The 71882-nt window shown below is 43.6% G+C and overlaps 3 protein-coding genes and 1 long non-coding RNA gene across 6 annotated transcripts in view; 2 read left to right on the forward strand and 2 right to left on the reverse strand.

Annotated features, from left to right (window-relative positions):
- LOC100191769 (uncharacterized) overlaps positions 1-947 on the forward strand; it is a 1376-nt gene extending 429 nt beyond the window's left edge. Inside the window, exons 2-3 of the mRNA NM_001137194.1 lie at positions 1-142; positions 229-947. The exon at positions 1-142 is cut by the window's left edge and continues 50 nt beyond it. Coding sequence (NP_001130666.1) covers positions 1-142; positions 229-792 — 706 coding nt within the window. The 3' untranslated portion in view covers positions 793-947. The remainder of the gene's footprint in view (positions 143-228) is intronic.
- An 11102-nt stretch (positions 948-12049) lies between these two features.
- LOC103654783 (uncharacterized) lies at positions 12050-47222 on the reverse strand. The gene is made up of 4 exons (XR_566327.1): positions 47088-47222; positions 12810-12873; positions 12308-12390; positions 12050-12224 (listed from the first exon to the last, which is right to left on the reverse strand). It is a non-coding gene; the product is annotated as an uncharacterized lncRNA (long non-coding RNA).
- A 2918-nt stretch (positions 47223-50140) lies between these two features.
- On the reverse strand, positions 50141-57910 carry LOC100216558 (uncharacterized). Its single transcript, NM_001142978.1, has 6 exons — positions 57508-57910; positions 53051-53281; positions 52738-52884; positions 52523-52665; positions 52277-52391; positions 50141-50679 (listed from the first exon to the last, which is right to left on the reverse strand). The coding sequence occupies exons 1-6, from the start codon at positions 57847-57849 to the stop codon at positions 50599-50601; spliced, it is 1059 nt and encodes a 352-aa protein (NP_001136450.1). The 5' UTR covers positions 57850-57910; the 3' UTR covers positions 50141-50598.
- LOC100275107 (uncharacterized) lies at positions 57457-61237 on the forward strand. Of its 3 annotated transcripts, none has more exons than XM_008681597.4 (3): positions 57457-58267; positions 58351-58539; positions 60842-61237. In XM_008681597.4, exons 1-2 carry the CDS (start codon positions 58047-58049, stop codon positions 58502-58504), a joined length of 375 nt encoding a protein of 124 aa, XP_008679819.3. In that variant the 5' UTR covers positions 57457-58046; the 3' UTR covers positions 58505-58539; positions 60842-61237. The 3 variants fall into 3 exon arrangements, with proteins under 3 accessions (XP_008679819.3, XP_008679820.3, NP_001381678.1); XM_008681598.4 differs by having other exon boundaries at positions 58351-58516; NM_001394749.1 differs by having other exon boundaries at positions 58074-58267; positions 58351-58472; positions 60842-61172.
- The last annotated feature ends 10645 nt before the right edge of the window (positions 61238-71882 follow it).

Raw genomic sequence — 71882 nt, forward strand, 5'->3', positions numbered from 1 at the left:
GAAGGGCGCCGGCCCCAACGTCAACTCTCTCCGCGGCTTCGACGTGATCGACCAGATCAAGGCCAACGTCGAGCTCATCTGCCCCGGCGTTGTCTCCTGCGCCGACATTGTCGCCCTCGCCGCGCGAGACGGCACCTTCTTGGTAAGTACATACGTTACGTACGTACGTAGATAGATGAACCGACTCCATCACTACTTACTGCTGCTCCGATCCGCATCATCGGTCAGCTCGGAGGACCAAGCTGGGCGGTGCCGCTGGGCCGGCGCGACTCGACCACGGCGAGCCTGGCCCTGGCCAACAGCGACCTGCCGTCGCCGGTCTCCGGCCTCGCCGCTCTCCTCGCAGCGTTCGGCAACAAGGGCCTGGGGCCCGGGGACCTGACGGCGCTCTCGGGCGCGCACACCATCGGCTTCTCGCAGTGCCAGAACTTCCGCGCCCACATCTACAACGACACCGACATCGACCCGGCGTTCGCCAGCCTGCGCCAGCGCACCTGCCCCGCCGCGCCGGGCACCGGGGACAGCAGCCTGGCGCCGCTCGACGTGCAGACGCAGCTCGTCTTCGACAACGCCTACTACCGCAACCTGCTGGCCAAGCGCGGCCTGCTGCGCTCCGACCAGGCGCTCTTCAACGGCGGCTCCCAGGACGCGCTGGTGCGCCAGTACAGTGCCAACCCGGCCCTCTTCGCCTCAGACTTCGCCAACGCCATGATAAAGATGGGCAACATCAGCCCGCTCACCGGAACCGCGGGCCAGATCAGGGCAAACTGTAGGGTGGTCAACAGCAGCTGAAACGTGACATATAGCACCATCAGTATTGAGTGCGAACGTACTACTGGGGGGTGTATAAATATGTAACAAGCACATCCAAAGATACTGTTTGCTACTTCGGTTGTTCCAGGGATTACATTTTCGTTTTGCAATTTTGGGAAACCGTTTTGTTGACCAAATTTTGATTTTTATACTTGTTTGGGAGCAAGTTTGAGAGCAAGTGTAATGGAGGAAATTGAGGAGGTCAAAATCATTTACTATTCAATTTTAAATAGTAAGAGATTTTGGTCCCCACAATTCACTCTATTACCCTTAGTCCCAAATGAGCTTTTAGGTTTCAAACCGAAATATCTTCGAAACCGGAGTGGTTTTCGTTTCTCGTCTACTAACTAGAACGAGAAATTCACAAGAAACCGTTGTTCTTGAGCGAGATATCCAACCCTGGTTGTTCCTCGCACGAGCCATCCTACTTTTATATTAGTTGGTAAAACTGTTAGTCCACAGATAAAACCATTAATCACTAAAACATCAAATAAAGGCCTAGACGTTTATAGTCTCTCCATGATGACAACCATCATAAGGAGTTGAAATAGAGTATCAAATATTTCTTATATCATGGGTTTAAAAGGCCTTGACGATGAGGTTTTGAGTCATCACTTGTCCCTTAGAGTGAAAACCAATCATAGAGAAAAATAAATGACACCCAAAACTCCAATAAATAGACATAATTTTGCCTAGACGAGTGCATGAATATATCATATTAAAGGTATGTTTGGTTCACTGCCTCTGTTGCCACATTTTGCCTAACTTTTCTGCCTAAGGTTAGTTATTCAATTCGAACGACTAACCTTAGGCAAAGTGGGGCACATTTAGCCACAAACCAAACAGGCCCTAAACTTATGCACACGTAGCTTTAGACATTTTAGCAGCAGAGCCTCCCTCACGTTATGATCAATACAAAATAAACAATCTCAAAGCACCAATCATTAGATATTGGTATTTAGAATATGCCTTAATCATAATAGGTAGAGCATATGATAGTGTCAATAATAATATAATTTAAATAGTCCATGCCATGCAGTCCATGCATACAATACCACAAATTCATGCACCCCCCAATCAAGAGGACAATGAAATCGAGATCAACCTTCAACTTATTTATCACTCCCTCATTTTCATTAACTTGCAAAAATGAATAATGAGGGATCAATCATCCCGAGGTGGCGGCTCAGGAGGATAATATAACACATATGGAAAGAACACTAGAGGCACTAGAGTAGGATAATATGTATGTAAATGATAAGTAAAGCTTGAGAAAGCATTATTGAAGGAGGCAAAACTGTTCTCAAGAACTATTGAATGTAGGAAACCTGCTTAAATTGGTCATGTGTGGAGAGATTTTCAAACTAGTAATTAGAGCACTCATGTTATTCTGAAACCCCGCTACATGGTGTTTAAACATGTCATAATGGGTTGATAGACTTGAGTTTGCATGTGATCTGCCACCTCTTGAATTTGTCCTTGTACATCATCTATTCTTTCATTTAACGCATCGAAACAATTACGCACATCACTTAACACAACATTCAGGTTTTTGAGTAAATGTGTTCTATATGGATGCAAAGTATGGATCAAAATAACCTTGGGGCGGTTGCCAATACTGTTGTGGTGGTGGAGGTGGCATGGGTTGTCCCTCTAGAGCATTTTTAGCGGGAGCCTCTTCTTCTTCTTCTTCCTCATCCTCATTTTCTTCCTCTTCATCAAGAAAAGGAGTCAAGTTCCTTTCAAGGAAAGCTCTATCATTTTTTAATGGACTAAAATAAGAATGAACTACATCCGAAGACCCACTAAACCTTGCCTTCTCAAGAATGAGTGTCATAACATAGGGAACATATGCAAGGTTCATTGTCATATCCACCTTAAGGCGACTAATATGATCTATCATGAAAGTGATAACACCAATCATATTACCATCCACACATGGTAAATTTGTTCTTGATCATGCTTGTATCACCTCCCTTAGGCAAGATTATAACTTGAGCAAGCTTGTCAATCACAAAGGATGGTGACGAAGATCTATGGTTTGCCCAATCACCTCCCTAATATTGAATCTGTCTGGTTCATAGTATCGGGAAATCTCAATGAATAAAGGTTCCTTAACAAAATTTATACCTCATGAGATGAGGTTGTAGTTGAGCTTTTACTGCAACAAATTCTTGAAAAGTGGCCTCATATTTGTGCTTTCTAGTTATCCACTCGATGGTTCTAGCTAGAAAGCTCACTTATACAATAGCATAGAATTGTCTTATGACCATCTCATTATAATTCACTTTATTTTGCAAGAACTCGTATAAGCCCATCTAGTTGACCTTTGCAACCAAATCACTCACTACATGAACTTCAAGCATGTATCCCCATTCAATGGTTTGATGCTTGTGAAGGCTCTCTTTCTTAGATAACTCTAAAAAGCATCAAATTGCACTTGAGTGTGGAAGTGAAGAATATTTGTGTCATATTCCAAATCATATTGATAATGATTTCTTGCCCTAGCATATTCTTCAACATTCCATTGTACCTTCTCATATCTCCAACCACTGACGTCAATAGCTTCATCAACTCCCCCTTAATCTTTAAGTTATATAGACACATTCACACATCCAACAGATGACTAAGCCTCTGAGTTCTAAACGAGATCATATTCGTCATTCCCATCATCTCTACATTGTCTCTTGCTCTTCCCAATATTCCTCACTTTACTTGCAATGCTTTTGAAAGACTTGCCTAAGCCTTTGTCCATTCACACATTATGCATGAGAAGCACTATCCAAAGGCAATTGTACCATAGCCGAATTTATTTTACTATCATTTACCGAAATGATGATATACATATGTGTTAAATATATATACTAGGGGTATCCAAGAGCAACTCAATAAACAAGACTCTAATAGGTGGGCTTGAGGACTCGACCACGGCACCAAGGTATTCGATCCACATGTCAGCAGGTAACTTGACCTGCCAGAAGAAGAGAGGGATGCCATGATACTACCAGATTAGAAGATAAGATAGATATCCATGTAAATACGACATAACTCACACGATAAGAATAATATGTATGAAAAGATAGGGATAAGTATCCTAAAATTCAGGGATAGACTCGGTTAGCTCGGTGTATATCGTTATCTACTGACCGACTAGATAACCTTCACACAACCATTGGTCTATTTCGGCGGTATTTTTCGCGTTGACTTTTCGCGCTTCGCCTTTATATTTCGACGGTATTTGGCTCTGCATTCCCTTGGGAACGACTTTTGAGCAGAAAACTTACACTGCGCTCCCTTGGGAACGACTTTTTGTAGCCTCGACAAAACTTATGCTGTGCTCCCTTAGGAACAAATTTTTGAGCTTCGGCAATTTTCGAGCTTCGTAAATCTGTGAAGAAGATATACTTCATTTTGATAGAAGCGAAACTATTACAAGGAATTAAAACTAAATTTGCATTACTTGTCCCTTATTAAAAAACAAACTGGCATAAAATGAAAAAGTGTTTCAGAAGGTAGGATATCTCTCAATAGATGTGTTTTGACTCCGGCACAATACTGTTGACTGTGCGAGCTTCGGATTCCTCCCTGAAATCCCGCTGCTGATGGGTGTGTTGGCTCCCTTCTGGCTGCTGACCTCGTGAATAAGTAGGTTGTAGTGGTGGCGGAGGTGGAAGCTGTGGCCAAGAAGCCTGTGGCTGGCTAGCCGAAGCAACAGAAGCTGCAGGATGATTACACACATATTCTGGTATGTAGGGTGAGTGACACGAAGTAGTGTGCAGGACCTGCTTTGGTTGACTTTGTCGGGCTTCGGCTTCTGCGATCTCCTTCTGCTTTTGGATGGTGATTTGGCACATTCTTGTAGTATGGCCCTTGTCTTCCCCAAAAAATAAGTAGCAGATCTTCCTGGGCTGATCCCCATATCTTCCTCCAAAGCCCCTAGCGCCTCTGCCTCTTGGAGCTGGCGGCCGTAAAGAGCTTTGTTGCTGCCTCGAAGATTGTGAAGTATACTGTGGCCTCTGCAGCTGACTTCCTCTGTCATCACTCTGAGTGGAGTTATGAATTGACCTGACATGCCTCGGGTGGATTCTTCCTCCGAAGCCCCTGGTCATCTCAGAGAATCTGTAAGCTTCCTCCCTTCTTTGGCGGAAGTCATTGTCAGCCTGGATGTACTCATCCATCTTTTGAGCACTGTAGGCGCTTGTGCCCTCAGTCGCAAGAACCTTCGGACATACGCCTGGAGGTATTCCTCATGGTCTTGCGTGCATTGGAACAGGGCCTGAGCTGTGACTGGCTTCGTCTGAAAGCCTTGGAAACTTGTCACCAGCATATCCTTGAGCTTCTGCCACGAAGTAATAGTCCCTGGACGAAGAGAAGAATACCATGTTTGGGCCACATTCCGAACTGCCATGACGAAGGACTTGGCCATGACAGCTACATTGCCTCCATACGAAGATATAGTTGCTTAATAGCTCATCAAAAACTGCTTCGGATCTGAGTGCCCATCATACATGGCGAGCTGAGGTGGCTTGTATGATGGAGGCCATGGGATAGCCTACAGTTCTGCTGCCAAGGGAGAAGCATCATCAAAGGTAAAGGTATCATGATTAAAATCATCATACCATCCATCCTCGTTGAATAAGCTTTCTTGACGAAGCTCCCTGTGTTGGGGCCTTCGATCTTGTTCGTCTTGAGCAAGATGACGTACTTCTTCAGTGGCTTCGTCGATCTGCCTTTGAAGATCAGCCAGTCGCGCCATCTTCTCCTTCTTCTTTTGTACTTGCTGATGGATTATTTCCATATCCCTGATCTCTTGGTCCAACTCCTCCTCCTGGAGTGTTGGACTGGTGGCCTTCCTTTTCTGGCTTCGAGCCTCTTGGAGAGAGAGGGTCTCCTGGTTTGGGTCCAGTGGCTGCAGTGTAGTAGCCCCTGGCGCTGAAGCTTTCTTCGGCGGCATGACGAAGGTTAGTGCTTGTCGATGGTGGTCGAAAAAAGGGTTCACCGGAGGTGGGCGCCAATGTTGGTGACTTGTTCTCAAATGCCATTAATTAAGAACAAGGCAACACAAAATGTTAAATGTTAATGTCCTTTGTCCTTCGAAGCATTATTTCCCTTAGGATATAACGATCTTTGGACGAAGGTTATGAAGGACATACCTTCATAAATACGACATGTATAAACAGAGGATAAAGCTTATAAAACACAGGAAAACAACATAAATAATGATATGACAACATAAACATTTATTATTGAATAATACATGAAAACAATATCAAATTACATTTGTACCTTGAGCTTGATAGAGGGCAAGGGTAAAAGTAAGATGCGAAAGCGTGAACAGTACGGGGGCACTGTTCACCTATTTATAGGCACAAGGCGCAACCAGTGTGAATTTACATTCATGCCCTTTACATTTATTATTAACTTATAGACAATTCTATGAGGACTAGATAGCCTTTTCTCCTTTAAGTCGGTTCCTTTTTCCGCCATTTAGCCGAAGCTTCCCTGCACGTAGCTTCGGAGCAACTCCACCTTCGTCACGATCATGCTTTTTACATCGTAGATGATTTTAGCTCGAGTCCGAAGATACCTGTTTGCATGTCACACTTGGAAGATATTGTTAAATCACGTTTTTGAGGACCTTTGGAGGACGAAGGCCCCCAACGGGACCCCTTGTTGGTGAGTGCACCGCCATCGAGCGGCCTACTGGTGGTACCCTAGGCCCACACACGCTATTGCGCACAAGGACGGTGGTCGAGCCGCTATCTTTCTTGGCTGCCTAGGGTCACCGACGGCCACGTAAGTCTTACATCCCTCCTTTTCCTTATCTATGTGCTTGGTATTCAGAATTAGGCTAGGGCTAGAATTTTAGGGATTTAGAGGAAACCAAGTAAGAATTTGAATTTTCCCTTATTTTTTCCTTCTCTTGTAATAAATAAGAACACAAATCCAAGTTTTTGTAAAGGGGTTTTGTTAGTGTTTATGACCCAAATGCGCACCATGGGGTTCCCCACGTGATGATTTTGAGCAGGACAGTGTTGTCGATTGTGACTCGATGGTACGTGAGGATGCACGCCAGATCACACCAGGGTTTATACAGGTTCGGTCCGCTAGAATTTATAACACCCTACTTCCTATCGAGCCTGAGTATTTGAGTATCATTGGTGTTCACGGGTTATAGATGAGCTGTGGACAATGGAGAGTGAGTTCTTGTCACATCCGATTTTAGAAGGTAAACCGAATGCGAACCATGTATGTGCCAGGATCAGAAACTCACGTACACAACGATTACATAATTGGACATCATCATACAATGCTCGAAATAAATAGCGGAAATGTACTTAATTACATCAAGATGTCCAAGACATCCATAGAGTCTATTACATAACCATTATTCAACATAACTATCAAAGTGCGGAGAAACGAAACGTAGATAATAAGCCTACACAGGCAGCTGACTGGGGGTTTGCCACTAAGTAAACTAGAACTCGTCGTAATCCTAGAACTCCTCGAAGTCCTCCATGTTGCCAGCATCACCTCCTGAGCACTGAGTACAATGGGGACAACCTGGGGTGGGGTGGTTTGTAAAGCAAGGGTGAGTACACATCAACGTACTCAGCAAATGTCTCGTTTGGCTAAAGTGGACTAGCTGTATGTGGGGTTGAATTTAAGCAGTTGCTTTTAGTTGGTCAAGTATTTATCATTAGTAGTAGAGCCAAGTTTTAGTAATAAACCCAGTTATTACCCAAAAGTACTTCCTCAAAAGAGGAAATACCAGAGATCAGATTTATATCATCATTGTTAACCATCATCATAAAAGTATCCAAAGTTCTTCTAATCAAAGAAGATCCCAAGGCTGCTCTTAACCGTGTGCTCGGCTGATATACCAGTTTCTAACACTCTGCAGAGGTTGCACACTTTACCCACGAGTCGTGATCCCTTTCCAGCCTAGGTTGTACAGACCCGATCTTCACTACTAAGGTGAATGGCCAGGGATACACTATGTAGCCTTTACAAAGACTCCCCTGGTGCATAGTTGCTCGTTAGGTTTCACCAGTCGTACAAATGCAGTACACCTCCCCAAGGTGGGTGACTAACAAAACCAAATCGAATGAACCTCTGCACCCCAACCTTGGTAGAGTGAGCACTACGCCCTGGCCCCCATTGACGGCCCTCCGGCAAAGCCAACTACACCCCAAGGTTCATCTAATTAATCAGCTAAGGGCGTCCCATTCCACCCTCATGGTTGCACTGTTATCCCGGGTGGTCACTCCACGAACAGGTCCTTACGGAGAGGTACTCAGGAAAAAGGCCTGAGCCCCTAGAGAATCACAATATCATCATTGGGATAACAGTATCGTATCATAAATAGCCACATCATGTTCATTGATTAAGTTAAGGCAATAGCAAAATGCTAACCATGATAACCCAAAAGGTAAACAAGGATAAGGTAAATACAGACTAGTCAATCCTTAGGTTTCATAAAGTAATACGGGACAATGAATTATAAAGTAAGTAGGACATAATAGGTCAGAGGACACTTGCCTTCACCAGGTTGTTGCTCAGGGAGGTCTTCAACAACACACTCAGGAATCTCGGACTGCTTGTTGTCTAAATAAAGCGAGCATGCATTCAATTCATTTGGAAAGTACAAATGAACATCACACCAAACATGTACAAACATAGGGATACATCTCAAAGGGCACAATACTAAATAAGGGATAATGAGTTCAAAGTATAACGTAAACTATAACATAAACTAACTTCATTTGGAAAATAGATTATTACTTATCTAAGTGTTACCCACAAATACATAACATAGTTCAATCCATTTTATTATGACCTAAAAATTAGAACAGAGATGAATTCATGTAATACACATTATTAATCTCACAAGCTTAAACATGTTTAAATTTCTAGGGTTCTCCCTTTATTTATTTTATTAAATAAATAAATCTACAACTACCTTAGTTCATACTTAATCATAAAAATTAGAATGTGCAGACAGTAAATGAAACTATTTTATTTAAACAGAGAATAATCCTATGAACATTTTGCAAATTGAATCACTAAATTTGGAGTTCATATGCAAAAGATATGAAATAAACAAGTTTGGGAATTCAAAATATGAAATTAGGTCTAATTCTGTGAATATTTAAAAGTCCGGGGTTCAATCTGCAAGAATACAGGGGCCTGCGCACGAAAATCAGGGACGACGGGTTTATTCTTTACAAACCGAGGGTTTCTTACGCAAAACAACCACACGAAGGGGTATCGGGCTCCCTCAACCGTCAGATCTAAAACCAACGGCTGAGATTAGATCTGCGACCGAGGGGGCGCGCGCGGGCGAGTGCTGACAGGCGGGTCAGGGGCGTCAGCGACAGAGGGGGAGAGCGCACTGACCGAGCGGGCCCAACGCCAGGGGACTTGGGCGCTGACAGGCGGGCCAGGGGCGCAGGGCACGTGTGCGCGAAGCGGTACCCGCGATCTGGGTCATGCGATCAGGATCGGACGGAGGGGATCAGGCTGAGGAGGGGTGAACGGCTGCGGGCGGCGCTGCTCCTCTCCGCGGCGGTGAAGTCGCCGGAGTTGAGGCTGGCGCGAGCTAGGGTGGCTCCAGGGTCACCGAGATTGGACAGAGAGGGAGAGAACGCCACGGCGAACTCAATGGCGGGGAAGAGGCCATGAATCTGTGGGCAGAGAGGGGAGAACGGCGGGGAAAAGGTCTCGGGTGGACCGGAGGAACTTCGGCGAAGCATTTCGGCCACGGGGAGGGGGCTTAAGGCGCGCTAAGGCCTGGGTTAGCTTCAGCAGAGGCAGAGGCACCTTAGGGAATAACGCCGGGGAACTAGACCGGGCTAAATCGACCGGCCACCGCGCGAGCACGTTGGACCGCCGCGACCGAGCACCGGCGATGCCAAAATTGGCCAAGCACAGAGCGAGACTAGGGAAATTGAGCATGGGCAAAGGTGTCTCACCTCGGGGCGGAGCTTGGGGAGGCTTGGTGCGGTCTCTGGCGAGCTAGATGGCCGGGGAAGCGGGCGTGGTCTCCGGCGGCGTCTGGCGGCGAGGTAGAGCGCGAGAGAGGGCAAAGCTATGCGAAATGAGGCGGGGGGCGAGTCGGGGCACTGGCAGGGCTCTAAGAAGGGAGCTGGGCACTTGGGCGAGCGTCGTGGCCGAGAAATCCGGCGACGTGCGCGAGTGCGCACTCGCCGGTCCACGACGGGTGCGGGGAGGACAGATCTGACAGGGAGGGTCCATGGCGCAGAGAGAGAGGAGAGGGGCGCTCGGGGCAACGGCTCATCAACTGGCGAACCGGGCCCGCGAGGCAGAGAGAGGGGAAGCGCGCGGATGAAGAAACCGGCGCCGACAGGTCGGCCCCACTGGGCAGCGAGCGAGAGAGGGAGGGCGCGCGGGAGAAAGAGCTGCCGCTGACAGGCGGGGTCCGCCTGTCAGGCGGCGCGGGTGCGCGGCCTAGCTGGGCTGGTTTGGGCTGCTTTCTCTTTTTCTTTTTCGCTGGATTTTCTAATTCCTTTTCTATTTCTTTTCTATAGGGTTTTCAATTCCAAATTCAAATTAGGTTTCAATTTCAAATAAATTCAAACATGTGCAACACTTCAAAGAATGTTTTAAGCTCAGCATGATGCAACATGTCATGACTCATAATGTTTTGGCAAAAATAAATAATTAAATCCCCCTAACGTTAAGCTAATTCTACTTAAAAGGGAAAAAGGGAGAGAGAATCTAGAGAGAGATAGAACCTAGGGTGAGAGAGAGAAGAGTAACTCATGAATTTGGGTGATAATTAGAAAGAAATTTCATACCCTCAAATTCAGGGTGTTACAGTTCTCTTGTCGATCTAGTGGTGGCGTGGTTGCTGTGTGAGGGCTAATGAGCAATGAGGTAGTGATGGGATGTGACGAGCTAAGATGATATGAGTTGAGATGAGATCATAAGGGCACTCCCTCGGACTTATCTAGACGACCAGAGGGTTATCCCTTTTCAAGTCGTGATGACTATAACTCTACCTTAATCCTCCTTTTAGCACGACATGCATTCCTGCTTATCAGGAGTTCAGTTACCCTTCATTCGAGTTATCTCCAGGTATGATGTGCACCCATTGGGTGAATTTCCGATCTTTTGATGAGAGGGTGTAGAACAACTCGATTGGTGGAGGAGACGACATTCATGGCCCGACTACAGCCTTCTAAAGACGTTGCGCCTTAGCAACCGATACACCACCTCTTATGGCTGTCACGATCTTGTGGAGCACCATGGGCAGAAAAGGCAGGAAATGTCTCAGTAAGGAAACAATGATTGTGGTGGCCTCAGAACAAATATGACTATAATTTCAGATCCATATGAAAGTATACTTAATAAGCTTTCCATGTAGTGCTTGAACATTCCAATCCGAGCCCGCATCTGACCATCACAAGTTGGTGTTCTTCTGCAGTCCGAATCTAGTATGTTCAAATCTTTTCCCTTTCGGTCTTCTCCCTAGTTCCTAAGCAAAACAAGAGTGCACGGGTCTCTATGGTCTAAATATGATGGACATGAACTCAAGAGTGTAATCACCAGATGGTTGAGTTGACGAGCACGAGCGCGAGTAATGGGACCAGAAATTGGTACTTGCATTGGCATAGATGTATCAATAGTGTGGATGTCCTCATCAGGGTATCTAGCACTTCAGGTACGCTCAACCTTCATGCCGCATGACTCGGTCATCCGGTCATCGCCTCCTGATGTCGAGCTCATCCAGCTTGGTAACGGCCGAAGGGCATGCCTTGCTAGGCAAGTCATCAGGAGGACCATCAAGCGACCCATGGAGCGTTTCTGCGCTCCCGCCCGAGGTCAGCCACTAGATACACTAGAACATAGAGCTATACCTTAGGTGTTGATACGAGACACCATCGAGATGGTCATAGTTCAAATTTTGGAGTTAGTGACGGTGAGGATCATGGTGGTAGTCTTCCCTTCACTAACCCTATAGAGATAAATCGTATCTTAGGAAAGTGTTCAAGAAAGGGGTACAGTGAATATTGATTCATGTGTTAGACTTCTTTCTTATTTTATACTAGATATATGCCCATGCGTTGCTACAGAATCAATATATCCATTTACAAACATAGTTGTTTCGTAAATTAAATTATTTGAAAGGAATCAAAGTTATATGATATGATCATTTTAGAATTTGCATGATTAACAGAGCTGACACAATCAGATAAGGACATGAACACATATGAAATTTTACCAGTCATCCATAGAAATTTAAAATGGCAAAGATGTCATATATAGAAAGCAAAAAAAACAAGAAACTACCAATATAGTCACTATCGGAAACTTCACACAAACAACATCATACCCCATACATCAACTTCCTTCTTCAACTCCAAATTCACTTCATGTCTGCCATGCTAGAATTAAGAAACACCTTCAGCACAAAGCACACAAAACAAATCAAGTAATCTAAGTCATTGGGTTAGTCATTAGTGTTTACCGGTACAACGAAAAACCGTGCCATCATGTTTGGTGACTTGCGCAGTAGCCATCACGACTGTCGCAACATATGAGACAAAGAGCCTGTACAATGGCCATACGTTGCAACAACACACAAATTATTTGATCAAATATACAACATAAATTCTATACCAACAACCTTGCATAGTGGAAAACATCACATAATAAGTGGAAAACATAACATAATAAAATTAGTGTTGCAGTTTAGATCAGGTAGGAGATACAATTGCTATTTGTACTAAAATAAACTCTCTACATGAAGCTTATCCAAGTAGAGAAATATCCAACAAAGTGTACCAGTAGATTCAGGAAAAAGAACTAATGGACATTTTTTACCACATCGATCTTGTAGTTTCCTAATAATGGCAAAGGGTTCAAGTAAAAGATGAGATTCACTGTAAACAGTAACTATATGTCTATATGGTCAATGAACATGTTCTTATTTCTTTAGAATCTTTAGAACATAGTTGGAGCAGTATTACCATGCTTTTTTTTGCTTTTTTGGTTTCTCCCGAGTAATGGAGTTCCAACAATATCCCCTTTTTTCTAGATATGTCCCAAAACAGGAAAAAACTAATTAGGTTGAACAACAACAAAAACAACAAGTGCATTAATGCCATTAACTGATACACAATGTCATTCAACATATATACAAAGGCTTTGTTAAATAGACTCCATATGCAAGATTATTTTTTAACAAAAAAACTAATAACCCAATAGAAGTTCTAGGATAAAAAGTAGAATTTGTGGACATAACACATATCTATTGGTGCTGGTTGAAAATAGTACCTGCAAGGTTAAGGTTTTCTAGATTTTTTGTTCCCAGAAAACAAAATCATCATTCATGGATCTTAGTGAAGATAGAACTCCCACAACATAAAGGTCCTTTGCATGAAACATTGTGTTTCCCTTAGGTTTTCCATGAGAGAGAAATTTCGCATAATTTAACCACACCCTAAGACAAAGCGTCAGTAAGCTGGCACCAAGTCACAAAACCATGTAGAAAGGTTAGTGCGATTAAGTAGAGGGGGGTGGGTGAATAGGTGATCCTGTAAAATTAAACACTAAATAGCCACAAAACTTAGTTATAGAAGTGTTAGTGCGACTAAGTAGTTTTGAGGCGAGTTCTTGTAGACAAAACAATCACAAAGAAAGCAATCACAAGAGACACGCGATTTTTATCCTGTGGTTCGACCAAGTGACACTTGCCTACTTCCACGTTGTGGCATCCCAATGGACGAGAGTTGCACTCAACCCCTTTCAAGTGATCCAATGATCAACTTGAATACCACGACTTTCTTCCTTATAGTCTTTCTCCCGTTTGCGAGGAATCTCCACAAGTTGGAGCCTCTCGTCCTTACAATAAAGATCACAAAGAAGGCACAAGAGTAAGTCTAGGAGAGCAACACACACAACACACAAATCCGCAGCACACACACGCACACAAGCCAAGACTTGAGCTCGAAACATAGCACAGAGAGTTCACAACTCGAACGGAGCTAAATTTGTTTTGTAGGTTTATGCATCCGGTGGTTCAAGTTGGATAATCGATAGCGGGTGCACAAACCACATGACAGGGGAGAAAAGAATGTTCTCCTCCTATGAGAAAAATGAAGATCCCCAACGAGCTATCACATTCGGGGATGGAAATCAAGGTTTGGTCAAAGGTTTGGGTAAAATTGCTATATCACCTGACCATTCTATTTCCAATGTTTTTCTTGTAGATTCTTTAGATTACAATTTGCTTTCTGTTTCTCAATTATGTAAAATGGGCTACAACTGTCTTTTTACTGATATAGGTGTTACTGTCTTTATAAGAAGTGATGATTCAATTGCCTTTAAGGGAGTGCTAGAGGGTCAGCTATACTTAGTTGATTTAATCAAGCTGAACTAGACACTTGCCTAATTGCTAAGACTAACATGGGTTGGCTCTGGCATCGCCAACTAGCCCATGTTGGGATGAAGAATCTTCATAAGCTTCTAAAGGGAGAGCACATTTTAGGACTAACAAATGTTCATTTTGAGAAAGACAGGGTTTGCAGCACATGTCAAGCAGGAAAGCAAGTTGGAGTCCATCATCCACACAAGAACATCATGACGACTGATAGGCTGCCCGAGCTACTCCACATGGATCTATTCGGCCCGATAGCTTACATAAGCATCGGCGGGAGTAAGTACTGTCTATTTATTGTGGATGATTATTCTCGCTTCAATTGGGTATTCTTTTTGTAGGAAAAATCACAAACCCAAGAGACCTTAAAAGGATTCTTAAGACGGGCTCAAAATGAGTTCGGACTAAGGATCAAAAAGATAAGAAGCGATAAAGGGACGGAGTTCAAGAATTCTCAAATTGAAGGATTTCTTGAGGATGAGGGCATCAAGCATGAGTTCTCTTCTCCCTACACACCTCAACCAAATGGTGTAGTAGAGAGGAAGAATAGAACTCTACTAGATATGGCAAGAACCATGCTTGATGAGTACAAGACACCAGACCGGTTTTTGGCGGAAGCAATCAATACTGCTTGCTACTCCATCAACCGGTTATATCTTCACCGAATCCTCAAGAAGACATCATATGAACTCCTTACTGGTAAAAAGCCCAATGTTTCATATTTTAGAGTCTTTGGAAGCAAATGTTTTATTCTTGTTAAAAGAGGTAGAAAATCTAAATTTGCTCCTAAGGCTGTAGAAGGCTTTTTACTTGGTTATGACTCAAACACAAGGGCATAAGAGTCTTCAACAAATCCACTGGATTAGTTGAGGTTTCTTATGACATTGTGTTTGACAAGACTAATGGCTCCCAAGTGGAGCAAGTTGATCTTGATGAATTAGATGATGAAGAGGCTCCATGCGTCGCGCTAAGGAACATGTATATTAGGGATGTGTGTCTTAAGGAATCCGAAGAGCCCACACAAGCACAAGATCAACCGTCATCTTCCATGCAAGCATCTCCACCTACCCAAGACGAGGAACAGGCTCAAGATGATGAAAATGAAGATCAATAGGATGAGCCACCTCAAGAAGAGGACAATGATCAAGGGAAAGATGAAGTCAATGAGGACAAGGAAGATGATCAAGAAGTTCAGGGTCAAAGACCGCCACACCCAAGAGTCCACCAAGCAATTCAACGAGATCACCCTGTCAACTCCATCCTTGGTGACATTCATAAGGGGGTAACTACTAGATCTCGAGTTGCTCATCTATGTGAACATTACTCTTTTGTGTCCTCTATTGAGCCATACAGGGTGGAGGATGCACTAAGAGATCCGGATTGGGTGCTGGCAGTGCAAGAGGAGCTCAACAACTTCACGAGGAATGAGGTATGGCATTTAGTTCCACGTCCCAATCAAAATGTTGTAGGTACCAAATGGGTATTCCACAACAAGCAAGATGAGCATGGTGTGGTGACAAGGAACAAAGCCCGACTTGTGGCCAAGGGTTATTCACAAGTCGAAGGTTTGGATTTCGATGAAACTTATGCACCCGTAGCTAGGCTTGAGTCAATTCATATATTACTTTCCTATGCTACTTACCATGGCTTTAAGCTCTATCAAATGGACGTGGAAAGTGCCTTCCTAAATGGAACTATCAAGGAAGAGGTCTATGTTGAGCAACCTCCCGGCTTTGAAGATAGTGAGTACCCTAACCATTTGTATAAACTCTCAAAGGCGCTTTATGGGCTAAAGCAAGCCCCAAGAGCATGATATGAATGCCTAAGAGATTTTCTTATCACTAATGGCTTCAAAGTTGAGAAAGCCGATCCTACTCTCTTTACTAAAATTGTTGCAAAAGACTTGTTTGTATGCCAAATTTGTGTTGATGATATTATATTTGGGTCTACTAACAAGTCAACTTGTGAAGAGTTTAGTAGGATCATGATACATAAATTCGAGATGTCTATGATGGGGGAGTTGAAGTATTTTCTTGGATTTCAAATCAAGCAACTCCAAGATGGCACCTTCATCAGCCAAACTAAGTACATTCAAGACATACTCAAGAAGTTTGGGATGAAGGATGGCAAACCCATCAAGACACCCATGGGAACCAATGGGCATCTCGACCTTGACACGAGAGGTAAATCCGTAGATCAAAAGGTATACCAGTCGATGATAGGATCTTTACTCTATTTATGTGCATCTCGACCGGATATTATGCTTTATGTATGCATGTGTGCAAGATTTTAGGCAGATCCTAAGGAAGTTCACCTTAGGGCCGTAAAGATAATCATGAGATACTTAGTCTACACTCCTAAGTTTGGGCTTCGGTACCCCAAGGGATCCACTTTTGATTTAATAGGATATTCCGATGTCGATTGGGCAGGGTGCAAAATTGATAGGAGAGCACATCAGGGACTTGTCAGTTTCTGGGGAGATCCATGGTGTCATGGTGGGCTTCAAAGAAACAAAACTCAGTAGCTCTTTCCACCGCCGAAACCGAGTACATTGCCGCAGGCCATTGTTGTGCTGCAATTACTTTGGATGAGGCAAACTCTCAGGGACTATGGCTACAAATTGAGCAAAGTCCCTCTCCTATGTGATAATGAGAGTGCAATTCGCATGGCAAATAATCCCGTTGAACACAGCCGCACTAAGCACATAAAAATTCGATATCACTTTCTATCTGAGGGATCACCTACAAAGGAGTGATATCGAAATAGCTTATGTAAACACCAAAAATCAATTAGCCGATATCTTTACCAAGCCATTAGATGAGACAACCTTTAGCAAACTTAGGAATGAGCTAAATATACTTGATTCTCGGAATTTTGATTGAAACATTGCACACATAGCTCATTTATATACCTTTGATCATGTCTCTTTCACTTGATAGAAATGCATATTTCTTATTATTCTTGTGCCAAGACTACGACTAATGTGTCTTCAAGTGTATGTTCATACTAAGTCATATATTGAAAGGGAAATGGAGTATTTGGCAAAGACAAGGCTTCCACTCCACTCTAACTGTATTATTTACCCTTCGTCGCTACTCCGCACACTCTCAATTGGTATAACCCTTCACTCTTATTTACTTGTACCAATGTGGAGAAAATATTAGAAGGGCTCTCAAAGTCTCCGTTTTTGGCGATTAATGCCAAAGGGGGAGAAGATATTAAGCCCAAAGCAAAAGGACCGCGCCACCATTTCCAAAAAAATTCAAAATAAAGTTTTTATTGATGTTTTTCACATTGGTATCTACGTAATGGAAACCCCTTCAATTTGTATCTTTAGGTAGATTTTCAAAATTGGTATTCAATTCACAATCAATTCTTCAATTGGTATCTTTAAAGGTCAAATTTCAAATTGATATCCATTTCAAAAACCCTCTTGAAAGCTAAGAGGAGAATCTCATTCAAGGGGAGTTTTATTTAGTCAAAGGAAAAGCATTTGAAACAGGAGGAGAAATTTCAAATCTTGAAAATGCTTCTTGCAATCTTATTCATATATACCTTTGACTATTTGCAAAAGACTTTGAAAAGATATTCTAAAAGGATTTGCAAAAAAAAAACAAGTGGTGCAAATGTGGTCCAAAATATTAAATAAAAGAAAAGCAATCCATTCATATCTAGTGAGATTATCAATTGGTTTAATTCCAAGTAACCTATGCACTTACCATATGCAAACTAGTTCATTTCTGCACTTTATATATTAGCTTTGGTTTGTGTTGGCATCAATCACCAAAAAGTGGGAGATTGAAAGGGAAATAGGGTTAACCTTTTTACTATAATTAATTTTGGTGGTTGATCGTCAACACAAACACATGGACTAACTAGTTTGCTCTAGAATTCAAGTATTACAGGTGCATAAGGTTCAACACAAACCAATAAAAGATTCAAGTTAGGGACTAAATTGAAATGGAGCAAGGACTTGAGTGTGCTGTGGTCTGGCGCGCCGGACTGTCCGGTGTGCCACTGGACAGTGTCCGGTGCACTAGGGTCGTACAGGAGCCAAACAACCACTCTCGGGAAAACACAGGCGCGCTTCGCTATAATTCACCGGATTGTCTGGTGTGCCACCGGGGTCCGGTGAGCCAGCGGGCAACGGCTATCCAGCGCGCAACGGTCGACTCTGACAGCGGGAACAGTGCAGCACAGTGCGCGGCAGAAGTCAGAGCAGCGAGTTAGAGGGGCGCCGGACTGTCCGGTGCACCACCAGACTGTCCGGTGCCACAAGAAGACAAATGCGTCAACGGTCAAATGCTCCAGAACCCTAATGGTTGGGTGACATGGCGGCATACCGGACACTGAACAGTGAGTGTCCGGTGGCGCACCGGACTGTCCGGTGCGCCCATCGACAGGAGCCTCCCCAACGGCTACTTTGGTGGTTGAGGGCTATAATACCCCCAACCACCACAACTCCAAGCATCCAAGATTTCTGAACATCACATTCAATACAAGAGCTCTAGCATTCACTCCTAGACACAATTCAAAAGATCAAAGCCTCTTCAAGTCTCAAATTCATCTCAAACACTTAGTGACTTGTGAGAGAGAGATTTTGTGTTCTTTTAAGCTCTTGCCTCTTGGATTGCCTTTCTTCTTTTCTTTCTCCTACTCTCAAGTGCTTTATAAGCGAGGCAAGAGACACCAAGTGTGTGGTGGTCCTTGCGGGGTCTTAGTGACCCGTGAGATTAAGGAAGAAGGCTCACTCAGTCTAAGTGACCGTTTGAGAGAGGGAAATGGTTGGAATAGACCCGATCTTTGGATTAGGTTTCGTCTATTCACCCCCCTCTAGACGACTTTCATCTACAAATACCCCTACCGGCTAAGGGAAATGGGGATTAGGTTCTTTGGAACCAAACCTCGGTAAAACAAATCACCATGTTCACTCGCCTTATTCTTGGTTGATTTGTTTTCCCTCTCTTTGCGACTTGAGTTTAACTCTAACGCTAACCCCCGACCTTAGTGCGTGTTTAAATTTATAAATTTCAGGTTTCGTCTATTCACCCCCCTCTAGACGACTTTCATCTACAAATACCCCTACTGGCTAAGTACTAGAGGAGCCTACAGGCATCTGCCACATGCAGCGTGAGGGCGTTGGCCCCCTTTCCTGCGCGCACAACGACATAACAGTGCACGTTGCATTTTGGTAGTTGGAAAAATTGATGTTAGATGATAAATAGGTGTAGAAAATGATATTCTATTATTGTAGTGGGTATAGAGGGAGAATTTAAGGATAACCACTGCGGGGAAGAGAAAAGTAGGGGATAGAATATGAGTTGGCTGCATAGTGCAGTATAAGAGAAACAATTTAGAGGGATAGACTGACTGCACGACGCTCCCCTTGCTACAGTGCTAGAGGTTGGCCCTGGCGAGGTAGGCGTCACCCACCGTCTCTTTGCAGTGATAGTACCCTGCCTTGGACACCCTCAACACCGAGTTGTTTTGTACACGAACTCTATCAATTGAAACGAGAGCATGCATGTAATGCTTCCCTTGTGATGTCGCGACCGCTGCAGGGAGGCAATAGATGGTGGGGGCAATGACGTTGGCGAGCGCGAAGAGGCCGCAAAGGCATCCTCATTGTCGTTGTGGCCATGCTCATCTAAGGCTATCCGCAACCGTTACCTCTAAATTTTTCCCCCTATATCACTTTTCCCCCCTATTTTTTCATCTCCCGCAGCGGTTCCCCCTAAATACTCCCCTATACCCCATTACAACTATAAAATATCATTTTCTATATCAACTATTAATTTTTTATCTACTAATAATTACTTGTGGACCCACAGCACAGTGTTTAGGGTGATGAACAGTGACACACTAGATCTGGGGGGAGAGAGAAGGGGGCCGGCGCATAGGGGGCACCGCTGCGGCCGTGGAGTGCCCCCTACAGCCGGCATGCAAGGGGAGGGGGTTACGTAGGGGGCAGCGTTGCGCACAGCCTAAGGAACGCACGCGATATGGTGGTTGTCCTCCAGCAACACTGAAAGTCGCCTAGAGGGGGGGGGGGTGAATAGGGCGAAACTGAAATTCTCAAAAATAATCACAACTACAAGCCGGGTTAGCGTTAGAAATATAATCGAGTCCGCGAGAGAGGGTGCAAAACAAATCGTAAGCAAATAAAGAGTGTGACACGCGGATTTTTTTACCGAGGTTCGGTTCTCGCAAACCTACTCCCCGTTGAGGTGGTCACAAAGACCGGATCTCTTTCAACCCTTTCCCTCTCTCAAACGGTCCCTCGGACCGAGTGAGCTTTCTCTTCTCAATCACTTGGGACACAAAGTTCCCACAAGGACCACCACAAGATTGGTGTCTCTTGCCTCAATTTACAAGTGAGTTTGATCGCAATAAAGAATCAAGAAAGAAGAAAGCAATCCAAGCGCAAGAGCTCGAAAGAACACAAGCAAATCTCTCTCTCTAATCACTAGGGCGTTGTGTGGAGTTTGGAGAGGATTTAATCACTTGGGTGTGTCTAGAATTGAATGCTAGAGCTCTTGTAAGTAGTTGAAGTGGGAAAACTTGGATGTGTTGAATTTGGGGTGGTTGGGGGTATTTATAGCCCCAACCACCAAACTAGTCGTTTGGTGGAGGCTGACTGTCGTATGGTGCATCGGACAGTCCGGTGCACACCGGACATGTCCGGTGCGCCAGCCACGTCACCAGGCCGTTGGGATTCGACCGTTGGAGCTTCTGTCTTCTGGGCCCGCCTGGCTGTCCGGTGGCGCACCGGACATGTACTGTAGAGTGTCCGGTGCACCACTACGCGCGTGCCTGACTTCTGCGCGCTCTGGCGCGCATTAATTGCTGTTGCAGGTGACCGTTGGCGCGAAGTAGTCGTTGCTCCGCTGTCACACCGGACAGTCCGGTGTACACCGGACAGTCCGGTGAATTATAGCGAAGCGAATTCCCGAGGCTGGCGAGTTCCTGGGGCGCTCTTCCTTGGAGCACCAGACAGTCCGGTGAATTATAGCGGAGGGCCTCTGGATTTTCCCGAAGGTGAGGAGTTCAGCGTGAAGTTCCCTGGTGCACCGGACACTGTCCGGTGGTGCACCGGACAGTCCGGTGCGCCAGACCGGGGCACACTTCGGTTATCCCTTTGCTCCTTTGTTGAACCCAATTCTTGGTCTTTTTATTGGCTAAGTTGTGAACCTTTGCCACCTGTATAACTTATGCACTGGAGCAAACTAGTTAGTCCAATTATTTGTGTTGGGCAAATCAACCACCAAAATCATTTAGGAAATAGGTGTAAGCCTAATTCCCTTTCAATCTCCCCCTTTTTGGTGATTGATGCCAACACAAACCAAAGCAAATATAGAAGTGCATAATTGAACTAGTTTGCTTAATGTAAGTGCAAAGGTTGCTTGGAATTGAGCCAATATAAATACTTATAAGATATGCATGGATTGTTTCTTCAATTTTTGATATTTTGGACCACGCTTGCACCACATGTTTTGTTTTTGCAAATTCTTTTGTAAATCCTTTTCAAAGTTCTTTTGCAACTAGTCAAAGGTAAATGAATAAGATTTTTGCGAAGCATTTTCAAAATTTGAAATTTTCTCCCCCTGTTTCAAATGCTTTTCCTTCAACTAAACAAAACTCCCCCTAAATGAAATTCTCCTCTTAGTGTTCAAGAGGGTTTTGATATATCAATTTTGAAATACTACTTTTCTCCCCCTTTTGAACACAATAAGATACCAATTTTAAATTTATCAATTGAGAATCATATCAATTGAAAAAATCTCTTTGTTTTTTTTAAATTAGGTGGTGGTGCGGTCCTTTTGCTATGGGCTAATACTTTCTCCCCCTTTGGCATGAATCGCCAAAAATGGAGTCATTAGAGCCCTTAGAAATACTCTCTCCCCCTTTGGTCATAAATGAGTGAAGATTATACCAAAGACGGAGTCCTTTTCTTCCCCAAAGATAGAGAGTTGCTCGGAGTGACGGCGAAGGATGAGTTACGGAGTGGAAGCCTTTGTCTTCGCCGAAGACTCCAATTTCCCTTTCAATACACCTATGACTTGGTTTGAAATAGACTTGAAAACACATTAGTCATAGCATATAAAAGAGATATGATCAAAGGTATACTTATGAGCTATGTGTGCAAATTTAACAAAAGAAGTTCCTAGAATCAAGTATATTTAGCTCATGCCTAAGCTTGTTAAAAGTTTGTTCATCAAGAGGCTTGGTAAAGATATCGGCTAATTGATCTTTAGTATTAATGTATGAAATCTCGATATCTCCCTTTTGTTGGTGATCCCGTAAAAAGTGATACCGAATGGCTATGTGTTTAGTGCGGCTATGCTCGACGGGATTATCCGCCATTTTGATTGCACTCTCATTATCACATAGGAGAGGAACTTTGGTTAATTTGTAACCATAGTCCCTAAGGGTTTGCCTCATCCAAAGCAATTGCGCGCAACAATGCCCTGCAGCAATGTACTCGGCTTCGGCGGTAGAAAGAGCGACCGAATTCTGCTTCTTTGAAGCCCAAGACACCAAGGATCTTCCCAAGAACTGGCAAGTCCCCGATGTGCTCTTTCTATTAAATTTACACCCCACCCAATCGGCATCCGAATAACCATTCAAATCAAATGTGGATCCCTTAGGATACCAAAGCCCAAACTTAGGAGTATAAACTAAATATCTCAAGATTCGTTTTACGGCCGTAAGGTGAGCTTCCTTAGGGTCGGCTTGGAATCTTGCACACATGCATACGGAAAGCATAATATCCGGTCGAGATGCACATAAATAGAGTAAAGAGCCTATTGAAAGCTCTCTTGTGAGTTTTGGTGTTTGGATGACAACTCAATTAAAGGACTAACAAGTGTGCTGAGTGTTGAACAGGTGCTCAGTGTAAAGCTGACAGGGTTCAACACAAGTGAATAAGTGTGATGGCCCAAGGACTAGATGATGATATATAATGGGCATCACAAGTTAGATGGACATTGCAAAAGTGATACTCGGGTGCGTAGCTCGGAGACAACTGATCAAGCCAAGGACGGAGGCAAGAAAAGCTTCGAGGTACCAAGTGCACGGGAGAAGGTCAAGGAGGCTGAGGAACCCAAAGCCAAGGGCGAAGAAGAAGGCTTGCAAAGTCAAGGGTGATCGAGTTGAGAACAGCTACGGCACATCAAGGATCACTACATAAGGACGTGACTTACAACCAATGAGGTAACAGCTACAGTTATGTGGTGTAAGTCATAAGGCTCAAGACCAAGCTCTAAGAAGGAGATCAAGGTCACTAGAAGGAGAACAAATGTCAAAACCAGAACTGGAAGCAGCCCAAAAGAGCTAAGTTCACCTTGATCTTTAGTTTGGGTTGTTCCTATGTTTGGAGATGCTCTATGTGATCTTTGCAGGATGTTGGAGCCAAGAAATGTCAATCTAGATCAAGTCAAGCAGACTTGATGATTTATGAGTCCAACATCGAAACTCAAGCATGTGAAATGCTATAGATGTAATAATTAAGAGAAGGTATGTTTCTAGACTTAGTACATTGGTTTTAGTGTACTAATATACTTGTCTAAGTGTTAGAAACAGAAAGAAGAAGAAAAGGAAATAGGTGCAAAAGGCTTGGCTGTGTACAGCCAAGACTCTGCTCAGTCTGGGTGCACCGGACTGTCCGGTGGCTCACCGGACAGTGTCCGGTGGTGCACCAGACAGTGTCCGGTGCGCCAGGCTGAACTCTGGCGAACTGGCCGCTCTCGGGAATTCACCAGCGACGTACGGCTATAATTCACCGGACTGTCCGGTGTGCACCGGACTGTCCGGTGAGCCAACGGTCGGCCGGGCCAACGGTCGACCGCGCGATCTGCGCGGGACACGTGGCCGAACCAACGGCTAGATGGAGGCACCGGACTGTCCGGTGTGCACCGGACATGTCCGGTGCGCCAACGGCTCCAAGACTGCCAACGGTCGGCTTCGCCATAGAAGGAAAGAAATCGGGCACCGGACAGTGTCCGGTGTGCACCGGACTGTCCGGTGCGCCACCCGACAGAAGGCAAGATTTGCCTTCCTGGATTGCTTCCAACGGCTCCTAGGCCCCTTATGCCTATAAAAGGGACCCCTAGGCGCCTCCAGCAAGATAGAATGTGCAGCCAACAAGTGTAGACATCACTCGGATCAATTCTCACTCTCCCTCTTGTGCGTATCTCTCTAATTTGTGTAGAAGGCACAACTATAAGCCTTTAGAGAGAGGAGTAGTGCTGCTAAGAGCTAGAGCAAGGTCTTGAGCGTATCGTTACTCTGCCGGAGGGCTGCCAAGAAGTTTGTAAGCAGCCGCGGTTCTGTTGTAACCCCACTCAATAGTGAAAGGCTCTATCTGTCATACTGACAGATCTGAGCAAACGGAGGAAGGAGTTGAAATAGACTCCAAGCCCAGGTGTGGCTAACTCCAACGAGGACTAGGCAAGCATTTCAGGCTTGGCCGAACCTCGGGATAAATCCTTGCGTCTGTGTGCTCTGTTCTGTATTGTATCCTGACTCTCTTTCTACTCGCCTTTATATCTGCACTTCAATACTTATCTGTGGTATAAGCTTTATTTGAAGTGCAGGACATTTTGAGACAGGATCTTCTATTCAGCTGCAACCTACTTGAAGAGTCTTCTCACTCCACTGCGTACTAAGTCTTCGAGTAGAGTAAGAATTTAAGTTTTAAAGTAATAAGTTTTATTCGCCTATTCACCCCCCCTCTAGGCGACATCCAGATCCTGTTCCCGGGTCAAAGGGAACTTTCAATTGGTATCAGAGCTAGGCCTCTCCAGTGTGGGCTTAGCCTTCCGGAGATAACGATGTCGTCACAAGAGGTAACTGTAGAACTTCTTTTAGGCGATGGCTCTAATTACAAATCTTGGTCTGTCTCTATTTATAATGCTTTCATGAGTGTTGATTCTGATTTGAGACAGATCTTTAGTAGAAGTATTTTTCCATCTGATATTAGTAAAAATCCCTCTAACGATGAACTAAGATGTTTTTCTCTCAATCACCGTGCTTGCAACATCTTAGTTGAGTCTCTTTCTAGAAGTGCCTATTTTGCCATCATGAGTAGTGATAATGATTTGGTTGTTGATGCTCATGATTTATGGAATAGGATTAAAGAAAAATATTTTGTGGCAAACTGTGATGCTCCTACTCCCTATATTACTTGTGATACTAACCATTCAAAGGGAGAAGAACAAGAACGATGGCACCCAAACGATGAATCCACCTCGTCAATAGGTTTGTTCTCCACTAGTGATAAATGTTTTATTGCTAACAATGATAGTGGAGATGAAAGCGATGATGAGGAGGAATATGAGGATGATAGCGAGGATGAGTCTTCATCACCACAAGGTACATTTTCCTGTATTGCTTCCACTAATAATAATGACAGGGAAAATGAGACCGTTGATGTGGAAGAAGAGGAGATTCGCCGGTTCTACACCCATCTCAACAAAGAAGACAAAGTGCTCTTGGTTAAGTTGTTGAGGAGGAACAAGGAACAAGGCGAGACGCTTCTCAGGCTAGAGGAGACTCTCATCAAGACCAACGATAGCCTGGAGAAGATGACCAAAGAACATGAGGAGCTAAAGTGCTCTCATGATAATTTGGTCCAACGGTATGATTCAATTTTAATTAAGCAAAGTAGTAATGATGATGCTTTATCTTGTGTTGCTCAACTTAAAAATGAAAATTTCATGCTTAGGAGTCAAGTAGAATTGTTAAGTCATGATAACCTTGCTCTCACTGAAAAATATGATTCACTGTCTTATTCTCATGATAATCTCTTGGATAGACACATCATGCTTAATATTGCTCATGAGGTTATAATTGCAAACTTAAATTCATGTGAACCTCATTCTCGCACGTGTGCACATTTGAATTGTATATCACCATGTGCTAACCCCTGTTGCTCGAAAGAAAGCCAATCATTGATTGAGCAACAAGTTTTAGGGTCACAAAAGAATCTATGTGGGAACAAGAAGCAAAGACAACTAAGGAGAAGACGCATTGCTCAACTCTCTCAAGATATCCACGGGCGCGTGGTGAAGAAGCTTGAGAAAGGAAAAACTACAGCAAGTGCCAAACTCCATAAGAAGGATGTTCCTAAAGCTATAAATGAAGAAATCAACATGAACAAAGAAAAAGGTAAAAATTCAATTAGTCATGTTTTTTGCACTGACCTTTTCTCTATGTCATCAAAGAGCAAAAAGAGAAGAGGAAAAAGGAAGTGCTTCAAGTGCAAGAAGTTAGGCCACCTCATCGCGTCTTGTCCGTTCAAAGACAAGAATGAAGGGACAAGGAGTTGTTTTGGATGCAACAGTAAGGACCACATGATCACTTCATGTCCGGTCATGAAGAATCAAGTATGTGCATCCTCCAAGGAGACCCTCACCAAGGAAAATGACAAACAGCAAGCGTCATGTCAGGTTGAGCGACGCTTCTGCTACAAGTGCGGTGAGCAGGGTCATCTATCCAAGGTATGTAATAAAGGTGAGGTTCCTAAGCAAGTAAATTTGTCTCAATCTTATTCGCTTAGGAGACCCAAATCATACACTTGTGGTAGATCTATAACGAAATCACCTAGAACAAGCACAAAGGCAATTTGGGTACCAAAGGCACATTTAATTGATCGTTATGGACCCATCCCGAGGTGGGTACCAAATTGTGCTAACTAGACCATGCAAGTGTCATGAGATGGACTGGAGATCATGGGAGAGCTTAAGACGGTTATCTAAAAACTCTATGCTTAAGCTGTTAATTGTTTTGGTGTTTATTGACCCAAGGTTGAATTATTGTGAGACACTAATCCCATGTTCATCTCAAGTAAAAAAAAAAGGTGTATAGGTCCTTAATCATTATTGGTGAATCAAGTAAAAGGACTTTGATGAGAATCTACAACTAGCTCTCCAAAGGACGGTATCCCGTGTATTTTAAGTACATAATTGCAATTTAGTATTGCTCTTAAGTTGGCTTGTTGTGCTACCTGCCTTTGAAGTAGTTATGCTTTATGATTGCCTGTGTTAAATGTATCATAATGATGTTTGCTTAATCATGACTGGTGCTATATAGGATATATCTTTTGAATCATTCATGAGTAGCTCTTTCATTTGTTATATCCACAACGATTAACTCTCTTGGTGTATATGGATAAACCTGTAACTTTTTGTAAGTCATGCTATGTGCAAATATGACATTTTGTTTAGTGCATGTTCACATGATTACCCTAGTTTAGTATTGTGTGAATTTCAAATCCATGTCGTGCCCTTTTGAGCTATGAGGTGTATGAGCAAAAGGAGTCCTGAATTGGTGATAACTAGTGCTCTCATAAAGGCAAAGGTATGGAAAATGAAGCTATGAAATTTCATTAAATATTCTTGAAATTCCATTCATTGTGATCATAGCTATGTTCTTGTCTTTCAATCGGTAGTATCTTGGTTTAGGTGATTTATGCCTTTAAAATGTTGTTTCTTTTGGTGCATCTAAGAAACCTTCTTAATTGTGGCATGCTTAGACATTACGCTTTATATGCATGATTGTGTTGTTCTTCAATTGGTACATGTGGTACAATGATTGTCATGTATGAAGCATGTCTAGATTGCTTGAAAAATGTTATACTCCTTGAGGCATACATTGCTGTATTAAGTCAATCCTTCATTTGGTACTAAATTGGTATTTCTTTGTGATGAAATTGAGAGTCTGCCTTGACCAAGGTACATTGTGATCCCCTCTAGCTCTGAGGAAGCTAGAATGTGCAAAGTGCAAGTCATTCAAATTCTTGATGCACAACTTGAGGGGGAGCACACATAACTTGTGACTTTTGAGACTAACTGTTTCTTGAGCGATCTTGTATAGTCTCAAGGTGGAAAAGAGAAGATGAGCAAGAAATGGAGCAATCGGGACTTGGGTACCTCCGTAAGTCAAGTAATTGGTATCTTAAGTCGCGAGTAATTGCATATTCCTAGATTGCTCATGCTCTATAAAATTTGGTGATACTAGATGCTTATCCTTTAATATCATGGAGCTATGATAATAAATGATCTTGAAATTGGTATCTTTCAATTGGTAGCCATGGTAGTTTGCTTTAATTGACATCTTGACATCTTGTGATAATCAGTAGAATAGAAGTTTCTTCTTGTGCCCAATACTATAACTTGTTCTAAGTTTGGTGTCTTAGCAACAAGAAAAGGTTAGGATAAAGAATCTGGCACAAGTGTGGAGAAGCTCACAAGAGATTAAATACTTTCAAGATGGGAAGTACACTACAACATGGTAAAGGTACAAAAGGAAGTAGTAATCTTTTTGCATATTTGTATCTTGATTAAATGTTGGTAGTGCATATGCTCAATAAGTAAGGGGGAGTGTTGATCATGTGTCTCTCCTTCTTAACACCCTGCTGTCCCTTGACATCATCCTATGTTCTTGCTTAAATATGGTTTTGGTGTTTGATGTCAAAGGGGGAGAATTTGTGCATTAAAGCTTATCCTAAGGGGTGATGTGTTAGTTATCTCAACCTGAGAGGAAAGCTTATCCTAAGGGGTGATGTGTTAGTTTTGAGCTTTGCTAGTGTGTTATTCATATGCTTCCTGCAGTATTATATGTGTTGCATCATATGAACTAGTGCTTCCGTTGCTATGAATTAATTGGCATCTATTGTGTTCATTCTGAAATAGATAGTCATATGGATAATGATGCCTGTGGTTTATGGTGCTTAAGATTGCTTTAAATTAGTTTCTTAGTTTAAATTGGTATCTTAATGGTGAATAGTGGTAGGTTGATATTCCTGTGACATATCCACTCAATTGATTGGTGTTTAACTCTGATTCTGTGCATTTGTGTGGTGTTATAGCATCATGATTTGATCTTTGACACAATGCATTCCAAAAAGTGCTAAGGTGTAGAAATGCTTCGAATTGCCTAAGTATGTGCAAATTGGCATATAAGGCCAAAATTATGAATCTGAAGTAAGCACATATTTAGGGGGAGCAATTCTATAAACTTAGAATTCAAAATTTGTGCTTCAAATCTTATTCTTATGTAAGCTTTAATTGTGTTGCCATCAATCACCAAAAAGGGGGAGATTGAAAGCTCTCTTGTGAGTTTTGGTGTTTGGATGACAACTCAATTAAAGGACTAACAAGTGTGCTGAGTGTTGAACAGGTGCTCAGTGTAAAGCTGACAGGGTTCAACACAAGTGAACAAGTGTGATGGCCCAAGGACTAGATGATGATATATAATGGGCATCACAAGTTAGATGGACATTGCAAAAGTGATACTCGGGTGCGTAGCTCGGAGACAACTGATCAAGCCAAGGACGGAGGCAAGAAAAGCTTCGAGGTACCAAGTGCACGGGAGAAGATCAAGGAGGCTGAGGAACCCAAAGCCAAGGGCGAAGAAGAAGGCTTGCAAAGTCAAGGGTGATCGAGTTGAGAACAGCTACGGCACATCAAGGATCACTACATAAGGACGTGACTTACAACCAATGAGGTAACAGCTACAGTTATGTGGTGTAAGTCATAAGGCTCAAGACCAAGCTCTAAGAAGGAGATCAAGGTCACTAGAAGGAGAACAAATGTCAAAACCAGAACTGGAAGCAGCCCAAAAGAGCTAAGTTCACCTTGATCTTTAGTTTGGGTTGTTCCTATGTTTGGAGATGCTCTATGTGATCTTTGCAGGATGTTGGAGCCAAGAAATGTCAATCTAGATCAAGTCAAGCAGACTTGATGATTTATGAGTCCAACATCGAAACTCAAGCATGTGAAATGCTATAGATGTAATAATTAAGAGAAGGTATGTTTCTAGACTTAGTACATTGGTTTTAGTGTACTAATATACTTGTCTAAGTGTTAGAAACAGAAAGAAGAAGAAAAGGAAATAGGTGCAAAAGGCTTGGCTGTGTACAGCCAAGACTCTGCTCAGTCTGGGTGCACCGGACTGTCCGGTGGCTCACCGGACAGTGTCCGGTGGTGCACCGGACAGTGTCCGGTGCGCCAGGCTGAACTCTGGCGAACTGGCCGCTCTCGGGAATTCACCAGCGACGTACGGCTATAATTCACCGGACTGTCCGGTGTGCACCGGACTGTCCGGTGAGCCAACGGTCGGCCGGGCCAACGGTCGACCGCGCGATCTGCGCGGGACACGTGGCCGAACCAACGGCTAGATGGAGGCACCGGACTGTCCGGTGTGCATCGGACATGTCCGGTGCGCCAACGGCTCCAAGACTGCCAACGGTCGGCTTCGCCATAGAAGGAAAGAAATCGGGCACCGGACAGTGTCCGGTGTGCACCGGACTGTCCGGTGCGCCACCCGACAGAAGGCAAGATTTGCCTTCCTGGATTGCTTCCAACGGCTCCTAGGCCCCTTATGCCTATAAAAGGGACCCCTAGGCGCCTCCAGCAAGATAGAATGTGCAGCCAACAAGTGTAGACATCACTCGGATCAATTCTCACTCTCCCTCTTGTGCGTATCTCTCTAATTTGTGTAGAAGGCACAACTATAAGCCTTTAGAGAGAGGAGTAGTGCTGCTAAGAGCTAGAGCAAGGTCTTGAGCGTATCGTTACTCTGCCGGAGGGCTGCCAAGAAGTTTGTAAGCAGCCGCGGTTCTATTGTAACCCCACTCAATAGTGAAAGGCTCTATCTGTCATACTGACAGATCTGAGCAAACGGAGGAAGGAGTTGAAATAGACTCCAAGCCCAGGTGTGGCTAACTCCAACGAGGACTAGGCAAGCATTTCAGGCTTGGCCGAACCTCGGGATAAATCCTTGCGTCTGTGTGCTCTGTTCTGTATTGTATCCTGACTCTCTTTCTACTCGCCTTTATATCTGCACTTCAATACTTATCTGTGGTATAAGCTTTATTTGAAGTGCAGGACATTTTGAGACAGGATCTTCTATTCCGCTGCAACCTACTTGAAGAGTCTTCTCACTCCACTGCGTACTAAGTCTTCGAGTAGAGTAAGAATTTAAGTTTTAAAGTAATAAGTTTTATTCGCCTATTCACCCCCCCTCTAGGCGACATCCAGATCCTGTTCCCGGGTCAAAGGGAACTTTCACCTATCATCGACCGGTATACCTTTTGATCGACGGATTTACCTTCCGTGTCGAGGTCGAGATGCCCATTTGTTCCCATGGGTGTCTTGATGGGTTTGGCATCTTTCATCCCAAACTTGTTTAGAATATCTTGAGTATACTTCGTTTGGCTTAAAAAGGTGCCCTCTTGGAGTTGCTTCACTTGAAATCCTAAGAAATACTTCAACTCCCCCATCATAGACATCTCGAACTTTTGTGTCATGATCCTACTAAACTCTTCACATGTAGACTCGTTAGTAGACCCAAATATAATATCATCAACATAAATTTGGCATACAAACAAGTCATTTTCAAGAGTTTTAGTGAATAAAGTAGGATCGGCCTTGCCAACTTTGAATCCATTAGTGATAAGAAAGTTTCTAAGGCATTCATACCATGCTCTTGGGGCTTGCTTAAGCCCATAAAGCGCCTTAGAGAGTTTATACACATAGTTAGGGTACTCACTATCTTCAAAGCCGGGAGGTTGCTCAACATAGACCTCTTCCTTGATTGGTCCATTGAGGAAGGCACTTTTCACGTCCATTTGGTAAAGCTTAAAGCCATGGTAAGTAGCATAGGCCAATAATATACGAATTGACTCAAGCCTAGCTACGGGTGCATAGGTTTCACCGAAATCCAAACCTTCGACTTGGGAGTATCCCTTGGCCACAAGTCGGGCTTTGTTTCTTGTCACCACACCATGCTCGTCTTGCTTGTTGCGGAAGACCCATTTGGTTCCTACACCATTTTGATTAGGACGTGGAACCAAATGCCATACCTCATTCCTAGTGAAGTTGTTGAGCTCCTCTTGCATTGCCACCACCCAATCCGAATCTTGAAGTGCTTCCTCTACCCAGTGTGGCTCAATAGAGGAAACAAAAGAGTAATGCTCACAGAAATGTGCAACACGAGATCTAGTGGTTACCCCTTTATGAATGTCGCCGAGGATGGTGTCGACGGGGTGATCTCGTTGTATTGCTTGGTGGACTCTTGGGTGTGGCGGTCTTTGCTCTTCATCCTCCTTGTCTTGATCATTTGCATCTCCCCCTTGATCATTGTCGTCATCTTGAGGTGGCTCATTTGCTTGATCTTTTCCCTCATCAATTTGAGCCTCATCCTCATTTTGAGTTGGTGGTGATGCTTGCGTGGATGAGGATGTTTGATCTTGTGCATTTGGAGGCTCTTTGTATTCCTTAGGACACACATCCCCAATGGACATGTTCCTTAGCGCGATGCATGGAGCCTCTTCATCACCTATCTCATCAAGATCAACTTGCTCTACTTGAGAGCCGTTAGTCTCATCAAACACAACGTCACAAGAAACTTCAACTTGTCCAGAGGACTTGTTAAAGACTCTATATGCCCGTGTGTTTGAATCATATCCTAGTAAAAAGCCTTCTACAGTCTTAGGAGCAAATTTAGATTTTCTTCCTCTTTTAACAAGAATAAAGCATTTGCTACCAAAGACTCTAAAATATGAAATATTGGGCCTTTTACCGGTTAGGAGTTCATAAGATGTCTTCTTGAGGATTCAGTGTAGATATAACCGGTTGATGGCGTAGCAGGCGGTGTTGACCGCCTTGGCCCAAAACCGATCCGAAGTCTTGTACTCATCAAGCATGGTTCTTGCCATGTCCAATAGAGTTCTATTCTTCCTCTCCACTACACCATTTTGTTGTGGGGTGTAGGGAGAAGAGAACTCATGCTTGATGCCTTCCTCCTCAAGGAAGCCTTCAATTTGAGAGTTCTTGAACTCCGTCCCGTTGTCGCTTCTAATTTTCTTGATCCTTAAGCCGAACTCGTTTTGAGCCCGTCTCAAGAATCCCTTTAAGGTATCTTGGGTATGAGATTTTTCCTGCAAAAATAACACCCAAGTGAAGCGAGAATAATCATCCACAATAACTAGACAGTACTTACTTCCGCCGATGCTTATGTAAGCAATCGGGCCAAATAGATCCATGTGTAGGAGCTCCAGTGGCATGTCAGTCGTCATGATGTTCTTATGTGGATGGTGGGCACCAACTTGCTTCCCTGCTTGGCATGCGCTACAAATCCTGTCTTTCTCAAAATGAACATTTGTTAGTCCTAAAATGTGCTCTCCCTTTAAAAGCTTGTGAAGATTATTCATCCCAACATGTGCTAGTCGGCGATGCCAGAGCCAACCCATGTTAGTCTTAGCAATTAAGCAAGTGTCGAGTTCAGCTCTATCAAAATCTATCAAGTATAGCTGACCCTCTAACCCTCCCTTAAATGCTATTGAATCATCACTTCTTCTAAAGACAGTGACACCTACATCAGTAAATAGACAGTTGTAGCCCATTTGACATAATTGCGAAACGGAAAGCAAATTGTAATCTAATGAGTCAACAAGAAAAACATTGGAAATGGAATGGTCAGGAGATATAGCTATTTTACCCAAGCCTTTGACCAAACCTTGGTTTCCATCCCCGAATGTGATGGCTCGTTGGGGATCTTGGGTTTTCTCATATGAGGAGAACATCTTCTTCTCCCCTGTCGTGTGGTTTGTGCACCCGCTGTCGATAATCCAACTTGAGCCTCCGGATGCATAAACCTACAAAACAAGTTTAGTTCTTGACTTTAGGTACCCAAACGGTTTTGGGTCCTTTGGCATTAGAAACAAGAACTTTGGGTACCCAAACACAAGTCTTGGAGCTCTTGTGTTTGCCCCCAACATACTTGGCAACTACCTTGCCGGATTTGTTAGTCAAAACATAAGATGCATCAAAAGTTTTAAATGAAATGTCATGATCATTTGATACACTAGGAGTTTTCTTCTTAGGCAACTTAGCACGGGTTGGTTGCCTAGAACTAGATGTCTCACCCTTATACATAAATGCATGGTTAGGGCCAGAGTGAGACTTCCTAGAATGAATTCTCCTAATTTTGCTCTCAGGATAGCCGGCAGAGTACAAAATCTAACCTTCGTTATCCTGAGGCATTGGAGGCTTGCCCTTAACAAAATTAGACAATTTCTTAGGAGAGGCATTAAGTTTGACATTGCCTCCCGGTTGGAAGCCAATGCCATCCTTAATGCCAGGGCGTCTCCCTCTATAGAGCATGCTTCTAGCAAATTTAAATTTTTCATTTTCTAAGTCATGCTCGGAAATCTTAGCATCTAGTTTTGCTATATGATCATTTTGTTGTTTAATTAGAGCCATGTGATCATGAATAGCATTAACATCAACATCTCTACATCTAGTACAAATAGAAGTGTGCTCAACGGTAGATGTAGAGGGTTTGCAAGATTTTAATTCTACAACCTTAGCATGCAATATATCATTTTTAGTTCTAAGGTCGGAAATAGTAGCATTGCAAACATCTAATTCTTTAGCCTTAGCAAGCAATTTTTCATTTTCAATCCTAAGGCTAGCAAGAGACATGTTTAATTCTTCAATCTTAGTAAGCAAATCATCATTATCATTTCTAAGATTGGGAATTGAAACATTACAAGCAATAGAATCAACCTTAGCTAACAAATTAACATTTTCATTTCTAAGGTTGTCAATGGTCTCATGGCAAGTGCTTAGCTCACTAGATAATTTTTCGCACTTTTCAACTTCTAGAGCATAAGCATTTTTTACTTTAACATGCTTCTTGTTTTCTTTTATAAGGAAGTCCTCTTGGGAGTCCAAGAGATCATCCTTCTCATGGATAGCACTAATCAATTCATTTAATTTCTCTTTTTGTTGCATGTTTAAGTTGGCAAAAAGAGTGCGTAAGTTATCTTCCTCATCACTAGCATTTTCATCACTAGAAGACTCATATCTAGTGGAGGATTTAGATTTAACCTTCTTCTTTTTGCCATCCTTTGCCATGAGGCACCTGTGGCCGACGTTGGGGAAGAGAAGTCCCTTGGTGACGGCGATGTTGGCGGCGTCCTCGTCGTCGGAGGAGTCGCTAGAGCTTTCGTCGGAGTCCCACTCACGACAAACATGGGCATCGCCGCCCTTCTTCTTGTAGTACCTCTTCTTCTCCTTTCTTCTCCCCTTCTTGTCGTCGCCCCTGTCACTAGAAATAGGACATTTTGCTATAAAGTGACCGGGCTTACCACACTTGTAGCAAACCTTCTTGGAGCGGGGCTTGTAATCTTTCCCCCTCCTTTGTTTGAGGATTTGGCGGAAGCTCTTGATGACGAGCGCCATTTCCTCATTGTCGAGCTTGGAGGCGTCGATTGGTTGTCTACTTGGTGTAGATTCCTCCTTCTTCTCCTCCGTCGCCTTGAATGCAATCGGTTGAGCTTCGGACGTGGAGGGACCGTCAAGCTCGTTGATCTTCCGTGAGCCCTTGATCATAAATTCAAAGCTCACAAAATTCCCGATTACTTCCTCGGGAGTCATTAGTGTATATCTTGGATTACCATGAATTAATTGTACTTGAGTAGGGCTAAGGAAAATAAGAGATCTTAGAATAACCTTAACCACCTCGTGGTCATCCCATTTCTTGCTCCCGAGGTTGTGCACTTGATTCACCAAGGTCTTGAGCCGGTTGTACATATCTTGTGGCTCCTCCCCTTTGCGAAGACGGAAGCGACCGAGCTCCCCCTCGATCGTTTCCCGCTTGGTGATGTTGGTGAGTTCATCACCCTCGTGCGCCGTCTTGAGCACATCCCAAACTTCCTTGGCGCTTTTTAGTCCTTGCACCTTGTTGTACTCCTCCCTACTTAGAGAGGCGAGGAGTATGGTTGTGGCTTGGGAGTTGAAGTGCTCGATTTGGGCCACCTCGTCCTCATCATAATCCTCATCCCCTACGGATGGTACCTGTGCTCCAAACTCAACAACATTCCATATACTTTTGTGGAGTGAGGTTAGATGAAATTTCATTAAATCACTCCACCTAGCATAATCTTCACCGTCAAAGGTTGGCGGTTTGCCTAATGGAACGGAGAGTAATGGAGTATGTCTAGAAGTACGAGGATAATGTAAGGGGATCTTACTAAACTTCTTGCGCTCATAGCGCTTAGAAGTTATGGAGGGCGCGTCGGAGCCGGAGGTAGAAGGTGATGAAGTGTCGGTCTCGTAGTAGACCACCTTCCTCATCTTCTTTATTTTGTCGCCACTCCGATGCGACTTGTGAGAAGAAGTCTTCTTCTCCTTTTTCTTTTCCTTCTTCTTCTCCTTGTTGCAGGACTCTCCCGATAGAGCTTTCTCGTTGCTTGTAGTGGGCTTTTCGCCGGTCTCCATCTCCCTCTTGGCGAGTTCTCCCGACATCACTTCGAGCGGTTAGGCTCTAATGAAGTACCGGGCTCTGATACCAATTGAAAGTCGCCTAGAGGGGGGGGGTGAATAGGGCGAAACTGAAATTCTCAAAAATAATCACAACTACAAGCCGGGTTAGCGTTAGAAATATAATCGAGTCCGCTAGAGAGGGTGCAAAACAAATCGTAAGCAAATAAAGAGTGTGACACGCGGATTTGTTTTATCGAGGTTCGGTTCTCGCAAACCTACTCCCCGTTGAGGTGGTCACAAAGACCGGGTCTCTTTCAACCCTTTCCCTCTCTCAAATGGTCCCTCGGACCGAGTGAGCTTTCTCTTCTCAATCACTTGGAACACAAAGTTCCCACAAGGACCACCACAAGATTGGTGTCTCTTGCCTCAATTTACAAGTGAGTTTGATCGCAATAAAGAATCAAGAAAGAAGAAAGCAATCTAAGCGCAAGAGCTCGAAAGAACACAAGCAAATCTCTCTCTCTAATCACTAGGGCGTTGTGTGGAGTTTGGAGAGGATTTGATCACTTGGGTGTGTCTAGAATTGAATGCTAGAGCTCTTGTAAGTAGTTGAAGTGGGAAAACTTAGATGTGTTGAATGTGGGGTGGTTGGGGGTATTTATAGCCCCAACCACCAAACGACTGTCGTATGGTGCACCGGACAGTCCGGTGCACACCGGACATGTCCGGTGCGCCAGCCACGTCACCAGGCCGTTGGGATTCGACCGTTGGAGCTTCTGTCTTCTGGGCCCGCCTGGCTGTCCGGTGGCGCACCAGACATGTACTGTAGAGTGTCCGGTGCACCACTACGCGCGTGCCTGACTTCTGCGCGCTCTGGCGCGCATTAATTGCTGTTGCAGGTGACCGTTGGCGCGAAGTAGCCGTTGCTCCGCTGTCACACCGGACAGTCCGGTGTACACCGGACAGTCCGGTGAATTATAGCGAAGCGAATTCCCGAGGCTGGCGAGTTCCTAGGGCGCTCTTCCTTGGAGCACCAGACACTATCCGGTGTACACCGGACAGTCCGGTGAATTATAGCAGAGCGCCTCTGAATTTTCCTGAAGGTGAGGAGTTCAGCGTGAAGTCCCCTGGTGCACCGGACACTGTCTGGTGGTGCACCGGACAGTCCGGTGCGCCAGACCAGGACACACTTCGGTTATCCCTTTGCTCCTTTGTTGAACCCAATTCTTGGTCTTTTTATTGGCTAAGTTGTGAACTTTTGCCACCTGTATAACTTATGCACTGGAGCAAACTAGTTAGTCCAATTATTTGTGTTGGGCAAATCAACCACCAAAATCATTTAGGAAATAGGTGTAAGCCTAATTCCCTTTCAAACACCCTACACTGTATAGTTGTGAGCACCTAGAGGGGGGGGGGGGGTGAATAGGTGATCCTGTAAAAACTTAAACTTATAGCCACAAAACTTGATTAAGCGTTAGCACAGTTTATGCCAAGTGGCTAGAGAGGAGTCAAAACACAATAACCACAAGAATCCAATCACAGAGATGACACAGTGGTTATCCCGTGGTTCGGCCAAGTACAAAACTTGCCTACTCCACGTTGTGGCGTCCCAACGGACGAGAGTTGCACTCAACTCCTCTCAAGTGATCCAATGATCAACTTGAATACCACGGTGTTCTTGCTTTTCTTTTCTCAATCCCGTTTGCGAGGAATCTCCACAACTTGGAGCCTCTCGCCCTTACAAAAGATGTTCACAGAGAATCACAGAGCAAGGGAGGGATTAGCAACTCACACACGACACAAAGATCACAGCGAATACGCACACACAAGACCCAGATTTGAGCTCAAAAGACTAGCACACTAGAACGGAGCTCAAATCACTAGAATGAACGAACAAGTGCGCGAGATTGATGTGTGAGTGATCAAGAGTGCTCAAGGAATGCTTGGTGTACTCCTCCATGCGCCAAGGGGTCCCTTTTATAGCCCCAAGGCAGCTAGGAGCCGTTGGGAACAAATCTGGAAGGCCATCTTTGCCTTCTGTCTCGTGGCGCACCGGACAGTCCGGTGCACACCGGACACTGTCCGGTGCCCGATTTGTTTCCTTAAACATCGCATCCGACCGTTGCTGTCTGAGTCAGATCTGCGCACCGTTGGCGCACCGGACATGTCCGGTGCACACCGGACAGTCCGGTGTATCTTTCCGACCGTTGGCTCGGCCACGTGTCGCGCGCCGATCGCGCGGCCGACCGTTGGCCCGGCCGACCGTTGGCTCACCGGACAGTCCGGTGCACACCGGACAGTCCGGTGAATTTTAGCCGAAGTCGCCGGAGAAAAACCCGAGAGCGGCTGGTTTGCTCCGCGCTGGTCTGGCGCACCGGACACTGTCCGGTGCACACCGGACAGTCCGGTGCCCCAGCCCGAAGCAGCCTTTGGCTGTACACAGCCACTCTCCACTTTTTGTCTTTTCTTCTTTCTCCTGTTTCTAACACTTAGACAAGATGTTAGTACACAAAACTAATGTACTAAGGCTTAGAAACATACCTTTACTTGTGATTTACACTTTGTTCATCCATGAGCATATTTTCACATTTAAGCCCTTGTGTTTGCACTCAATCACCAAAATACTTAGAAATGGCCCAAGGGCACATTTCCCTTTCAATCTCCCCCTTTTTGGTGATTTATGCCAACACAACATAAAGCAACTAGAACAAGTGCAAAATCACTTCAAATAAAAACTGACTTTGAGTTTTATTCAATTTTGGCATATATGGATCATCCTTTGCCACCACTTGGTTTGTTTTTGCAAATCAAACTCAAATTTCTATCTCTAAGTCAAACACACATGTTGAAGCATAAAGAGAGTCATTTCAAAAGAGATTGATCAAAGATTTCAAAAACTCCCCCTATTTCCCATAATCAACACTTCTCCCCACAAGAAGCCAACTTTTGACAATAAGAGACAATAAAAGCTTTTGACAAAACAAAAACTCTATTCTACTATTTTCAAAATCTCTCAAGTGGTAGCTGATCCATTTATCACTTTGGCCTTTATTTTCTCCCCCTTTGGCATCAAGCACCAAAACGGGATTAATCTTGGCCTTTATTTTCTCCCCCTTTGGCATCAAGCACCAAAACGGGATTAATCTTGGCCTATTAACCCCATTGCCTCACCAAAATCGTCAATTAAGAGTACAAAGGTAATAAGATCATAGAGATGAACTTGGAATAAGTTACCCTCTCATCGGAGTGCAGTGGAAGTCTTGCATGGTCCAAGTTCACCTTTCCCTTTCAATTCACCTTCGAGACTAAATCAAGCAAACTCAAGCAAATAGTTAGTCTCAAAGGGTCAAGTTGTAACACATCTCCCCCTAAACATGTGCATCACTTTGCAACGGACTTGTGAGGTCCAGGGAGTGTTTGTACAACTTGAGCACCACAATAAACAACAAAATGCAGAAGGAACATGATCAAAGGCATAAACACATGTATGCTACAATTCAATCCAAGTTCCGCGAATCTAAGACATTTAGCTCACTACGCAACCTGCAAAAGGTCTTCTCATCTAGAGGCTTAGTGAAGATATCGACTAGCTGGTTCTCGGTGCTAACATGAAACACTTCGATATGTCCCTTTTGCTGGTGGTCTCTCAAAAAGTGATGCCGGATGTCTATGTGCTTTGTGCGGCTGTGCTCAACAGGATTCTCCGCCATGCGGATAGCACTCTCATTATCACATAGGAGTGGGACTTTGCTCAGATTGTAGCCAAAATCCCGGAGGGTTTGCCTCATCCAAAGTAGTTGCGCGCAACACTGACCTGCGGCAACGTACTCGGCCTCAGCGGTGGATAGGGCAACGGATGTTTGTTTCTTAGAGTTCCATGACACCAGGGACCTTCCTAAGAATTGGCACGTCCCCGATGTACTCTTCCTATCGACCTTACATCCAGCATAGTCGGAGTCTGAGTATCCAACTAAGTCAAAGGTAGACCCCTTTGGATACCAGAGCCCGAAGCAAGGCGTAGCAACTAAATATCTAAGAATTCGCTTCACCGCCACTAAGTGACACTCCTTAGGATCGGATTGAAATCTAGCACACATGCATACGCTAAGCATAATATCCGGTCTACTAGCACATAAGTAAAGCAAAGAACCTATCATTGACCGGTATGCTTTTTGATCAACGGACTTACCTCCTTTGTTGAGGTCGGTGTGTCCGTCGGTCCCCATCGGAGTCTTTGCGGGCTTGGCGTCCTTCATCCCAAACCGCTTTAGCAGATCTTGCGTGTACTTCGTTTGGGAGATGAAGGTGGCGTCCTTGAGTTGCTTCACTTGGAACCCAAGGAAGTAGTTCAACTCGCCCATCATCGACATCTCGAATTTCTGCGTCATTACCCTGCTAAACTCTTCACAAGACTTTTGGTTAGTAGAACCAAATATTATGTCATCGACATAAATTTGGCACACAAACAAATCACCATCACATGTCTTTGTAAAAAGAGTTGGATCGGCTTTCCCAACCTTGAAAGCATTAGCAATTAGAAAGTCTCTAAGGCATTCATACCATGCTCTTGGGGCTTGCTTAAGTCCATAGAGCGCCTTAGAGAGCTTACACACATGGTCGGGGTACCGTTCATCCTCGTAGCCAGGGGGTTGCTCCACGTACACTTCCTCCTTGATTGGCCCGTTGAGGAAAGCGCTCTTCACATCCATTTGGTACAACCTGAAAGAATGGTGAGCGGCATATGCTAGCAAGATTCGAATTGACTCTAGCCTAGCCACAGGAGCAAAAGTCTCCTCGAAATCCAAACCTGCGACTTGGGCATAACCTTTTGCCACAAGTCGAGCCTTGTTTCTCGTCACCACCCCGTGCTCGTCCTGTTTGTTGCGGAACACCCACTTGGTTCCCACAACATTTTGCTTCGGACGAGGCACCAGCGTCCAAACTTCATTTCTCTTGAAGTTGTTGAGCTCCTCCTGCATGGCCAACACCCAGTCCGGATCTAGCAAGGCCTCCTCTACCCTGAAAGGCTCAATAGAAGAGACAAAAGAGTAATGCTCACAAAAATTAACTAATCGAGAACGAGTAGTTACTCCCTTGCTGATGTCACCCAGAATTTGGTCGACGGGATGATCCCTTTGAATCATCGCTCGAACTTGGGTTGGAGGTGCCGGTTGCGCTTCTTCCTCTATCACTTGATCATCTTGTGCTCCCCCTTGATCAAGCGCCTTCACTTGAGGTACCTGTTCGTCATCTTCGGTTGGGGGATGCACCATTGTTGAGGAAGAAGGTTGATCTCGTTCATCTTGTTCCTGTGGCCGCACTTCTCCAATCGCCATGGTTCGTATAGCAGCCGTCGGAACATCTTCTTCATCTACATCATCACAATCAACAACTTGCTCTCTTGGAGAGCCATTAGTCTCATCAAATACAACGTCGCTAGAGACTTCAACCAAACCCGATGATTTGTTGAAGACTCTATACGCCTTTGTATTTGAGTCATAACCTAATAAAAACCCTTCTACAGCTTTGGGAGCAAACTTAGAATTTCTACCCTTCTTCACTAGAATGTAGCATTTACTCCCAAATACACGAAAGTACGATACATTGGGTTTGTTACCGGTTAGAAGCTCATACGATGTCTTCTTGAGGAGGCGATGAAGGTAGACCCTGTTGATGGCGTGGCAAGCAGTGTTAACGGCTTCCGTCCAAAAGCACTCGGGGGTCTTGAACTCTCCTAGCATCGTCCTCGCCATATCGATGAGCGTCCTGTTCTTCCTCTCTACCACACCATTTTGCTGTGGTGTGTAGGGAGCGGAGAACTCGTGCTTGATCCCTTCCTCCTCAAGGAACTCCTCCACTTGAAGGTTCTTGAACTCGGACCCGTTGTCGCTCCTTATCTTCTTCACTTTGAGCTCAAACTCATTTTGAGCTCTCCTGAGGAAGCGCTTGAGGGTCCCTTGGGTTTCAGACTTATCCTGTAAAAAGAACACCCAAGTGAAGCGGGAAAAGTCATCAACAATAACTAGACCATACTTACTTCCCCCTATGCTTAGATAGGCGACGGGTCCGAAGAGGTCCATATGCAGCAGCTCCAGGGGTCTTGACGTGGTCATCACATTCTTGCTGTGATGCGCTCCTCCCACCTGTTTCCCTGCTTGACAAGCTGCACAAGGTCTATCTTTTTCGAAATGAACATTGGTTAGACCTATCACATGTTCTCCCTTTAGAAGCTTGTGGAGGTTCTTCATCCCCACATGTGCTAAGCGGCGATGCCACAGCCAGCCCATGCAAGTCTTAGCCATTAAGCATGCATCTAGACCGGCCTCTTCTTTTGCAAAATCAACTAAATAAAGTTTGCCGTCTAATACACCCTTAAAAGCTAGTGAACCATCACTTCTTCTAAAGACAGACACATCTATATTTGTAAACAGACAGTTATATCCCATATTGCACAATTGACTAACAGATAGTAAATTATATCCTAGTGACTCTACTAAAAACACATTAGAGATAGAGTGCTCATTAGAAATTGCAATTTTACCTAACCCTTTTACCTTGCCTTGATTCCCATCACCGAATATGATTGAATCTTGGGAATCCTTATTCTTGACGTAGGAGGTGAACATCTTCTTCTCCCCCGTCATATGGTTTGTGCATCCGCTATCAATAATCCAGCTTGAACCCCCGGATGCATAAACCTGCAAGGCAAATTTAGACTTGGGTCTTAGGTACCCAACTCATGTTGGGTCCTACAAGGTTAGTGCAAATATCCTTAGGGACCCAAATGCAAGTTTTGTCTCCCTTGCATTTTGCCCCTAACTTCCTAGCAACAATTTTCTTATCCTTTCTACAAATAGCAAAGGAAGCATTTAAAGCATAATAAATTGTGGAAGGTTCATTCACTACTTTCCTAGGAGCATGAATAGCATTCTTTCTAGACACATGATGAATAGCATTTCTCCTAGACATATTTCTACCATGCATATAGGAAGAACTAGAAGCAAACATGGCATGAGAGTCAAAATCATCAAAAGCATTATAACTCCTATAAGCATTTCTAGTTTGTCTCCTATCATAATACATAAAAGCATGGTTCTTTTGCACATTACTAGCCATAGGGGCCTTCCCTTTCTCCTTGGCGGGAATGGGAGCCTTATGGCTTGTTAAGTTCTTAGCTTCTCTCTTGAAGCCAAGTCCATCCTTAATTGAGGGGTGTCTACCAATTGTGTAGGCATCCCTTGCAAATTTTAGCTTATCGAAATCATTCTTGCTAGTCTTAAGTTGAGCATTAAGACTAGCCAGTTCATCATTAAGCTTGAAAATTGAAACTAGGTGTTCACTACAAGCATTAATGTCAAAATCTTTACACCTAGTACAAATTTCAACATGTTCTACACAAGAATTGGATTTATTTGCTACTTCTAATTTAGCATTTAAATCATTGTTGACACCTTTCAAAGTAGAAATGGTTTCATGACAAGTAGATAGTTCAAAAGAAAGCATTTCATTTCTCTTAACTTCTAAAGCATAGGATTTTTGTGCCTCAACAAATTTATCATGCTCTTCATACAGCAAATCCTCTTGCTTTTCTAAAAGTATATTCTTTTCATTCAAGGCATCAATTAATTCATTAATTTTGTCTATCTTAGATCTATCTAAGCCCTTGAACAAACATGAATAATCTACTTCATCCTCATCACTAGATTCGTCCTCACTTGAAGAAACATAGGTAGAGTTGCGAGTACATACCTTCTTCTCCCTTGCCATAAGGCATGTGTGACGCTCGTTGGGGAAGAGGGTTGATTTGTTGAAGGCGGTGGCGGCGAGTCCTTCATTGTCGGAGTCGGACGAGGAGCAATCCGAGTCCCACTCCTTGCTTAGATGCGCCTCGCCCTTTGCCTTCTTGTAATGCTTCTTCTTTTCCCTCTTGTTTCCCTTCTCCTGGTCACTATCATTATCGGGACAGTTAGCAATAAAATGACCAAGCTTACCGCATTTGAAGCATGATCGCTTTCCCTTGGTCTTAGTCTTGCTCGGCTGTCCATTGCGACCCTTTAGCACCGTCTTGAATCTCTTGATAATGAGGGCCATTTCTTCTTCATTAAGACCAGCCGCCTCAATTTGCGCCACCTTGCTGGGTAGTGCCTCCTTGTTTCCTGTGGCTTTGAGAGCAAAAGGTTGCGGCTCGTTGATTGGTCCATTCAAGGCGTCGTCCACATACCTTGCCTCCTTGATCATCATTCGCCCGCTGACGAATTTTCCTAGGACTTCTTCGGGCGACATTTTGGTGTACCTGGGATTCTCACGAATATTATTCACCAAATGAGGATCAAGAACGGTAAAGGACCTGAGCATTAGTCGGACGACGTCGTGGTCCGTCCATCGCGTGCTTCCGTAGCTCCTTATTTTGTTGATAAGGGTCTTGAGCCGGTTGTATGTCTGAGTTGGCTCCTCGCCCCTTATCATCGCGAATCGTCCAAGCTCGCCCTCCACCAACTCCATTTTGGTGAGCAAGGTAGCGTCATTTCCCTCATGAGAGATCTTGAGGGTATCCCAGATTTGCTTGGCGTTATCCAAGCCACTCACTTTATTATATTCATCCCTGCACAATGAGGCTAGAAGAACAGTAGTAGCTTGTGCATTCTTATGGATTTGCTCATTAATGAATATAGGACTATCCGAACTATTAAAGTGCATTCCACTATCTACAATCTCCCATATGCTAGGATGGAGAGAGAATAGGTGACTACGCATTTTGTGGCTCCAAAATCCGTAGTCCTCCCCATCAAAGTGTGGGGGCTTGCCGAGTGGAATGGAAAGCAAATGTGAACTTGAACTTTGCGGAATACGAGAGTAGTCAAAAGAAAAGTTAGAATTAACCGGTTTCCTTTGTTTGTCGTGGTCGTCGTCCTTTTGGGAAGAAGAGGACTCATCGCTGTCGTAGTAGACGATCTCCTTGATGCGTCTTGTCTTCTTCTTCTTCCCATCTCTTCGCTTGTGGCCCGAGCCCGAGTCATTGGACTTGTCATCCCTTGGCTTGTTGACGAAGGACTCCTTCTCCTTGTCGTTGATCACAATTCCCTTCCCCTTAGGATCCATCTCTTCGGGCGGTTAGTCCCTTTCTTGAAGAGAACGACTCTGATACCAATTGTGAGCACCTAGAGGGGGGGGGGGTGAATAGGTGATCCTGTAAAAACTTAAACTTATAGCCACAAAACTTGATTAAGCGTTAGCACAGTTTATGCCAAGTGGCTAGAGAGGAGTCAAAACACAATAACCACAAGAATCCAATCACAGAGATGACACAGTGGTTATCCCGTGGTTCGGCCAAGTACAAAACTTGCCTACTCCACGTTGTGGCGTCCCAACGGACGAGAGTTGCACTCAACTCCTCTCAAGTGATCCAATGATCAACTTGAATACCACGGTGTTCTTGCTTTTCTTTTCTCAATCCCGTTTGCGAGGAATCTCCACAACTTGGAGCCTCTCGCCCTTACAAAAGATGTTCACAGAGAATCACAGAGCAAGGGAGGGATTAGCAACTCACACACGACACAAAGATCACAGCGAATACGCACACACAAGACCCAGATTTGAGCTCAAAAGACTAGCACACTAGAACGGAGCTCAAATCACTAGAATGAACGAACAAGTGCGCGAGATTGATGTGTGAGTGATCAAGAGTGCTCAAGGAATGCTTGGTGTACTCCTCCATGCGCCAAGGGGTCCCTTTTATAGCCCCAAGGCAGCTAGGAGCCGTTGGGAACAAATCTGGAAGGCCATCTTTGCCTTCTGTCTCGTGGCGCACCGGACAGTCCGGTGCACACCGGACACTGTCCGGTGCCCGATTTGTTTCCTTAAACATCGCATCCGACCGTTGCTGTCTGAGTCAGATCTGCGCACCGTTGGCGCACCGGACATGTCCGGTGCACACCGGACAGTCCGGTGTATCTTTCCGACCGTTGGCTCGGCCACGTGTCGCGCGCCGATCGCGCGGCCGACCGTTGGCCCGGCCGACCGTTGGCTCACCGGACAGTCCGGTGCACACCGGACAGTCCGGTGAATTTTAGCCGAAGTCGCCGGAGAAAAACCCGAGAGCGGCTGGTTTGCTCCGCGCTGGTCTGGCGCACCGGACACTGTCCGGTGCACACCGGACAGTCCGGTGCCCCAGCCCGAAGCAGCCTTTGGCTGTACACAGCCACTCTCCACTTTTTGTCTTTTCTTCTTTCTCCTGTTTCTAACACTTAGACAAGATGTTAGTACACAAAACTAATGTACTAAGGCTTAGAAACATACCTTTACTTGTGATTTACACTTTGTTCATCCATGAGCATATTTTCACATTTAAGCCCTTGTGTTTGCACTCAATCACCAAAATACTTAGAAATGGCCCAAGGGCACATTTCCCTTTCAATAGTATCTGCTAAAATAGCGTTCGCCTCTAGCGTCCGCCAAACCTAGGGCCAGGGGTCTCTATTCGTCCGCTATCTGCGTCTTCGTGAACAACACACTGCTACAATGACATTTTGCTGCAGTTGGGCACAAAGGCGACAGTGAGGAGAGAGCGAGGTGAGAGGCGTCGAGGAGGAAGTCACCTCTGCTGGCGTGGGATGCGAGCCGCACCGACGGTTGTCCTGCACTCTGTCCATGGCATTCGAGCATCCGGTCCATGACGAGAGTGCGGATGCAAAGCTCCTAAGAGCGGCCTGTTCCGCAAGGAGTCGAGGGAGAAGACCTGTTTCCCAACGGCACGAGGGAGAAGACGTTCTTGCGTCCAAGCGTGGGCTCTTCTTCGTGAAGGAATGTGTGAGAGCATCTTCGAGAGACGCTTCATTTTTAGCTCTATATTTGACTATCTATTTAACTTTTCATAAAAATTACACTCTATATGTAGCATCTCACTCCAACAGACTATTTATCTAGTTTGACTAGTCAGGTGGCTAGCCAAATTTGGCTAGTGAGAGAGTCAATTTGAAGAGTCAGATAGCTTGGTGAGTCAGATAGATAATCTGTTGGAGAGTTATTTTGCTATTGAGTAGCTAAAATTTGACTTGACGAATTATTTAGCTAGTCTCTTGGAGATGCTCTGAGAGGATAAATAGTGGACTTGTCAGCTACGGAGTGTGAGGCTACGGGAGAAGACAAACAATGGCGGAGATGAGACACAGAGGACGTTGAAGGAGATAGGGAAGATATAGATGTTAAAATCTTTTAGAGTGTGCTTGAAAGGACAAAATATTCCTTTAGAGAGTGGAATTTAGAGAATGATGCTAGAGTAATGGAACAAGAAGATGAGCTAGGAGGACGTGACAAAAATGAGACGCTCCTCGATCGTGCTTTGAGCGAGAAGGAACAAACTACGGTGGTCTAGCTAGACATATGTAGCGTGTTTGGTTTGACAAATAAGGTAGTCCATAATCTTCTCACTCCTTATTTTTATTGTTTCGTTTATGAAATAGAATGAGTTCATCCATCATCATTTCATTCCTCATAAACTAATAATTAGTAATAATATGAAAAATGTGTTCATTCCATTAAATTTGTGGAATGAACTTATGATACACCACCTTATCTAGAATGGATTGATTCTTCAAACCAAACGCCCATGTAAGGAATGAATCGAGAGAGGGGACATAGCATATTGGACTGAAATTAGTGGCCATTGGTGGTGGACTGACGAAATTGTCACTCACAAGAGGACTTGACGGCTGATTAACACTACCGGACTGATATTCTTTGCCAAGTGTCCCAAATACTTGGGAAATTAACAATCACAAAAAAAATCCAGAAAAACATCAAAACATTTTTTAATTAGGAAACAACCCCAACCATCACCATTGCACCTCTCTCTCGCGCAACCTCCTCTACCACTACACCACTCTATCACTTGTGTCTATATTACGTTTTCCTTCTCCATGTATTATAACAAACCGAGAGTAAATTGATTATTTGAGACACTAAATAAATTTAAATGAAAATGTTGGCAAATATAAAGTTGCATATCTTTTCAAGATCTACAACTTTCATATTGATAGTTTCTTCATCCGAGGTCGTTTACAAAATTTGAATTTGAAATTTGAAAACTTCAAACATATTTTTCTATGACAAGATAATTCCATATAAAAAATGTCAATTATAAAGTTTCATAACATTTCAAGACCTACAACTTTTATTTTGCTGGTTTTTCCATCCGATGTCGTTTGAAAATTTCAAAATTTTAAATTCAAATAAAGTTTTGTATGACAAGATGATTTCAAACCAAAATGTTGTCAATACAAAGTTTCATAAACTATGAGAGATATAGTTTTTATGAACAAGTCTACTTTTATTTTGACATATGAAGAAATGACCAAAATATAAATTGTATATCTTGATGAGTTATACAAATTTGTAGTTGAAAACTTTTTCATTTGAATTAATTCACTGCTTCAAAATACGATTTTTAAATTGTCTTTGCATATTGTTAAAAAACACTCGGCAAAGAAGCTTTTTGCCAAGTGTAAAAAAAACAACACTTGGCAAAAGAAGTTTTTTGGCGAGTGTAAAAAAACACTCGGCAAAAAACTCTTTACCGAGTGTTTTTTTATTGAGTGTTTTTTGTTTAACACTTGACAAAGAACTTCTTTGCCGAGTGTCTGAAAAAAAAAACACTCAGCAAAGAGCCGGATTCCGTTAGTGTAACTGGATGGCGACAGTTTCAAACTTATAAATGGCAACCAACTATATAGTTGCTAAAGTTCATGTAGTTTTGTTTCTTGGTACCGATGTTGCGTATTTTCTATAAAAATATAGTTTTAGTTTATTATAATTATGATACAATCTGTAATTTTTGGGTTCAAGAATAAAAAGATAGACAATGCCACAAATATAATGATATAAAGCCGATTAATAATTTTATTTTTAGAGTTAAATAAATATAAAAAATTAATATACTGTAACACAAGTGTATGTACAATCCTATTAATTGGGGTGTCTCTTGAGGTTAAGTAAAAAAAAAAATCAAGAGACGGATTCTTCGTAAAGAGCTTGTCTCTACACGACTTTCTATACTTATTGTCTCTTAACTACGTTTATGATATAAGAGCTCAGAGTTATATCATACAACTTTTTTATATGTCTCTCTTATTTAGAAAACATACGAAGGTCTTTAGGTTGTATATGCCTAACAATATATCATAAGAGAACAACAAATGATGTTTAGAAAAAGTTTATATATAGAGCGCATATAAAACCTCAAAATCCTATACATTTGACGGCACTAGGCGAGACAGATGTTTACCTATAAAAGCAAGTATAATAAAGTGATATAGACAGACTAAAAGATGACACTTCAGCTTTTTGGTCACGAGGAAGAAAGAAAAATGGAGAAAAAAAAGAAAACGGCTGCTCTCACTGGTAGCTAGTTAAAAGTAGCTCACTCAAGGCATTTCGTCAGACAGATATAGAACAAGTATTAAATATGAGGATTATTATATGAGTAGATTTCTAGTTAGTTGACTATATATAACATGGCAATAGCATAAAACCTGTAATTATTAAACTTGCTCTAAGTTAACGGGCAAAAAAATACACCTTTGACGGTCCCCAGAGACAATTGGCTGTCTGTGTAGTAGTTCCGTACTACGAGGTTCATGCACAGAGATACAGTGGAGTAATAAATAAAATTCAAATAAAAGATAATTTCGGGTTCTCAACAGGCTGACACATCCTTGCAAGTTGATATGCAACACAGAGATGTCTGCATTCAACTTACAGAAATGAACTGCTGGCTGTTCCTAGCCTCATTTGGAGAGAAAAAAAAATCAACACTAATCTAGAGAACTGAAATGAAACATCTTAAAACTAGTAACACGGATATGGATCCTGTGACAATCCTCGTACACCTCTAATTATTTGGTTACCAATCACTATATTAAGCCCGTAACGGCTCAAGGCTACAAACTCCGAACCAATGTCTTCCACAACACGAGCAGAGTTGGCAATGAAGACTTTAAGGATCAAATTACTGTCTATTGTTCGCCTCACAAGTTGATTGCTGTTAATGACTTCTCCGGGGAACCCCAAAGCCTTCTTTGCCTTAGTATCTGGGCAAGGATTAGCTAGTTATCATGCTATGATATCTGAATCAATTTGTTCGAGATTTGGAAATATTTTCCTCAACGTCGACGAGTAATCTGGAGTTTTTGCCTGCAACAAGAGGGGGGAGGGGGAGGGTAAGTTCATCAGATTAAAATTCCGAAGGGGTCCTACAGAGTATAGTTCAAAATCATGCTACTACCCTGGAACACAAAATATTGTATCAACAATCCAGCATTACCAGATGAGGCATCAATTTCTCTGGTACTAGACATTTTCAAGAAAACCATAGTGCATGTGACTTCCTTCTCACTAATGCCTTTAAGTTTATTTTCTATTTCATTCACTAAACTGCAATAAAAATTTCATTTCCAAATTGTATCACACATCAAATAAATGGTACAATGAGTAGCACCTGATCCATGCAAAACTAACGATGGATCAATATCTGAAGTAAGAGCATCTCCAAGAAGTCTTACGTTTGAGTCCTAAAAGTTAAAATAAGACCTGATTTGAAGTGTTTAGGGTAAAAAAACATTCGCAACTCTAACAGTTGAGTCCTATATCATGTTATTTAGGAAATAAAAGGTTAGAAATAGTGTACAAAATAGGAGTCCCAAAATTATTTGATGAATTTTTATGAAATAAGACTCCTGTTGGAGCAGGTTGTTGGTGTTAGAGTCTTATATTTCAAAATACAACTCCGTAGGAGATGCTCTGAGTCATATAATTATTTGATTTTTCTTTTGTGAAATAGGACCCCTGTCGAAGCGGTTTTTTTGGTGTTTGAGTCCTATATTTCAAAATACAACTCCATTTAGGAGTCCTGTTGGAGATGCTCTAACATAGGAAAGGTATTGCAAGAGTACAAGGATCCAAATCTACACGCAATCAATGGAAGCAACGGTCATTAAGGTCCCTGGTTTATAAAAAACCTTGAGTTTTTTCCCAAACTGGTTCCGTGCAGAGTTTCTTTTTTCAAACTGATTCAGTAAAGAGTTTGTACTAGCTATCACAGTCAAAAAAAGATGTGTAGCTCACTCAAGATAGCCAAAAACAAAAGGTAGTAACTCATAGTTAGTTTTTTTTTCACTTTGGAATTCACAGCACCACTGAGTATCGGAAGACACTTCTCAAGATTTCGCTAGTCCTCCAGGTCCTGGCTTCGATCCTCCTCGGGGGCGAATTTCAGGCTTGGTTAAAAAAACCCCTCGTTGTGCTCCGTCCGCTCTCAGGGAACAGAATCCTGCGTGCCACCCTCCGGCTAGGCCGTTGCAGAGTGGGCAGTTGATCGGCCCGTTAGTGATGGGGGACCAAGGTTCGGGAGGTTTCTCGGCCAGGACCATGTTTCGGTCTCTTCTTAATATAATACCAGGGTCTTTCCCTCCCCGGTCGAGTTTTTAGATTTTGCTAGTCAATATTGTTACTTTTTACAATACACAAAAAAAATTCAACTTTGGAAAAAACATAGAGATACTATCGAATATTAACATCAACAATAGGGACCTGTAACAGCAAACTAGCAATATTTTTTACAACAAGAAGTGTACTCTAGCAACAGGGCACACAACAATGAATAACAAAAGCTTAACCAATAACCATAATAAACTGTGAATATGTTGAGCGCGTGTGAATCTTGGCTGTTGGCTCCTTTTCCGATCTATATAGAAACATCAAAGATTATATATATAAGTTATGAAATACTTACACAGGGATTTCGTTCGAGATAGATTGTCGTCAACTTCTCCCGCGAACCAGCCAAAGCTGTCTCTATACCCTCTAGAGATGGTATTTGGTTGTCATTCAACCACAGGTCCTCCAGCCTATATAGCAAATTCACATGATTAAGAAGAGCCAGAAATAACCATTTTCTCCAGCTGCTTATAAGAATAGCTGTTTCTACTAATTTTGTTATTCTGAGAAGAAAAAGCTATCAGACAGATGTATCATTTACCTGGTTAAGGTTTCGATATTTTCTATAGTCGTTAGCTTGTTAGCTGAAACATCCAAAATGCGGAGGTTATGCAAAGTAGAGAGGCCTTCCATCTTTTGGATTCCATTATGGCTGAGGTATAACTCCTCTAATGCAGCACATTCCTAAATTGCAGAACAGATAAATTTAACATGCAGCAACTACAACAGGCGAACATGGAAGTTATGATAGAGTACCTGAAACCCATGCATTGAAGTCAGTCTGTTGCTTTGCAAACTTATTTTCTTAATTAGCTTCAAACCACACAAGTTGACAGCTCGAATTCGATTTCTTCCCAACCACAGTTCTTGTAGATTTGTCAAGGTTTCAAGATTTTCCATTACCTGAAACAAGACAAACACGTAAGGCTGTAGGAAATAACAGGATCTAGATATAAACAAATTACATACAACATGAAGCATTACATATTGCTCTATTCACTGGCCAGAGAACTTTCCAGACAACATGCATTCACCAGGAGTCATATGCAATTTACGTTGAAATTCTTACCCGTAATCTGTTGCTACCAAGTTCAAGAATTTCCAGCGCATGGAAATGTTCAAGCTCTTCCATCTTTGCAACTTCATTTTTTGAAACATAAAGTTCCTTCAATTTGATGGAAACCTTGGACAGACCAGTCAAAGAAGATATCTCATTGAAAGATACATCGAACACCAGAAGATCCTTGAATATGCCAGCATCAGGAATCCTTGTAAGTTTGTTATCTCTAATGACGAACTCCTGAAATATGAAAGGGAGACAGATAAATAGCATTGTTAAAAGAATCTTAAGTAAAGCATCTTTCTTTCTAAGGTAAATCAAATTAATTTGCCAGAACAAGTGAAAAGGTCAAGCATCACTAATACTGGATCAGATGCGAAGATGTTCATGCATAAAATCTTAAAAGTGTGAGCATTTATTCTACGGGGCAGCTCTATTTTGATTAACACCAGCCTGTCAAGCGTTCCTATATGTACAATAGGTTTCTACTGGTTAAATGAGAGGTTGATTCAGATAGTGGAATGTTCTTTTGGGATGGTGTGGGCAACAAAAAAGAAGTATCACATGGTTAAGTGGGAGGCTCTGGCTAAACCCAAAAAAAATTTGGGCTTTAGGCTTCATTGACACTAGGGCCATGAACACAGCTCTTTTATGCAAATGGATTTTCAGGCTAGAAAGTGGAGATGAAAATATGTGCATGAGGCATAGTCACAATGTTTCCGAGTCAATAGGGTCAAGGTACAGTGTCGTGGAACGTGGTACGCTACATAGAAGAGGTTTTTACACTTCGAGTCAAAAATGAACCCACGAATCTGGGTCAAGGTCAACGAATCTGAGTTGAGGGTCGAAGGCATCAAACCCGTTTTATGTGGCTATGGTATGATGCTACTCAGAGTCAAGTATCTTCATCAGGGCAAGAGTTTTAGTCAATCACACAACATAGGTGGATCTGAATTCTGGCAGGGTCTTCATGCAGTTAAACTGAGAGAGGCAAAAGAATGATAGTTCAGTGTGGGCAACAGACAAGATTTTGGGAAGATGTGTGGATTGAGGGAAGGTCTCTAATGATTCTATGTACAAACCTGTACAGGATTTCCCTGGATCGGGGTAAGTCACTTGCATATTTAGCACAAAGAGAGTGGAATTTGTCTCCAAGATGAAATTTGGGGATAAGGAGGTGGAAGAATGGGAATAGATGATGACTATGTTAGAGGGTGTTAGTTTGATTGAGGACGTGAAAGGGCCTCTAGCCTAGTGGTTAAGGCTTCCGAGTAGCACACTAGCACCTCCAAGACCCGGGTTCGATTTCCCTCAAGAGCGAATTTTTCGGCTTGGTTAAAAAAATCCCCTCACTATGCCTCATCCGCTCTCGGGTTACGATGTCATGTGCGCCACCCTCCGATTGGGCCGTTACAGAGTGGACGATTGACGACGACCCGTTACTGAGAGGGGAGGGGGGCAGGGTTCGGAGATTTTCTCGGCCGAGACCAATGTTTCAGTCTCTTCTTAGTATTATACTCGGAGGGCGATCATTCCCTCCCTGGCTGAGTTTTTCTAGTTTGACTGAGGACAAATCAATGATTTCAAGTTGTCCGACTAATCGCAATTAGTCGGGCTGGTCGCCTGTTTGTACTCGACTAGCTGGACGACTCGATTAGCCTGTCTGGTCGTCCTAGTCGTCTGACTATCTTCCGACTAGTCATCGATTAGGGTGAATAATCGCCCGATTAATAATTCCTGGTCACCACGACTAGGGTTTTAGTATTGGGCTATTTTCAGTCCATCTATAGGATCTTTTAGCCTGGCCTCTCCTCTCCTCTCCTCTGCCAATACGTAGCCGCCAAAACCTAGTCTAGTTTGTGCCTCCTCTCTTTTGCCCGACGTCCAGCACCAGTGGTTGCGCCCCAGATCTCCAGCACCGACAGCTGCCCTAGAAGTGCAGAACTCCAGCACCGGCAGCTACGCCCCAGATCTCCAGCACCGGCGGCTGCTCACCTACGCCCCCTGCAGTCTTGCTCCATTCAACGGCGTCTGCGCCCCTCTGTCTGCTTGGCTGCTCGCCTGGCCTAGTCTAGATATCGGTTGCGCCCTCTGGCTGCTTGGCTGCTCGCCTGCCAGTCCGAATACTGGTTGCGCCCCTCTGCCTGCTTGGCTGCTCACCTGCTCCAGTCCAGATACCAGCGGCTACTCCAACACCATTGATGAGATGAGCTTGTCATCTCAAGGTTCCTCCTGCTCCCCCTTCTCTATAGTTCTGCCAGTGCCAAACTAGTGGATGGTTGTTGTAATCCTAAGCCAGTGATGAGTAGTGACTTGTACCTATATCTGTGTTTGCAAACTGCTATTTTGTTTATGCTAGCTGTTTGTTCTAATTTGTATAATGTATATAGGTATATTTATATATGTATATACCTATATAAGTATAACTACTAGTCTAAAAGGTCTAGGACGACCAGGAACCGACTAGGGGTCGACTAGTCGCCCTGGTCGTCGCCTAATCGCGATTAGTCGGCTGGTCGGTCCCAGGGATCGACAAGGCAACCAGGCGACGTGCAATCATTGGGACAAATACAACTGTGTGGATGCTTGAGAAGTCTGGTAATTTGACTACTAAATCAGTTATAAGATGATAATTTTTCCAGGGATAGTTGACATGAGAATGAAGAACATTTGGGAAACCAAGTTTCCATTGAAGATTAAAATTTAATTGGATGGTAGCTCAACACCGAGTACAGACCACTGCAAAAAGAGATTGTGAAGAGGCTAAAGATTGCGTCTTATGCAGAAAGAAGCGGACCATTGGTTACCTATTACCTTCTTCTTAGATGCCCCTGGCCACTTTTTCTTGGTGTTAGATTAGAGATAGCCTAGGGTGGGACTCAATCCCGGTAGAGGGGATTTTAAGAGTAAATTCACAACCCCGTGTTGTAGTAATAATTGGAGCATGGTGATGATCATGGCAGCCAACTCTTGGGCATTGTGGAGAACTCAAAATGATTTAGTTTCTCAAATCATATTATTAAGAGCCTGAAAGAAATTAGTTATAAAATCTTCGGTTTGTTTCAGCACTGGAAGAACCTGCTGAAGGAGGTGCAGCTGACAATCATGGAAGGAATTCTGGAGAAGCTCAAGGAAGGCCTGTCAAGATGCTGAAGACAGGGGTGCTGTGAAGATGTGGATATCCTCTCTGATGGACTAATTAGGAAGTTCAAGATCAGTCTTTTGGTGCTTTGCTGTGCTAGTTGGGTGTTTGGAACAAGGAGGCCTGAATCATAATTTCTCTTTCCTAGGGAGCACTGTTTGTGGCTGGTTTCCTTTTGGGTGTTAGGGTGTTTTGTTTGACTACGAAGGAGTGCAATTTAAGAAAGGAGAGTTTAGTGTTTGTGGTTGATCGTTTGAATGGGTAGCTAAAGTTGGATGTGCTAGATCGTAGGCTGGTTTTCCCAGCAGCCACTCTCTATGTTTTCTGCAAAAGTAGGGCTTATGCCTTTGGTCTAAAATATAAAAGAAGATGGTAACAAAAGGCTATACAAAATATAATCAGTACTACAGTGGCCTCCAGCTCACTGAAGGAAAAAGTGGTTCCTCAACTCTGTCTGATATTGAAAATCCCTTAGTTCAAACTTCAAAGTGAGGACTCACTTGATCCATCTCTCCACAAAAACTTCTAGAAGTAAATGAATTAGGTATTTGGGGAATGTTGTGAAAGTATCAGGACTGTTACAATGCCTCAGCTATTATGAGGTTCAACAAATAATCACAAGAAATACCCCAGATAGTTGCCTACACAGCTGTCATTTTTTTGTGAAGTGTGTTAGACCAAAATTTAACCTCCTCAGTAGGTTTAGTTGTGTTGTATGAATAAATGTAATGTCAATATGTTATACATAAACAATATTACAACTGTTTGTTCTTACAGTAACTGAGCCAAGTTGCTGCATATCACAATCTATTGCCTAATAATACGAATTACTGGACTTGATACCTCAGTGAAGGAAACAAGATTACAAGAGCACTCAAGTCTCATGAAATTTCTGTGTTTCACCACAAGATGATCATAAACAAACCCTCTCGTTTTCCACTGATAAATGTCGTTAGGCTTTCTAGTAAAAAAGCAAACTACATGCATTTAGTTTTCACCCATTTACAGGAAGGAAGAAGTGATACTCCATTACTCCTTCCGTTCTTTTTTATTTATTGCGTTCTAGTTCAAAAATGAGCTAGCGGGCAATAAATATTCGACAACTGAGGTAGTAATAGACAAATAGTTATTGACCATGCTACCAAGTATTACGTAAAATGTGTTCCTGATAACACAGGTTGGTAGTCATCATAAGATTATTTATAATAAAAAACTGCTGAAATAATTAACACAAGCATCTAATAGCCAAAATTGGACATCACCACATCAGGATCAGAGCAATACAACAACGACTCGCCACTACAGATTCCGAGTTAGTAATCACCTTCAACCCGGCAATAGCCTCCCAGGACGTGAGCGGCGCGACGGCGTCATCGTCGAGGAGGTTCTGGCGGAATGAGAGCTTGCGGAGATGGGGGAGTTGGCCGATGCGAGGATCAACAGAAGAGAGGCGGTTGGCGGTGAGGTCGACCTCCTCCAGCGTGGGTGGGATCTCCACCTCGCTTAGATCGTGCAGCTGGTAGCTCGTCAGGTCGAGGTACAGCACCGGCTCCTCCGTCTCCATCTTGGCCTCCGCCTCCACCTTGGCCTCCCCCTCTATCTTGGCCACTGCCTCGCCGCCAGCCGCCTCGTACAGCTGATCAACTACACCTTCGCCGGAGGCCATGGGGACCGCTGGGTGAGGGTGGATTCAGGTCTCGACAGGATTCTGGAAGAACGGGGAAGCGAAGGAAGGACCGCAGGAGAAGAAAATGCGCAATTTGTTTCACCTGGGGAAAGAAGAAAGGCAATTTTAGTAGGCTGGACATGAATAGTATGTGGGCCAATTAAATGGGCTGGCAATACTACCATTAAGGCCCATCTATGTCTTTTTTCCCAAATGGCAAGGTTCAAAACCCTAAAAACCCGCACGGCCTCACCGCCCCTCCGGCCTCCGCCGCGTGCTCGTCCCAACCCTGTCGCCGGCAAGCCATGGCGTCGCGCTTCCGCTCCTTCACTCGCCCGGCCGCCGCCGCCTTCCTCCGGTCCACTGCCAGCCGAAGCCCCTCCGCTTCCCTTCCCCGCACCCTCGCTCCTGTCCCTAGGTGAGGGGTCCTTCCATTTTTGTTCACGGCCTATGAGGATGTTTCCCGATTAGGCGTTGTTTAACTGGGGTTTCACGTGGCAGGGCTTCGGCCATGGGGCGGCGCATGGCTCTGGCGCGGTCTCTGCAACCGCTGCACAGCGCCGTCTCGGCGGCCCGGCTGACGTCGCGGCTGGGGGCGGAGGTGGACCGGGCCGTGTCGCAGGGTACGCTCTGCAGTTCCTACCCGGGAGTCTGAGTCTGATACAGTGTACTAATCTTTGCAACGCTACAGTGAGTTGTGGCTTCCCGGTTGCTTGCTTGTCTATTATCGTCCATGTGTTGACTGTCTTGGTTTAGGATGATTTTGGTGGGATCCGTTTCACTTGAATCCTTTTGGCTTGTCATCGTGGGCGTGGGACATGCGTGGGGTTAATATGTTTGCATGCCCTCAAGAGCAAATTTCATATGATCACAAATGAGTTTGAGTGTGGTGCTGTAATGCAAATTTTAGCATTTGTTTGTCTCAGTATAACGTTTACATATGTGTGTCTTGATGCTATATCACCTTCTTTGCAGAAAAATGTTGTACTGCTGTATATGTGACTATACATTGTCAAAAAAATTAATAACAGTTCTTTTGGGGGCAACATACACCAGTTTTTTTGTGTTCAAAATCTTTAGGAAAGTTTCTAACTGACAGAAATATGTTGTAGGCTGAATAGAAATGATTAGTGTCACACATGGAAAATACAAATGTGTTGACAGAAATGGGTCTACAGTTCTTCATGTATTCAGGATAAAATAGCTATGAAAGTATGAATTGCCAAAGAAGTGTGTCTACAGACTCAATTTAACAGTTTGACACTGATCTTTAATGCATAAATCAGAACCTTATGCCAAAAATGGTTGGAATGGAACGAGGACCTTGGACTATAGCAAATGTCATATCCTTTGGAGGCACAGCCGCACATGCACTGCATTTGGCTTAATATGTTAGTTATAGAAAAAGTTGAGAAGAAATATTAACGGCCGTGGGCTTAAAGTCTTCACACAATACCTGATGTTGTTCTCGGTTTGTTCTTACTTTTTGAATATAGTTCAATATTAATTTTCAAGATATGGGAACAAGCTTGATAAACTTTTATCTGGATTGGTGTCACGGGGAACGTGGTATAGCGCCACATTCCTTGTCTCAGCAACAACAAAAGTCAGAACGTCGTCCTACTTGGAACAATCTTGTCTGGACCTTCGCAACACTTCTCTCAATTGGTGCACCACGTCCCTTGATCGACTTGCCTCGATTTATCCCTTCTCTAGACCACCCACTCATGTGTGAGCCTCTACCACTAAGTCTGCCTTATTCTCAACAGTTGAGACTTTTTGGGCTCATCTCCTTTTCTCATCCCCGTTTTCACAATGTAAGTTGATTCTGGTGGGGGGCTCATCTTGCCTTGGTTTATCGCATCTCTAGACCCCACTCATGTGTGCGCCTCTAGCACAGGGTCCGCCTTATCCTTTATATTCCTCTGCAGTGTGAGCTTCTAGCACAGGGTTCAAATTTCTCACACATTGGTCCCAAGGTCAGGTGTGTTAAGCATATCCTGCCAAAAACAAGATTCTTGCCTCACCAGCAGTCAGGACGTGAGTGGGTGGGTGTGGGTCTTTTATTCTGGAGGGGAGTCATCACTCAGTTGTATTAATGGCAAAACATGTCACCCAACGGATTTTCGTAACCAAGAATTGCTTCATGGTCATTTTAGCTCATTTAAGGACCAAAGTGATAGTTGACTCATAATAAAACACCAAATAGAGGAAACCAATAAGTACAGGTATATACAACATGGACAATTACGTTGCTGGCATAATGTTAACCAGTTGTGTCTGCATGATATTTCCTGCCAATTTGTCAAGTCAATTTGGTGGTCGCCTAAGTTCTACATGCGTGCAGTATATATCTCTGTCCTTTGTTACACATATCAACTGTCACATTTACTTGTGCTATGCCCATTTCACCTTTTCTTTTAGATCTAACTGATCTATGTATCAAAATGAATCCTGTACTGTAAAAGGTCCTTTTATTCACCCCATTTCTTTTGGTCTGATTTTCAACATACGTCTCAAATTTTGCTTTTTCTTGTCTTTATATTTTATGAAAGAACAATGCTCTTCTGTAATTTGTGCCTCTGCACCATTATAAATATGTCACTCAACATTCATGTTAGATTCTGCTCTGGTACTATCATTGTGCGTAATCCCCAATATTAATGCGATGTGCCAAAATGCTCTGAACTGAAGTTCACACGATCTCGTTTCTTTATTATACAATATGTTCTAGAGGGCCACACTCTCTGGGCAAAATAGTTACAGTGACAACTGACAAGAACGTTTGGTTCTTGGTTTCTGAACTTGTACTGTTATATGGACTTGTTCTGTATAGTAGCTTCACTTATGTTATCGACTTCATTGCTTCTGTTTATGATTTATTGTAGCACTGATTCCCACCTTGTGTGTGTGCATGGATGTATTAGATGATTTTGCTGCACTTCAACCTAAAACTCATGTTTCTCATAATCCCACTGCTAATATCATGCAGAGACAGGTCTCAGTGTCCCTCGATAATGAAAGGAACTGCTCCAGATGGCAGCAACATCAGCAGCAGATAGTTGTAAGACTTGGTCATCATAATAATCATTCTTGTTCAATGGTTACGTTGTTTATTTAGTGGCACTTTTTGCTATGCGCTTACCATAATACATTCCTGGTAACGGCTTTTCTTTTGAATTCTATGTGTGGTCAAGGTTTTAAAGAGCATAGTCATGTTCATGTACGCCTGTCTCCATTTATATATGTGGAGATATGGGCATCAGTTCAAAGCTGGGATCAAATTTCTGGGTAGCATCCCGGCAAAATGTGACATTTTGTTGCAAATGTTGTTTCATTACGTTTAAAGTGTTTTTTTCTCTTGAAATATAGCGAAGATTGAATTGAAGTTGATGTTGGGACATTCAAACTTACGCCATCTTCAGCTGCCGTTTTGGAAAATGAAAACAACTGTCAATGATTATGTCTAGAGTTCTACATTTGCTAGATATTTTTACTGGAGATGCTTGCCAACATAGATAAACACAAGCGAGTGTGACGGCGTAGCACCACGAAGGCATGGCATGCAATGCAAGCATGTGTAGATGAGGACATGAAATTAGCTTGGATGGTCTGATGGGGGCCTTGCGCACTCCCATCAAGTCGTAAACTACAACAGGCACTGCACCCGGAAACTTTTTAGCCAGCGCCCAGCCATCTAGTTGGTCACCACTAGGGATGAAAACGGGACGGGTACCCGGAACGGGTATCGGATACGGGTATCAAAACGGGACGTAATTTCGGATACAGGTATTTTGTTTGTCGGGACGGATACGGGTATTACCCGGATATTGAGCCTCGGATACGGGTAGGATACGGAATCACTAATACCCGGTCAGTACCCGAAAATCCCGGGTCGGATACGGGTACCCGGAATTCAGGTACCCGTTTTTTCTTTTTCTGCATAATATAGTTATAAAATCATAACTTTTACATATGAAATCGGATGAAGATAAAGTTTATATGAAAATTGTAGAGCTTGAAGAGATTTATGACTTTGTAATACATCATGTTTTTGTTTAAACAATATTTTAATGATTTAATTGTATTTTGATGATTTTCTATGACAAGAAATTAATAATACATAAATAGCCTCAAAAAATTGTGAAATTTTACGGAGATACAACGTATGTCCATATGTAACCATAAAAAATGTTTGGATCATAAGATCTATAAGATGCCCACATTTCTTTCCTTTCACTTTCACTTATTTGTATGAGTTACATGTGAAATTAGTGTAAGTATCCAAGTTTCAATATACGAGGACTTGAGTTATCTTCATATAAAATGTTTATTAGTTTTTGTAACTTATTTGCAAATTTTTAGAACTAGAATATTTTATGAATTTTAAATATTGCGGTGTTGGTTCTACGATGTTCTTGTGATAAGCAACTTTGAACTGCATGATGTCAATTTTATCGGTTTCCTTTCTTACATCTGATGTATCATATACATGATTATGTATTGCTTAACTTATGGATGGTTGGACAATTAATATCATCGGATGAACTACCCGACAATTATCCGGTACCTACCCGAGTAGTATCCGTTATCCGTTTCTTACCCGTCCGGATTATTACCCGGTCCCGTCCTGTATCCGTCCCGAATCTTAACTACCTGTATCTGGTCCCGTATCCGAGAGAAATACATTAAGGTAGGATACGGGATGACCCTATATCTGGCTGTATGTGTCCCGTTTTCATCCCTAGTCACCACCTGATCGTTGCATACACCGGCGATGAGCGTCATGCAGCCAGCGCTACGCTTGACTTCATGACGGTGTTGCGGCATTGGGAGGAATAAGAGCATCTCCAAGAGCTCTTCATAAAACGACTCCTCAAAATCAGTTTTAAGGGACATCTAAATAATAAGTGAGGGTAGATTTTAATCCTTCCTCTAACAGATCCCTTAAAGCGTTGTTTCTGGGAAGCCCAGAAAACCCTCATTTGTAGCTACAAACGAGGAAGTTTTAAGAACTATAAAAAAAGTTGAAAGCGCTTTAGAGGAACTGTTGGAGACATGTTTTTTATGTTTTTCCAAAAAAAAAGATTTAGGAGAGACTTATGGAGAACTTATGGAGATGCTCTAAGCCAGATGCCCCGATACTTACCACAGGTTGCGCACCGGTATCGCGGTAGCTTGCTGTTGCCCAGGCTCAGCACCCCGTCCGAGGAGGACTGGATGCTCTGCCCGCCGCGTCGTCATCAGGAGCGGCCAGATGGGAAGAATCGAGGACTGGATGTGCTCTGCCCGCTGCGTCGGCATCAGGAGCGGCCACATGGGAAGAATCGATCGCGACACCAACACGCTGTGCTGTGCATATATTACAAAGAACACTTTTCATTTTTATTCAACTCGACAAAATGTATATTCGCCGATTTGCGAAACTAAGGCGACATCCGTATACATTAACAGTCGTTCCCTGTCCTCGACCTCTGACCACGCGCCACCGACTCTAGTCTTAAACAGCCTATTGCTTGCACCAACCCAAAGAACTCGGTGATAAATTCAAGGGGCATTCCCTTCGTCTCGGAGAACACACCAAAAAAAAAATCCAGCGCAAGTGTACCTTTGGCAGCGCTTTACAACACCAGCTTGGCTTCACTTTTTTTTTGTCATAAGCCGTACAAAACAGCAGCTTAGGAAATATCTTTTACTATCCCTTGTACTGGAACGCTGAAGCCAAAAAAAAAAAATGGCTCGCCCTGCAGCCCTGATTGCTGCTTTGGCTCACGTTACTTTTGCAAATATCCCCTCCCACCAAATCAATCAAGATCTCAAACGTTATTCTCTTTCTTCTTTGTTTCTCTCGCACGGCCGCAGGATTGCTCCTTCCTGCTCGATTCGTGGAGATTGCAGAGCTGTGAGGCTCTTCGGCGGCCGGCGGTCGGGCGGTGCCGTTACGTGAAGCCACGTCCTCCACGATCTCTACCATCCAAAACCTCCATATTCCACCGGCTCCGATCTCGTGACGGCGACGCGCGGCCAGACCGTGTCCCGCGGGTCTCACCAGCGCCGTCCGTGGAATCCTCACGACGCACACTGCTGGGCGTCAGACATGGACATAGAGAGAAGTGCTTTTTAGTCCTCTTTAGTCACCTCCTTTTAACTAAAGAACTTAAATTTAGTCATTCCACTTTAGTCACCATATTTGTTTTTTTAGAACTAAAAGTGACTAAAGTTTAGCAAAACCAAACGGGACCTTAGCTCTCCGGAAAAACTGCTCGCATATAGTAGGTAAAGACAAATCTGTTTTTGTAAAAGCTAAAGCCCTACCAAATGGGTCCATAATATGAAAAATCCTTAAGGAATAGATAAACATAGCCATGTCAATTTAGGAGATTAAATAGCCCTTCAATTGCAATTCACAAAAGTGAGATTGTTTTGAAGTTGTGTAACTTGCACACTAGTTCAACTTTTATAAATCCGTCAAATAAGTACGATACTAGAGATGATTCTGATGTCTAGAAAATTTTATGTAGCGGTGGTTCTCGAATGTCTTTTCGGTCGTTCTGTCACCACTGTCACCATTATCGAACAATAGTATTTATAGGTTAACCAAGGAGTAGACTCCTATAGTATGTCTTTTAAAAGGGAAATGTGCTATATGACATTTCTACATTTGTTTTGGTGATTAATGACCAACACAACATCGTGAGCTAACTAGTTTGCTAAGTGTATGAGTGCAAGTTCGTAAGAGATAAATTCATGGATTCAATGCAAGAATTGGCTTCAACCTAGGCTTAGAAGGACAAAACTTGGATAAGGTGAGATATGGCTAGTTCATAGGTTTGGATAAGTTCTAAATACCCTTAGTAACCTACTTAAGCACCTTAATCACCTTAGAGAGTTAAAAAGTTCAAATTTTGAAAAGTGCACTTGGAGCCTAGTTTGAGTCAAAAGAAAATGCGTTGGGTGGATCAATCAAGTGAAGAAACTAGTCTAAGTCATAGGAATTCTCTCAAGAGTAGCCAAATCAAATTGAAGAGGATTTGCCAATTTGGACATCAACTCATTAGGTCTATGGCGCAACAGACCAATCCGTTGGCAAACCGGACCAGGTGCACATAGAGGGCAGATCAAGGCTTCGGTGGCCTGGTGCACAAGACCACTTACTCATAGAAGGCCTCAACGGATTTTCGATGGCTTAGTGCACCGGACCACTTATGCAGAGAGGTCTATTCTTGAATAGTGGAAGCGTTCGACACGCCAGACCAGTACGGTGTGCACCAAACCCATTAGGCTCAACGGCTAGTTCTTGCTCTAACGGATACTTCAATAACTACATGATGTGGCAGCTGACATCACGGAGTCCGATGCTGCACCGGACTAGTCCGGTGTCACCTAACTTGGTAACTTTCTATTGATTACGCCAACATACAGGAGGTCCAGTGGCACACCAAACTTGAACAGTGGAGGTTCGGTGAACTGAGGCAGGTACAGATTTTTGGAATCTATAACACCTGTGAAAGTCGCCTAGAGGGGGGTGGATAGGCGGAAACTGAAATTTACAAACTTAAAGCAAAACTACAAGCCGGAGTTAGCGTTAAAAATAAATCTGAGTTCGAAAGAGAGGGCGAAAACAAATCAACCAAGAAATAAAGCGAGTGACACGGTGATTTGTTTTACCGAGGTTCGGTTCTTGCAAACCTAGTCCCCGTTGAGGTGGTCACAAAGATTGGGTCTCTTTCAACCCTTTCTCTCTCTCAAACGGTCACCTAGACCGAGTGAGCTTTCTCCTTAATCAATCGGGTCACTTCGACCCCTCACAAGGACCACCACAACTTGGTGTCTCTTGCTTTGATTACAAGTGTTTGAAGATGAATGGGAAGAAGAAAGCGATCCAAGAACAAGAGCTCAAAGAACACGAGCAAAACTCTCTCTAGTCACTATTTGTTTGGAGTAGATTTGGGACTTGGAGAGGCTTTGATTCTATTGAATTGTGTCTTGTATTGATTGCACTAGCTCTTGTATTGAATGAGATGTCTGAAAAACTTGGATGCTTGAAGTGGTGGTGGTTGGGGGGTATTTATAGCCCTAACCACCAAACCAACCGTTGGGGAAGGTTGCTGTCGATGGGCGCACCAGACAGTCCGGTGCGCCACTGGACACTGTTCGGTGCGCCAGCCACGTCACCCAACCGTTAGGGTTCCGACGGTTTCGACCATTGGAGCTCTGACAACTTGGGGCACCAGACAGTCTGGTGCCGCACCGGACAAGCACTATTCATTGTCCGGTGCGCCTTCTGGCGCTGCTCTGACTCTGCGCGAACTGTTCGCGCACTGTTCACTTTTGTAGGCGACCGTTGGAGTTGACCGTTGCGCCCGATAGTCGTTGCTCCGCTAGCACACTGGACAGTCTGGTGGCCCACCGGACAGTCTGGTGAATTATAGCAGAGTTGCTTTCCAGAAACCCGAAGGTGAGGAGTTCAGCCTGTACGGTTCCTGGTGCACCGGACACTGTTCGGTGGCACACCGGACAGTCCGGTGTGCCAGACCAGGGTTCTCTTCGGTTTCTTTTGCCGCTTTCTTTTGAACCCTAACTTTGATCTTTTTATTGTTTTGTGTTGAACCTTTAGCACCTGTAGAACATATAATCTAGAGCAAACTAGTTAGTCCAATTATTTGTGTTGGGCATTTCAACCACCAAAATCATTTAGGAAAATGTTTGACCCTATTTCCCTTTCAATCTCCCCTTTTTTGGTGATTGATGCCAACACAAACTAAAGCAAATATAGAAGTGCAGAATTGAACTAGTTTGCATAAGGTAAGTGCAAAGGTTACTTGGAATTTAGTTATTCCTTTGACAAATCATACATTTCTAATTATTCTCTTAAGGGATTTTATAAACTAGAAATTATCTTTCTTAAACTACATATTTTTTGTGTGTACGTTTAAAAGCATTTGCTTGGATGAATAAATCAATAAATGAACAAATTGAAGGGACTTTGCATTTTATGCCGGAGTTTCTTGTTTGTGCATTAAACTTGAACTTAAGGTTAAAACAAATTTGAATTTGGATTTGAATTAAATAGACAACAAAACGGAAATTAAAATAAAAAAGAAAAAGAAAAAGGGGGAGTGGTTGCCTGCGCTGGGCCACATTCTCTCCCGTCGGCCCAACTAAGGCCCACTATCAACCTCACCTCCCTCCGTTGCACGCATGTAGTGGGCCGCTGACACGCGGGTCCCCCAAAACCGGGCGCTCGTCTCGTGCACTCTCACGCTGCCATGTGGGACCCACAGGGCAGCTCCCCACTTGTGCACAAGCGATGTTCCGAGTCCCTGACGTCGCAAGCCCAGGCGCCAGATGCTCCATATACCCATATTTGTCGCGATTCTATTTCGCCGGTGTTGTGGAGTGTGTTTCCCCACCAACCTCGCCCACCTTTTCCGTGCCTGCCACTATATAGATACCCCGCAATCCTCGCTCGACCACCAAGCATGCCGCTGACGTGAATGCTCCCAAGGGTGCCACCGTGCCGCGTGTGCCCCCGCCCTTATGTCGGTCGAACTGAAGGAAGACCATAGATTAAGTCGCACGGAGGCCATGGAGGTGATCGCTTGAGTCTAGGGACCTTGTCCATAGCATCACCAAGTGGGGTGGGCAGCTGTCTTGCGACGAATTGCTCGTTGGAGCAATTGAGACGTCGTGGCTCCACCTGGGATCGTAGACAGCGTCGCCGCCACCTTCTTCGCTGGTGAGAACAATCCCAAAAGCCTCACTGATCTCTCCATCTCGCATATCAGCTTTCGTATTATGTGCTAGTGCCATAGGGTGCCACATCATGATTCATCGGTGAGGGCACCGCCGCGGGGTGCGCTCACCACCACTGTCGGCCGTCGAGCGAAGGCAGTGAGTTGGTGGTCGTTGCTTCATAGTTGAAGGGCTAGGATTAAATGGGGTGGATACCCCTTCGATCGTTCTGAGCCATCGAGATACAATCGTATGGCTAGGAGGAGATCAAGCATCTTAAAAATCTAGGTCATCAACAACTGATCCGGTGGCCACGCCCACACACCGGTTCAGGCCTATTGAAAATTTAATCATGACCCTTGATGCTAGATCGGGCAGTCAGGGTTTGTTGGTACCCTTTCAGCCTTGTTACATGTTAGTCCTTTTGTTTCGTTTGGAACCTTGAATTATCCAAAAATAGAACCCGCTGTTCTTCTCCAGGTTAAATAAATAAAATTAATTAATGAATTACAGAAAAGCCTTTAATAGTTGTTTTCTAATGTAAAACTAATATACAAATTCCTAGAAACTTTAGAAATATCATAACTTTTACGTTTTAACTCCGATTTTAGTGATTCTCGAACCTACGATCTCATAGCGACGTGTAGAATATTTTTATGCAATTGTTTCCATGTTTGGTGTAATGTTATTTGTATTCATTGTTTGCTTATTTGTATGTATTGGCATGAGTAGAAGCGAGGTGATGAGGAATTTGAAGCCCAACTTTGGGGAAGCACCTAAGCAGTTGGATTTGCAAATAAAAGGCAAGTTGTGTACTTGATCACATTATTTGACCTAATAATATTAAATTTTATGTTCTCAACCTACTGACACTTTTAGGTTAAATTGATGGGGCCTGATAGGTTACTTAGTTTTGTTTACCCTACACCATGCATACAAATGAACTATTAGGTAGTCTTGCTATTTCTCTATATGGTTTTGGGATTAATGCTACATATGGATTATGATCATATTTTATTGTCAATGGATTATTTATCTTTAATGATAAGATCATTTTTTAATTAGAACATGGAGAACCACCCAGGAAAATAGTGCTACCACAAGGGTAAAATGTGACGCCCTTGGCCAATTAATTAGGAAAGCCAGTGTGAGATTATCTTACTTGAAAGGGGCAAGCGGGGAGTGAATCGCTGCAAAGTATAGAGAGGTTCTCAGGTCGATCTATCTGTCATTGCTTTTTGGATGAGAGATTCCTATACTTACATTTGCTTGAAACCGTAGCAGGTTTTCTCAAGCTAGTGGATTTTTGAAAAGGCCTTGCAGTGTGCCCTCGCCAACTCACCTTGGAAGCGTTTAAGGGCCCGATCAACCCAAGGCGAAAAAGGGAACATGTCTTGTGGGTAAAGATGTGCAACCTCTGTAGAGTGTAAAACCGGTATATCAGTTGTGCTCACGGTCATGAGCGGCTCGGACACTCACATGATTATGGAACCAAATTTAATGTGTCATGCATTGCATTGTGGGATTCTCATTCTTGATCAGTTATTTAACTAAGTTGGTATACACTTATACTTAGTAATTGCTAATAAAATTTTGACCAACTTAATTTAAAAGCAATGCTCCGTCTTGACCACATTCCTTGGTAAGACTTACACTACACTTTTTCCTACACTTGTTGAGCGATGACCGTATGGGAGCTCACCCTTGCTATAATCACACCAGGTCAAGAACAGGTACCGTCAGAGGAGGATTATGAAGATGAGTTTGGATAGGTCTAGGCTATCGTCTCCATGTCAACTATGGTTGTGGAGGATCATTGTCGTCATATGGTGTAATTTATTTAGCTATTTTTGTAAAAATATTATATTAAGTAATAAATATGTGACATTTTTAAGTACACTGAGTTGTCATATGTGTGAAACTTTTGGGGGCGTTTCGCTATAAATATCCCCTTAGCTGGCCAAGACAAGACACAAGAATTGTGCTTTCATTTCCAAACACTTGAGCAACACCTCCAAGCCATTCCAAGAGATCTAAGCTCTACATTTGAGTAGTAGTGCAAAGAGATAGTTCTTCTAGAAGCGAAGAGGAAGGCTAGTGTGCTTGTGATATGCATTTGTGTTCTTAGAGTTGTGTTCTTGTGCTCTTGTGTTGGTGATTCTCGATTGTAAAGGCTAGCAAGAGGCTCTGAGTTGTGAAGTGCCTTGCGGAGAGTTGTCTCTCAAATCAGGAGATCCGAGGTCTCAAGCTTGATCGTTGGAATCGCTATATAGGGTTGAAAGATACCTCTTTCTCAGGGACACCTCAACAGAGACATAGGTTCTTTAGAACTAAACTCTTGTAAATCAAATCACTTGTGTCTTTGTTTGTGTTTTGATTTCGTTTGTGATTTGTTCTTCCATCTCACCCTGTCTAAGTTCTCTTGCGATTTTGATTCAAATCACTTGAGTTGCTACCAAGTTAATTCCACATCAATTTGAGCAAGAAGTGCAAGAGTACTTCTCTCTCTATTCCTCTTTGATTCTATCTCTCACTCTAACCTCTAATATTGGGATCTAGTTTGGTTTAAGTGTTGAATTTCTAGGTGTTGCCTATTCACCCCCTCTAGGCAACTATCAATTGGTATCATAGCATGACACTTCATTGAGGGTATAAGAACTCAAAGTGATGGCTAGGAGAAGATTCTACAAGAACAAGAGGATTCCATTGAGATATAAGAAAAGGGAGGTAACTCTATAACTATTACTTCTGGATGGTTCTAATTATGCATCTTGGTCTATTCATGTGCTTAATGCTTTTAGAATCATGGGTTCTCAAGTAGAGCAAATTCTAGATAAGAGTATTTTGCCTTCTAGAATTATTGAGAAAAAATCCATCTGAGGAAGACCTAAGATGTTTGTAATTAAATTATCAAGCTTTCGATATCTTAGTCAATGCTCCTAGCAAAGATGCTTATCATGCCATCATAACTAAAGATGACAACCCCGCTAATGATGCACATGATATTAGGAGTAAGATTAGAAAATAATTTGATGAGTCCAAAAGAGATTGTTCTTACAATGCTTCTACTTTTATGAAACAAACCTATTGAAAGAAGAAGAAGAAAATGATCGATGGAAACCAAATAATAAATCCATCCCCAAAAGGTTCGTCTTTCCATTTCGCTTCTCATACACGCTTTGTCGCAAATGAGAATGATAGCGAAAGTGGGGATGAGGATGGTGAAAATGATTTCCAACAATTCTGCGCTCACCTCAACAAAAAGGACATGGTGATCATGGTCAAACAATTGAAAAGAGCAGGAGAACAAAGCGAGATGTTTCACAAGCTAGAAGAAATCCTCATCAAGGAACTTGAAAGCTTGGAGAAGTTGACCAAAGAACATGAAGAGCTAAAGTGCTCCTATATTGATTTGGTCCAAAGGTGTGAAGCCATTTCTATTGATTAAACTAGAACTATTAATTCTTTATCATGCATTGCTTAACTAGATGTAACGCCCTAAATTTGAGGGTAGAATTTTTTCCTCTTTTCACTCACCAAATTCGGGCGTTACTCTCTTTTCTCTTCCCGTTTCGCTCCTTCTTCCCAATTTCAAACCAGTATAGTGACAAGTGTCCGTGTCATGTATAAACAAAACCTAAGTGTCATGGGTGTTGCATCATGCCGAAGCGCATTTCTTTGTCTGATGTCGCGTGTTCGTCTCGTTCCGTTTCGGTTTTCGGTTCGCGATTGGAGACTGTTTAATGGTCGTGCGTGTCTTGGGTTTCGATCCGCGATGTGACCCAGCCCAACCCAGCCCGGCCCGGTCCCGCCCGGTCCGGCCCGCGCGCCCCCTCCCCAGATCCATTTGCCTCATTTGATTTCTCCCGCGCAGCAACCTCTCTCTCTCCCATCTCTCTCTCTCCCATGGTGCCCTAGGTTTTGGAGACGGTGATCGCCGGAGTTAGATCCCCGAGGTGAGCTCCCCTCCCCTCCCTTCTCCTCTCTCTCCCCCTCCCTCCCCTCCTCTTCCCTGCGCGCGCCCTCCCCTTCTCCCCTGTGCGCGCGCCCCTGCGGCCCCGGCGCTGCTCGTCCCTGCTCGCCCCGATGTGACCCGCCCCTGCCCCTCCCTGCGGAGGCGGCTCGCCCCTGCGGCCCCGGCGGCGCGACCTCGCCCCTGCCCCTCCCCCGCGACGGCGCGGTCGCCCCTGCTCCCTTCCCCCCGCGGCGGCGTGGCTCGCGCCCGCCCCTGCTCCCTCCCCAGCGGCGTGGCTCACCCCTGCCCTTCCCCCCGCGGCGGCGCGGCCCCGCCCGCCCCT

Source organism: Zea mays, chromosome 4 (genome assembly GCF_902167145.1).
Source record: "Zea mays cultivar B73 chromosome 4, Zm-B73-REFERENCE-NAM-5.0, whole genome shotgun sequence".
Taxonomy (NCBI): domain Eukaryota; kingdom Viridiplantae; phylum Streptophyta; class Magnoliopsida; order Poales; family Poaceae; genus Zea; species Zea mays.

Bases quoted from the DNA above. Each gene is read 5' to 3' on its own strand.
- LOC100216558 (NM_001142978.1), bottom strand. From the start codon at position 57,849: ATGGCCTCCGGCGAAGGTGTAGTTGATCAGCTGTACGAGGCGGCTGGC. The intron at 52,392-52,522 runs GTAAATGATACA...TTTGCTATATAG, and splicing joins AATATCGAAACCTTAACCAG to GCTGGAGGACCTGTGGTTGA. The intron at 50,680-52,276 runs GTAAGTATTTCA...CTCTTGTTGCAG, and splicing joins ATCTCGAACGAAATCCCTGT to GCAAAAACTCCAGATTACTC.
- LOC100275107 (XM_008681597.4), top strand. From the start codon at position 58,047: ATGTCTTTTTTCCCAAATGGCAAGGTTCAAAACCCTAAAAACCCGCAC. The intron at 58,268-58,350 runs GTGAGGGGTCCT...TTCACGTGGCAG, and splicing joins ACCCTCGCTCCTGTCCCTAG to GGCTTCGGCCATGGGGCGGC.